The sequence below is a fragment of the Miscanthus floridulus genome, chromosome 9 (assembly GCF_019320115.1).
Source record: "Miscanthus floridulus cultivar M001 chromosome 9, ASM1932011v1, whole genome shotgun sequence".
NCBI classification, from domain to species: Eukaryota; Viridiplantae; Streptophyta; class Magnoliopsida; order Poales; family Poaceae; genus Miscanthus; species Miscanthus floridulus.
Window position 1 is genome coordinate 6042455 of NC_089588.1, and position 72089 is coordinate 6114543.

The following is a 72089-nucleotide window of genomic DNA, read 5'->3' on the forward strand; positions in this document are numbered from 1 at the left end:
GCTCTATGTTCACAACGACTTAGAGCTGGTCGTTGATCAAGTCATGAAGGAGTCCTCCTACAAAAGCCCCCTCATGGCAGCATACTGCCAAGAGGTGCGCAAGCTCGAGGACAAATTCTAGGGGATCGAGCTGCATCACATCCCCCGAAAGGACAACGATGCCGCTGATTTTCTTGCAAAATTGGCTGCCAGGTGGGATCCATCCTTAGCTGGGGTCTTCATTAATGACATCCACGAACCGTTCACCCGCATCCTAGAAGGTCTAGTCTAGACACACCCCAATGCCCAGCTGGCGCCTAGGGGCTATGACCCCGACACCAAGCCAGCGCCCGGGGGCTCCGATCCCAGTACCTCCATGACAACATCACCCGCCAACGTTGTCGTATTAGCACTCAATCAAACCGACTAGTGAGCGCCGCTACTCGCCTACCTCCTCGAGGAGGTTCTACCACCCGAAAGGACTAAAGCCCGATGGATCGCTCAACGTGCCAAGACCTTCGTCGCACTCGGTGATGAACTCTACAAACAAAGTCCATCAGGGGTGCTCATGAAGTGCATCCCCACCAACTAGGGGAAGCAGCTCCTCCTCGAGGTCCACGTCGAAATTTGCGGACACCACTCAGCCCCAAGGTCGCTGGTCGGAAAAGCCTTTTGACAAGGTTTTTACTGGCCCACCACGCTATGAGATGCAGAGGAGGTCGTCTGCAGGTGTGAAGAATGCCAATTCTACGCTCAGCAAACCCATTTGCCAGCACAGGAGCTCCAAACCAACCCCATCACCTAGCCATTTGCGGTCTAGGGCCTCAACATGGTGGGACCCCTCAAAAAGGGCCCAGGCGGTTTCACTCATCTACTCGTAGCAGTCGACAAGTTCACCAAATGGATAGAGGCTAAGCCCATCACCAACATCCACTTGGAAGAGGTGGTCAAATTCTTCCTCGACATCATCTATCGGTTCGGTGTTCCTAACTGCATCATCACTGACCACGAGACTAACTTCACCGGGAAGTTCCTGGACTTCAGTGATGGATACGGCATCAGAATCGACTGGGCCTCGGTCGGACACCCACGTACCAATGGTCAGGTCGAGCATGCCAATGGCATGGTCCTCCAAGGACTCAAGTCACACATCTTCAACTGACTCAACAAGTACGCCGAGCGATGGTTGTAGAGGTCCTAGTGATCCTCTAGAGCTTGAGAACGACCCCAAACCGATCCATAGGGTTCACACCCTTCTTCCTGGCCTACGGAGCTGAGGTAGTACTGCCCTCTGACCTCGACCATGGCGCCCTAAGAGTGAAGGCTTTCGACCAAGACTGAGCCAAGGAGGCTCAGCAAGACGCAGTCGACCTGCTCGAGGAGGCCCGCGAGACGACCGTCATCCGCTTCGCTCGCTACCAGCAAACTCTTCGTAGGTACCACGAAAGGAAGATCAGGGGGAGGATACTCAAAGTCGGCGATCTCATACTCTGGAGGACCCAATCAACGAAGGAAAAATACAAACTCTCTCCACCATAGGAAGGACCCTATACGGTGACCGAAGTGATCCGACCAGGCACCTACCGACTGGAGGATGACAACAGCAACATTCTTACCAACACTTGGAACATTGAATAGCTACGTCGTTTTTCCCCTAATTTTGGTCTTATAGCTTTTTAGTCAAACGCTTGCTCCTGTAAACCACCCTAGCCCAAACACTTTTAGCCCGGGTCGCTCGGGGGCTCCATGAGGGTACAATACTAAGAATTACCTCTCTTTTTTACTATCACGTGGTAAACAACCTTGTCCCTGAACAGAAGCACATTCCATTCCTATGATTGCCCTACGTAACTTTGTTCTTACTCCTAACCGAACGCACCTCACCACGACCTATAGTAATAAGCAGCCGAGCCTCGCAAAACATGCCCATGTTCCTAAAAGCTACAGCCTACGGAACTAACGGGCAGGTACAAAAAAGAAAGGACAAAAACAAAGGCTATGCTAGGATAAAAACAGGGAATAGATAGTAATTCTATTAGAAAAACAGAACTGATGTATTCATTGATACAAAAAACTATTCACACTGGGACTCACTCACGAACTCAACCATTACATTTTCTAACCACTTCTAATCCAAATACTACTGTGGCCGCTCGACGACATCGCCTGACACCAAAGGAGAGGCCACGGCACACACCGCTGGACATAACCACCGCCCGGTTCTGCTCCCTCGACTTCGGTGAGCGCAACGGGTAACTCACAGGACCTACCCAGTTCTGCTTCCTTGACTTCGACGAGCGCAATGGGTACCCAATTCCGCTTCCTTGACTATGGCAAGCGCAACGGGTACCTCAAGGGTGTCGCACCCATAGATGCTCAGCAGAAGAGCATAGAGCTCCTAACCTTCTCATGCAGTCGAGGCAACTCCTAGGCAAGGACGTGCCCACTGAGGTATGGCCACCATGGCTGGAAGAGATCTCATCAAACTTTATTAACTGGCCAACCTGAGCAGCTGTAGGCATAGAACCCTCCATCAGCACGACCCTGGGCAACTTCCCTTCCGATAAGGCTCCCTCGGTGAAGATCCACCGGAGAAAATCCATACATGGCTCCATCCCAAAAAAGGCCTCGTGGATGGATCTAGCGCGCCACCTCCTTCGGCGGAAGCCGCCCCTTCTCAGGCAAAGACGACCTACACCGCCCCGGATAGCCCCTAGCTCGACATCACACTCCAGATTCACGAAAGGATCTATAAGTCCTCCCCCTCGCTTACCCTCTCTCTCACTTAGGAACCACCGTGGCATACAGGCACTCTCGGTGAGGAAGAAGGAGGAGAGACAATAGTTGGAGAACAGGCAAAGGACTGCAACAAGAAGCCCTCTCCCTCCCCCTATTTAAAGAGGAAACACGATAGCTAAAGAGGGGCAAAAGATCAGAGCAAAAAAACTCTCCCCTTCCCCCATTCAATACGGATGGGAAACGATGGGATGCACCCTGACCGCTGGGACACACACTGACCGACAGAACGACGCCTGGTCAGACAGAACAATGCCTGGTAAGACGAGACGTGGCCTAGGTATGGCCCACCACTACCGCACGCCGGGCACAAAAACCAAAGCGTCACCCTACGTAGGTGGCTCTCTGCCTCCCCAGGCGGGACATGGAAAACCCCAAACAAAGGGATCTTCGCCAGGAGAGACCATCGGGCTTCCTAAGTTGATCGAACGGCTCGAAAAAACACCAAGAGATAGGTAAGGAGCAAAGGGACGCCCCATGTAGGCCATGCTGACTTTGTCACGAATGATGACCACGGGTCCTGGTCAGACATTTATGATTGGAGCTCTTCAAACCCCGTCACTCGAGTCATCAAGGTAACGCTACCGATCCTCGCTATTTTCTTTATTTAAATCATTTCATATATCCATATGCGCATTCATTCCATATGCTCGTGCCCCCTGGACGATTTGGGCCCTGAACCGCCTAGGGGCTCGGGAACTAAGTATCACACGTGCAGTGAAATGCATCACAACGCTCCATGTTGCGTCACAAAGCGGCAGTTGCCTCATTCGACATGAGCAACGATCGACCGGGGTTTGAAGGCCAACCCATGAAGGGCTCAAGGCCACCCCACGTCAAACAGAGCCAGGGGAGAAAAACACAGATGAGCCCTGTGTGGCCCTCGCCTAGTCTGGCAGACAGGGTCATCTCAACCTTCTCATTCAATCCTAAACCTCTACAAAGCCCATAGAATCTCCATCGAGGGGAGGCCATTAGGCCACCCGAGTCGGTCTCTGGAATGACCCAGGCATCTACCGGGTTGCAGGTAAAGGAGCAGTGGAATGTCACAAGAGGGCTATGTCGACCCCATCACGAACGACGGACCCGGATTCCACTCGATCATACCTGTTAGCGAACTCAACGAGTGCGTCACTCGAGCCTGAGCGATCGGGACAAGCGACAAAACTCAGCCCCTCCAGATGTGAGGAACCGAGGACGGGGTAACACACACAACTCAAACCGACCCCTACTAAGGCCCAACAGGGCTCGGGGGCTCAAGACACCAAAACGCCTAGGTCTGCAACCCCAAACTCACCCCATCAGGATCCATGACTCCGACTCGCCTGATCCCATGGCGCACACCGACGCTAGGAAGCGCAAGAACCGTCTCGTTCGATCTCAAAACTAACTAACTAACGGCCTCGGCTGCGCGGACTACACCAAGGCCAGGGTCTACGACCCCAAACTCGTCCCATCCATCAGCTACGCTTCGACTGCACACCAAACACCTGGGTCTATGACCCTGAACTCACCCCATCCGGCTACGCTTCGACTGCACACCAAACGCCTAGGTCTGCGACCCCGAACTCGCCCCATCCAGCTATGCTTCAACTGCACTCCAAAACTACCCAGGTCTGAGACTCCGACTCGCCCGATCCCACGACGCGCACCGATGCCAGGATCCATGACTTCGACTTGCCCAATCCCAAAGCGCGCACAGACGCCAGGATCCGTGAGCTCCGTTTCGCCTGATCCCGCGGCACACACCGACGCCAAGATCCACGAGCTCCATCTCATTCGGTCCCTAAACTAAAAACTACCTCGATCCCACGGCGTGCACCGACACTAGGATCCATGACTCTGACTCGCCCGATCCCATGGCGCGCACCGACGCCAGGATCCACGACTTCGACTCGCCGGATCCCACGGCGCGCACCGACGCCAGGATCCACGAGCTCCATTTCACCCGATCCCTAAAAACTAACCGCCTCGGTTGCACAATGATGCCTTGGTTGACAACTCCGTCTCAACTAAAAAACACACACGCCCACTGACAACGCCCCCTAGACAATTCTGCCCGAATCGATCGAGGGCTCAGGGGCTACACCCGTGGGTGCGCTCGCGCGCACCCGCCGACAAAACAAAAACCTCTCCCGCTGGCAACAAGAAAACCCCCCGAACGATTCTACCCGAATCGACCAGAATCTCAAGGGCTACACCCGCGGGTGCGCTCGCGCGCACCCGCCATCAAGACAAAAATCCCCCAGACGATTCTACCCAAATTGCCCAAGGGCTCGGGGGCTCCTATCGGGTTCATAAACCCGGGGTCCCTCGTGGACCGGCTTCCCAACAGAGGCTCGGCCCAAACAGACAACACACAACTCGTGGGCTGGCCTAGGTATCTAAACAATAGGCCAGAAGGGCAATCCAATCATTGACCGGAAGGACTGGCCGAGGAGGAACGGCGCCCGTCTTCCTACTTCGGCCCACCTCTTCGACCAGAGCGCTCGCTTCGGTATCCAGCCCTCCTCCGGACGGCCTCTCTGACCTGAAGGCCTGGCCCAATGCCGCTTTCGACTCTGACCTGCGTCTTCGATCGGGGATACGGCAAACCCCTGCTCACTGCTCTTCTCCGACTGGCACGATCAGAACCGACTGGGATCAACCGACCGGGGACGCCCGTTCGGTAAGGACCAGGAAACAGACGGAGAAAGTAAGGTAGGGCGCACAAGTCAAACCGCAATACCAGGGTCCATACCCTGAGCACCTGCAGAAATAGTACTCTGCAACCTCCCTGGCACAAAACAGTGTTGTAGGCGCCGACGTTTCCCCCTACAGTATTGTGGGCGCCAATAACTCCCATACGGTAAGGGCCCCCCTATGCCTCTAGGCATCAACAGTTTTGTGGGCGCCGGCATTTACCGTACCAGGAGAACATGGTAAAACTCCTCACATGCCTCTAGGCATCAACAGTATAGCAGGTACCGACATCTGCCATACCTGAACAAGACGACGTGACCTCCCACGTGCATCTGACATCCAACAGTGTTGTGGGCGCCTACCATCATCATGTACCCGCCGGCGTGGGCAACAAGGATTAGAAGCATCCGTACTCTCTCTCTCACTTGTAAGGCCATCCCCTTCATCTATAAAAGGGGATGCGCTCTCTCCTAACATTCCAGATTCAAAGTCATTCCAGATTCATTAGATCGATCAAGTTCACTAGTACAGAACCGCCAGGTTCGAACCACAAGCACACGCTCAAACACTTAGTTCATAGCGGGGCTCCCGTCACTCTCGGCCCTTCCGGCAGGAGTTCGACCGGACCTCTTGTACCCCCCATCCTTCTCCTTCTCATTTGTAACCCCACTGCAAACTTCGAGCACCTGGGCTCAGGAATAAAGTCACCGACCAACTCAAACTGGACGTAGGGCACGTTGCCTAAACCAGTATAAACCCTGTGTCATTAAGTGCTAGGTCACCTCCGATCACAACGTACGGCAAAACTACAAATATTTACTTGTTGGTCACTTTCTGCACCGACAGAGAGAGGGAGGGAATGGGGGGAGAGGGTGGCGCGTGGGCGGGTGGTCGCGGGGGTAGGCATGGCGGTGGCTGGCCGTAGACGACGGAACAGTGGCAGCGGCAGGACGCGGGCGGCAGTACGGCGGCGTCGGGCGCGTCTCCCCCTCAATCCGATTCGACTGGAGTGAGTGAGAGAGAGAGAGAGGAGAGGGAGGCATGTCCGCGGGCCTGTATTCGGCCCTGCCTCGCCATGCACGATGGCGCGGCAATGCCGCGCCTAGATCCGCGGCGCGGTAGAGGCCCGCCACTTCACCGGTCAGCGGGCCACCTATTGCCACGTCAGCAGCGTTGCCGCGCTGCCATGCATGGCACGACAGTGTTGTTTAGCCACGCCGTGGCAATAGACACGGCTAAAAGTGTTAGATTTGAAAAAGAAAAAAACAGTGTCAGATTTGGAAATAGTTTTAAAAAAGGGTTAGAAATAAAAAAAATTCTCAGTGTCGATGATGGTTGAACCGTACCAAAACTTTGGTTACATACAAAATCCTGTACGATTTCAAAGCAGCCTCCAAAGTGCAAAATATAACCCATGCCATGCCGTATCACTACACGAATTCCACGGTGTGGTGGGGAAATTAAAATAATCCATATTCACCAGTGTTCAATGCTCACTGCTTGCCTTCACTTGGAGACGTGGTCTGTTTCTTCCTATTATTCCATATTACTACACCCAACTACTACCACTACCTATAGTAGCATATCTGTTGGAATGGTTTTGCTATTATGCGTGTTGCATTTGTGTATATTCAGGCGTGTCAAAAAGAGGTCCATATTTAGCAGGTACTTTCGCTTGCCTTTATATAGTGCTTGCTGAGTAGGAGATGCGTACTGGATAGGATATTAAATCCACTACTTGCAACTTAATTAAATAGGGAGACGCTATATTTAAGGTGCCTGAAATCTACCAACTTTTCAGCGACATATCCCAGCCTTCAAATCTGCATCCAACGATCACATTCTGTTGTAGTTGTTTCTGTACGCAGCCACTCATAACGGGTCCCCGAAAATAAACCCGTTAGGCATATCAGGTGTTACCGGGCCCGCCAAACCTTAACGGGCGCACGTTCCGAGACCCGCTAACTGAATTGGTGCTCGTTTGGGCCCGAATTGAACTATTGGAACACACTTACAAGTTACAAGCTTACTGATAAAATAACAACTCTGCCGCTGTAGAAAAAAAACTCTACCACAAATCAAAATTAACAGAGTACAATTTCTATTCTACTCTACATGCATCGCTGACTAAACCTCCTTCTAAGACTGCACAGACACCATAGCAAGTCCTTCTCCTCTACTTCTGAACTCATACTACTACACTAGTTTGATCTGTGGTAGCCTTCCAACCTCCTTTGCATCTTTAGTCTACACTACAACTCTCTTTTCCGTCACACCTGCACCTATCAGAGCCAACTCTTCCTCAACCACTGCAGGAACAAAAGGGACGAATCCTCAACACTGTCAAATGGAAAATGGTAAACAAAATTGAAACTTATAGGTGACAAGAATGGATATTGCCTATGTTAAATACCATAATTGCAGTAACTCAAATGTGCAATTGTCTACTAATAAATGTGCAATCTAGAAATAAATACTAACCAGTACGACCAAAGCAGGAGCTGCAGTTTCAACCAATGGGTTTCCTTTTGAATGATAGGGAATTGTTTTTTGCTCTGAAACTTGCAAATCAGCACCGGAAACAAATTTCAATGTCTTTGGACTGAAAATAAATAGAAAAAATGGTTGTCAACTATCGCATGATCACACGAGCAAGTAAATCACTACACTGCTTGCAGCTAGAGTTCAAACCACACACGGCAGCAGCAGCAACAACAACAACGCAGCCGTTCTCAACCTCGCTCCAACCATCACCCGGTCACTAGTCGTCTACCGCGGCAGCGAAAAAGCGACCGCACACACGCCAAATGCAACTCAAAAACCATGAAATCCTAAACAACCAAATCCTAATTATAAATAATGAAGTTATTTATTAGCTTTTGAAGCATACTAGCTTCCCCACCAGCAAACAATGGGAGATACTATGTGAGCGACCAAATTTAGGACAACAGTTGAAAATAATTTGGATACTTTCTGGACAACAAATGTTAGCCTCACAATCAGAAGACGCAAAAAGACTGTAATCTACTTTAAACCCTGCTTCAAGTACTTCGGCAGGCATTACCACAATAGCTACTCTGGTAATTTGAAGCAACTGATGCCTACATTACAGGTAACTACATCACATCACACATTGGAAATATGTCGCCTTATCAGCACATGAGCACTATAGAGTATAGACAGAAGTACTTCAACGCACGACAAATCATTAGCATATTTCAGTGGCCTAATTTAAATGCAGGAAACTTGGAACAGCAGTCACCAACACAACAACACTTTGGATTTACTTTTAACAGTTGTAGTACCTTCAGAAGCAGGGTGTTGGCCTTTTAACAGTTGTAGTACCCTGGGGAGAAGCAGGGTGTTGGCCTGCGGCAAGCAGACCATGGCCATCAAATGCAGCACGGACAGCACCTCGTACCAAGCATCTGAAATGGCGTCTCCTGAGATGGAAAAAAGAGTGATGAATTTACATAGCTGGTTTGGAGTAACAAAAACAGCAGCAAGTTCACGAAATTCAGGGCTGGACATACATACCTCGGCATTATCCTCTTGGTTACTCCAGGTGAACTGCACTTTATGCCTCAAGACACTGCCTGCATGTTTAGCAGACTGAGTGATTCAGAACAATAAAATTGTGAACCAAAACAAAAACAACCAAACCACCACATTATTGCAGTTGTTCCTCACCTTCTTTTACTAGTCCTAGCAGAACTAGCAGAACTGCCTCAAGACGCTGCCTGCATGATGAATTCACTACGGCATCAGGAACAAATCACAATAAACAGAAATGAAATATGTTGGCACAAATCACAAATAACATTTTTTTCTATGGAAGGACGAGGATAAAAAATGTTGTCCGCGCTAGCACAAATCACAAATCACAATAAACAGAAATGAAATGTGTTGGCACAAATCACAAATAACAATTTTTTCTATGGAAAGATAAGGACAATGTCTATGCTGGCACAAATCACAAACCACAATAAACAGAAATGAAATGTGTTGGCACAAATCACAGATAACAATTAAAAGAGTTAGACAGATAACCTGGAGACACCATGAAAAAGTATGGGAAAACTTAGCTACCGCAACATTAAAAGAGTTAGACATAGCAATTTTCCATTTATCTTGAGTACTGACTTCCTGATTCATGCATATCAAGAATTTCTACTACAATGTGAAACCATCAACAATCAGTGGAGAAACTGACAAAACAAGAGAAAAACTGAAAGCAACTTAACTCACCTCCTACATGTCTCTGCTGTTAGTAACTGGTTTGTTTTCATTATACTCAAGAATGATGTGCTTCAACAAGCTGTTAGGAATGTCCTTCATAATGTGCCACTTGATAGGAAACCAACCAGTCCACTTGTCCTGCTGCAAGTATTCAACTGTCTTGTTAAAATCAACTCGACCCACCATCTCAGCCAGACCAATAAACTATCCGTTGGTGTTAACCTAAAAAATCAAGGAAGACAAATAGATACCTTTCGCTTACTGTCAGTTTTCTAAAGCAAATAGGGTTCACAGGAAAGATGCATTGTGGTCCTGAGAACCTAGTGAGGCAGTGAAACCAAAGCTACATTCATCATCAGCACCTATTGCTACTAGGAAATGAAGCAGACATGCACAACACTGGTAAAGCCAGCAAAGATGACTTGTTTATCAGTATTAACAAAGATAGATGACAAACTAGGACACAACCACAAAATCATGACAAATATAGAATGACAAACTAGCTCTAGCACAAATCACAACAATTTAGTAACAACGAGGCAAACGGTTCAACAACAGCATATTGCATATGCTTAGAACTAAAATTGCAGTGCCTGATACTTGCAATTTACATTATAGCAAACTGCAATTATGTAACTGAATCTTTAAATTGTTTGGTTTACTAAATCTTTAAGTTGTCTAATTAGAAATAGTTCTTTTGTATCACTAAAGTACAACTGGCATAAGCCATAAGTGCTCCTGTAGCAGTGTTATTGACAAAAAAACCACCTAATAAAACAAGTTACAGGTAGAAAATGGTGCTTCTGGGGTTTGTGTTATATTGATGTGCGAGGACAAGGACAAAAATGAGATGTGTATTGGCACAAATCAGAATTAACAAAGTTCATGAAGTGATAGCACAAATCACAAGAGACAAATTTTTTCTATGAAAGGACAAGGGCAAAAACTTGGCTTGGGCAAGCACAAACCACAATAAATAAAGGAAAAGGTGAGTTAGCACAAATCACAAGACATTTTTTCTATGAAAGGACAAGGACAAAAACTTGGTGTAGGCAAGCACAAATCACAATAAACAGATGAAAAGGCATGTTAGCACAAATCAAAAGAAACAATTTTTTTCTATGAAAGAACAAGGACAAAAAAGAGATGTGTTGCCACAAATCACAATTAACAGTATCTCTGAGGAATACTCTATATTTTTGTTACCTATCCCGTCCATGATACTTGGATAAAAGGAACCATGACAACGCCACCAAATAGAGCGTGCTAATATAGTTACACTGTTATACTGTTATAGAGATAATATTAAGAGTTTAGCTTCACATTGCACTCTTAGTTTTCACCACCATAATCAGTGCCATCTTCCTCTCAATTGAACTAGATTGGAAGTATGCTAACTGTGCCATTTTCACCACCATTTGAAATTTTACTGTTAGGGAGACTGATCAGTTCACCACAAAACTCTAGACTATGTTAGCATAAAGACAAATCCGATTCTATAGACAGCAATTAGATTTGTGCTGAGCCCTCACAAGGAGGGCTTCTAACCATCTAAGCACGGAGCCAGAGTCATTTTTTAGTACAGAAACAAAGCAATGAAAAGTGGCTTCGGCCGAGGGCTCTAGCTACAGCACTGGAGCTGTGCCAAATGCACCCATATAATGCAACAAACTGTGTAAACAAAACAAGGCGGTGTCATGCACCTATGCACAAAGACAACTCTAAACTATAATCAGGCATCACAATCCGATTCTATTTCGGCCACCGACCTAACAATCTGACCTGACCGTGCTAGCTTTCATATATATATATATATATGTATGTATATGTATATATATATGTATATATATATGTATATGTATATATATATGTATATGTATATATATATATGTATGTATATATATACATATATATATATACATACATATATATATATACATATATATATATATATATATATATATATATATATATATATGATCACAAGAATAATTCAGCTACCAGAAGTTGGTCGTAAAGCCATGTATGTTTCATAATAACAGAAAAGCTGAAATTAAAACAAGCATCCAGATCCTGGAGTACATATCTATCTAGTTTCAGCTGCAGAGATCCATCATATCATATTTTATAGCTCTTTTTTCATCCAAATTAATTAAACTGACAAAACAAATAAGCAAGGAAGGAACAGCGTGGTTATTAGTTTGGATTAGTTGCTTACCGTAGATGTCCATGATGGCCTCCATGGCCTTCTGCTTCATCCTATCGTTGGTAATGGTGGGGATCCAGAGCACCACCTTCTGCTGGCACCGATGAGATTACTCTCTTTTCAGCCATGAAAAACGAGGAGGAACTGAGGAGATGCATGCATGGAGTCACGAAACCTGATCACAAAAAATATTTTTTCCTATGAAAGGATAGGACAAAAATGTGGTGTGTGCTGACACAGATCACAACTAACATACTACAATTTCTTATATAGAAACACAAACACAAATATCTGAAATGTGTTGGCACAAATCACAATAAACAACTTTTTTCTATGAAAGAACAAGGACAAAAATATGGTGTTGATTAATGCTCATCTAACATCCCATGAGACCAACTGAGGCAATATGTCCCTATGCAGGTGCATAAGGACTTCAAGAACTGACAGATGCACAATTTTTAAGATGGACAATTAAATTATGTAAGGACCAAGCTGTAGGAAGCTTAAATTAAGTTATGTAATATTTTTTTATCACAAAAAAGGATCATTGAAAGAGGCCGTCCATGGATTCAAATTTCAATTTTACTGAAGGTGCATACAAATGTCCTTTCACCTTTGTTGATGTTTATGTATTTATCCAGTCTTAGCAGCAGCCATTTAGATCAACTAGTAGAAAAAAGACAAATCGAGGAGGAAAATGGTTCAACACAACCATATTGCATATGCTCAGAACTACAATTGCAGTGTCCGATACTTGCAATTTACATTATTGTTGATTGCAATTATGTAACTAAATGTTTAATTTGTTTGCAGAGCACTTCAACAACTATGTAGTAGAAAATTAGGATCACATACTTCAGTGGGATAGCAAGTGCTATATCAAGGAGCAGTACTGTAGTTTATAGGAGAAAATATTTAACATATTTATGCTCTGAAGTAAAAATTCCTAATGCTATTTGCATCCAATTAAAATTCCTGACACATTTTGGCTTGATGATAGGATTTACTCTTTCCTATAAAGGATAACAAGTGAGTTTTGCAAATTGATTTTGAAGCCCTAAAAGGAAAAAGGAAAAAGGCATAAGTCGAGAAGTACCTCCAGAACATAATAAAAAAATAGCATGCTGGAATTGGTTTAGCTGATCAAATAGATTATAAGCAAGATGCTGTTGTTCAGACAACACAATCAACAGATGAGACGCGGCCTTGTTAACCTGTAGGTTGCTCAAAGCATAAATACAAAATTGATATATGCTGATCTATAGCACTAGATACTAAAATTAACTAAGAACTGACCTCTTGTAAACCATGATCTTTGTTAATTTTTCACGGAACATTCTTGTGCTTTCATAGTACCACATGACCCATTAGCCTCTGCTTTGATAGTCCACATTCCTCAAGAGTTTTGAACAGATTGGATAGAGCTGTTCTCTTCTGATTCTTTTTCTCATGCTAAACTGTACTAGCAAAATTAGCTACCCCATAGATTATCTCAAGTGAGATCCAAAATTACTGCAATCTGTCATTAAGCTCAATTTCATTCTGCAGGTGCTTCACATTGTGTACAATATCTGCAAATTCTACACAAAAAATTTGTAAGTCTGTAACAAAAACACTGGAGGGAAAAGAAAAATGGAATTGGTTTCTCTTTTCTTTTTTGTGCATTGGGGGTGAGGAGATAGAAACCTTAGGCAGTAGGAACTCCAATGATACTACCATTTGATTGCTGCAATGTTTGTAATGATAAAGCAGTCTCACTTGCCCACTTGTGGTACCACAAAAACCTGCAACAAAGAGCAAAATAACACAAATTGGTGTAATAATTAAGGAATTAATAGTACATATATGATCAACTTTACAGGGCCACCTTTTGTTAAATTTTTTAGTGTCAACGGGAAGCTGTGATTCAGGCCTCTGAGGATCAAGCCAGCAGGGAACCTTCCTTGATGTGGCTTCTTCATTCAGTACAATGGTGACAGGACTTTTCAAAATTTCCTGTCCAAAATGCAATTAGTATGTCAACTGTGTTACCAAAAGAGCTAATGACTTGGACACAAACAAAGCAACTGACTCCCTTTGGTACTGAAAGACTAATAATTACTGAAAGGAGGTTGTCAATCAAGTACCATGAGTACCCCAAAATGTCCACCTTTTGTTTTCTTCATTGCTATCCAACCTGTAGTAGAACCCTAAATATGAGTTTGGTACTTTGGTCTCTCTTAACAATGAATAAAATACTTCACGCAATTCACAAAGAATATATATATCACAAACCACAGTTTCAAAGAAACCATTCTGTTTATATGTGCAAAATTATGCCAACAATTAGTTAAAATCTTTCAAAGACCAAAAGGCTACACCTCAAGACCTCAAGTCGCTTGCAAGCTGATAATAGCTGGTGTTGGTAACTATGACATTGATTGGCTAAAGTTTATAGTATGAATCAAAAAATTACAATAGGCATCAGATCCCATGATAAACAGACCACTGAGTTGTATAACAGCAACCACACAGAGAGCAATACAATTAATGACTTTGTGCATTCTCAGCTAGCACAGAGGTCAGCGATTACCTCTATTATCTAAAAATAGGTCACTCTTGGTCATGGTAGGAGCCAAATTATCTTTGGTAGGCACAACAGAAAGCACTTATGAATATATAGAACTAGGCAACTAGCCCACAAGTTAATTTAATGTCATGCAATAGATCGTCAAGGCCAAACCAATTTCATAGGCAGTGTATTTGTTTTCTTTTGGATGGCATGAAGAAATCATTGTCATTCAGTGGGGTCAACATGCACATGCACATGATCAGAAATGTCCTTGTTCGACAAAACTAAGATTTGGCAAAATTAATCTGATCAAAAATCACCTGAATGCACCAGATTTAGCATGCATGCCATGCTGAAACCCTTAATTCCAACTAACATGAAGCGGCAAGCAAAACCAGATCTACAGAGACCCTAAGAACAATCAATCAATCAAACAACTACAGTAATGGAAAACATGTCGTTTTAAGTAAGGAATCATAAAAACTGCACTATAAGCTCACCAAATAAAGCTAAAATGGAAAATTTTCTATAAAGAAACTGAGCAACTGTCAAGAACAGCTTGCATCACTTTCATGTTTTATTTTATCAGCATGAGTTTAAGATACTACTGCAGTTTTTGTACCTGCAAGGCTGTAACTCGAATGGGCACAATGCAATACATCAACCACTGAATGGATGGACCTGCTCCAACTAATGTTTCAGCTACTTGTTGTACTAGCACAAGATTAATGATATCTCTATTTTGCTATCCAGGAATAATTTCAGTAGAAAAATAAGAATAGAAAAAACTATAAAGAGATGTTAAATTGAAACAGGTGAGATCGCAAGCATAAACATGGTAATTGTCCCAAATCCATACTGCACCCACACCAAAGCGTTCTATTTCTATGAAAGGCTGACCACTCAACTCAACCCACCCTGCTGGCCCACCTCTCGAAACCAAACCAGCACAATCCATCTGTCATGTGGGGCAGCAGTATAACAGTAGGCCCAGAGCACGAGATGCAGCCAGGGCTGCCCCCGAGGTGGTTTAGGTAGCTGGTTGTCTCAGCAATTAAGAAGTAGTTGAGAGGATAGAGTTAATGCAGGAATTAGAACCAAGGAGCCAGCCGACTCCTATATGTATCCAGGATTCAGTTGAATGAAGTAAGCAATGAACAAACCTATTCCTAATCTCCTTGTTCTCTCTTAATCTCATCCCCTTCAACATAGGGCATCCAGGGGATAAACCCCACGCCATTATCAACCCAAGCTACGAGCTTTGTAGTCGAGGGCTAGCTACCTTGAGCACCAACGCCCTTGACACCATCAATAAGCAATATGATGCAATTTTGTGAAGTGAGTCTTACAGAGTCACAGTATGATAGTATTGTCTTACAGAAACACATGATGCAATATTGTGAAGTGAGCTCCTTCCATTCTAGCATCTGTTCTAATCTGATAGTACTGAAACTAGTCTGAAAGAACGAGTAGGAGGAGTTTCAGGTTTAACCACATCAAGTCCAAAGTACAGAGATTAAATTTTTTCAATTTTTCACCACTTGTTTGATCATAGTAGATATCAGACAAAGTGAAAGAGATATACAAGCAAAAGCTGAAACACTACCTAGAATCTTCCCTTCAACTATTGCAAGACTGAACACCAATCAAATTGGGAGATTCCTGATTGGAGGAAGACAGAAGCAAAACGCCAACTACGGAATTTACAAACAGACCCTACTAACAGTACATGAATGAATAGGACGATGTTTTTACAAGACCTAGACCCTACTGTGATATATCAGTAGCTACAATACTCATTAGAGGTTGACAAAACAAACCATGTAACCTTAATCACAACAATTTATGCAGAGTTCATTCATGCAAGTACAAAGTAAACAGAGTTAGCCCACAGAGGAGAGCTCAAATCAAATCCTAGAACAATCAATCAAACAACTACATAGCAAAATCAGACAGTAGAAATGTTGTCAGTTAATAGGTGAAGCAACACCTCCATCCATTTTGGGCAGTAGATCTAGGCTCTAAAACACAGAGCCACAGAGGAGAAGCAAAGCCAAACCCACAAGCCCGACCCCCTCCTCACATGTACCCTAGAGTAGCCGAGCAAACCACACACGCAAGCTACTAGCAAGCAAAAACTGGGGAAGAGGAGGCGTACGAACACAATGGCGCCGGCAACGAAGCGGGCAGACGTGGAGAGCACAGAGGACGCGGACTGTTTCACCACCGGCCCCCACGCCCCCAGATGCGGGGACCAGACCCCGCAGCCGGCCACGGCGGCGCCAGAGCCCGACGACGGAGCTCGGGGCGGCCGCGAAGGAACCTCCAAATCAGCGAGGGAGAGACTCCGACGTGCCTCCACGGGGTAGAAGGCGGAGTATGCCAGAAGAATCGCCCCCTCCCTCCGTTCAGTGAATTGTTTATGCTTTGGGCGTGAACCCGCGCGGCCATCATCGCGCGCGCTCCGCCCACGGGCAGTCGTCATCGTTCGCCGCCGGAAGCAACCGCGAATGCCGCCACCGCCGCCTCTTTCACAACCAACCGCTCCACCTTCCCACTAAACCCTTGCAGGTCAGCGGCGGCAACACGGCCACGGGAGAAGAGGGTTCAAAAGGCTCGCTCCGATAAGATCAAGTAGTGTTCGAGAGGGCTCAAACCCTAGCCTCCTCGCGTCCTTCCCCCATGGCCTTTAATCACAAGACACGGGCGTCTAAAGGCCTAGCCCAATAAATGTCTCGTCTAACTACAACATGGGCCTCCAAGTACCACTCCGGCCCATGTATCTCAAACGCTCCACGGGCCCATATGCCATTCTCAGAGCCGCGTCGGCACCACACAAAACCCTAACGCTTCGAGGCTATAAAAGCCACCCTCTCCAGCCGCACCCCGCTCTCCGCCGCCCCCTCCCCCAAGCCGCCAAAATCCTAGCGCCGCCGCCGCCGCTGCGAACACAGCAGCCACCACCGCAACCATGTCCGTGCTGAGCCGCCCTACCCCGGGCACGGTCCAGTGCTTCGGGCGGAAGAAGACCGCCGTGGCCGTGGCGTACACGAAGCCGGGGCGCGGGCTGATCAAGGTGAACGGCGTCCCGATCGAGCTGATCCGCCCGGAGATGCTCCGCCTCAAGGCCTTCGAGCCCATCCTGCTGGCGGGGCGGTCCAGGTTCAAGGATATCGACATGCGGATCCGCGTCCGCGGCGGCGGGAAGACGTCGCAGATCTACGCCATCCGCCAGGCCGTCGCCAAGGGGCTCGTCGCCTACTACCAGAAGTACGTCGACGAGGCCGCCAAGAAGGAGGTCAAGGACATCTTCGCCCGCTACGACCGCACCCTCCTCGTCGCCGACCCCAGGCGCTGCGAGCCCAAGAAGTTCGGTGGTCGTGGAGCCCGCGCCAGGTTCCAGAAGTCTTATCGTTGAGCGATTGCTTGCCGGATCGCAAATTTGCAAGATCGTTATGGTTGTTCGTGGCTTCATTTCCTGTCATGGAGCTGCTTATCTATATCTAGCTTCTGCTTTACCCTAATGTTTTAGACTGGCATTGTGGTATCAATCTGAGGAGATTTTTAAGACTATTAATTAGTCTCTTAAGTATGTTTTGCTTTTTATTATCTCTGTCGAGTAATTATGATATGATCGCCTATTAGTTAGTCTCTGAGGTATGTTTTGCTTGTTATCTTACATCTACACATGATTTGGCTTCCAATTCTTAACGTATCCATTATGTGTTTAGTTAACTTGTGCTATGTTCTGTCTGTTTATGCTTAGTTGAATGGATTGCACGATTATGAGAGTAGTGATTGTATTATTGGTGTTATATACTGGCACATGGGATTTTACCATCTTTGCAGGTTGAAGTGATGTTAATTAACTAGCAGATGCTCAAAAGCACTAGGGAATAAATTGTGCATGTGTTTTCTATATCCTACACAGTGAAGTGAACTACCAAATGCATTCTATCAATTTTGGATGATTTGTCTCCATCTATTCATTGTAATTTTAGGATATTTCAAATGTTGGCCATGTACACAAGTCAGTGTGACAATGGAGTGGCAAATCCTCATTTCTTGCCAATTTTATTGAGTAACCCATCTAGTATAGTGAATCTGCCAATATGCTCCTTCCAATCAACTTGAGTTGTTTGCTTTCATGATTAGTGTAGTTCCTTTTTATCAGACACTTTGCCTACCCCGTCCCCCCTTGGAACCTCTGCTATGGTTATTTGTGAGTAGGTGCTGCTCTTATAGTTATGACTGGCTCTGTTGTTAGTATATGGAGTATCCTGTTTCAAGGGATGTTATTCATAGCCCTAATACAGTGTTAGGAAGGAAAAGTTCTGTGTTAACTTGCCATAGTAGTATCACGGTATGTTGGACAGGTGATTATTTGATGGGAAATGGTGATTATTTGATGGAAAAAAGAGGGATTTTGTTTGCAACAGGCCCGATAAAATCCTCAATAGGGCTAGAGAGTGCTCTGTTGAAATATTCTTGTTTGTTTGCTATTTATGTCAGAAAACGATAATTCTCTGATGGTCCTCTGTGCTCATAGCCCTAGTGCAGTGTTCGAAAAGAAAAACTGAGTTTTATGCTTGCTCTTGTCTACTTGAATCTTTACTGTCCTGCCGCGGGTACCCAATGGGTATGTTGGGGCTCGCCCCTTTTGAAGTCAGGGTGGGCTTTAGGATTTTAGTGACTTTATTTTGCTGTCATCGTTGTTGCTTCGGAGAAATGATTTTCAGTGGTCTTGGTTTGATGGCGAGGCACATCCTATCTTACTTTCTTGACATTGTTTAACTTGTTCATCCTTGCCATTGGCAGTTTTAACATGCTCTCGTTCTGACGTTTGTACGGTGATTAGATGTGCCCATTCTTGAGAATGCAATCCTTTGCGTTGCTTCATTTCTGTACCAAGGCACGGTAACTAATCTGGAGACTGGAGTACAGTAAGGGCGCGTTTAGATCCAAAAAATTTTGGGTTTTGGATACTGTAGCACTTGTGTTTGTATTTGGCAATTAGTGTCTATTTATGGACTAATTAGGTTTGAAAGTTTCGTCTCGTGATTTCTCACTTAACTGTGCAATTAGTTTTTTTTTCGTCTACATTTAGTATTCTATGCATATACCGTAAAATTCGATGTGATGGTTACTGCACAAAAAATTTTGGAAACTAAACGGACCCTAAGTATTGGCGGATCGGTTAGTCAGTGAATCGGCAGTGAATCTGTTTTGTCTTTTGTGCAAGTAATTCGTATAACAAGCATAAAACTCAGTTTGCCTCGCACTGTGGGAGGCATGTTGCCAATACTGTTGTGGGAGGCATTGGTTTTAGAAACCATGACGACAGAACACAAACATATGCGGATTTTTAAAGTATTATTACAACAAAAAAAAAGGGGGTTCCACATGAGTTTTATTCCTTCTTACCACAAGCTGTGACCAAACATGGTACTAGCACAACAGGAAAACAGCAAATAACAGTGCTATTCCATGTCGATACACGGTACTCCCTCCGTTCGTACTTCGGAAAGTGATGAGCACATTTTGATATATATTGTTTATTTGCTAAAGAAACAATATTATTTGAGGCATTTTCAGTACAAATCTATTGATGTAGATTTTATGCCTTAAACTTACATATAGTTTGACTAATTATTGCCAAAGTTTGTAAATTTTTTTTTCTTTACAAAATACGATTATTATTCTAGGACTGTTGGAGTAAGTTAACTAGAAAAATCGTGATAAATGGACAGTTGCAGAAAATAGACAAATGGTCTGGGTGACAATAATATATCTGGACTAAGCACGAGCAGCTTAGGGCGAGCGTGTGACGCCGTGAGCCCGTGAGAGAGGAACCATCCAGTACGGCGTACGGGACACCAAGCGCTTGCCTTGCCTGACTGCAGCGCAGCATCCTTAGCTAGCGTGCACGAGGTGGCGCGGTAGGCGGGCAACAGCGAGCGGCTAGGCCCTGCGAGGACGCGACCGCGAGCGTGCAATGGCGACGGCCCAGGCGTTGCAGGCGATCGGGGTCTCGCGGATGGAGCAGTGCCCGCCACCCGTTCGACGAAATTCGTCATCCTGAAGAACAGCGTCTCTCTTGTCCCTTCAGCGTCGAAGGCTCAAAGCGCGTCAACATGACACTCCACGGCCGGCAAGGAATTCTCATTCTTTCGCCAGAGCGTGTACTACGGCAAGGTATTCCCATCCTTGGGTCTCCACTCTCTTGTAAAAAAAAGTGGCTGTCCGCGGGAGACGCGTTTTCCAGCTCAGCAGCCAGCATGCTCGAGCAAGAATCAGATTCTCAGAGTGGGCACAAACACTCTTTGCCTGTCTGCAGCCGCTCAACTCATCTCATCTCATCTCCATGTTTACCCTTGTCTTCACAACTAGCTAACCTCACAAGTTTCCTGGCTGCACCTGTATCTTTTAGCACCTCTACTCTGCAACACATATATCCTGTATTTTTGAAGAGGAGCAAAAGCAGCAGATTTGAGCTCCAGGTAGTATTTACTTCATTTCTAACCAAGAACACGGACGTTCCTTTTATTGTTTCTTGCTCCACTAGCTTTCATCTTTTTTTTCTGTCTCACTAATAACACCTACTCTGTGCTTTACCTTGTTTTGCAAATTCTTAGCAAATAATTGACCTTTCTTAGTATTCTTCTCAGGTATGAGGACAAGAACATTCGCCACTCATAATTAATTCATAAATCATAGTTACGGCACAAGATCTCTCTACAGCCTCTTCAGTGCTGGAAGCGGTGGTATGTTTGTATATCCATCAAGATCTAGTTCATTTTCAGGTACTGTTTCTCATTGTCTTTTATCTCAACTTCATTCCTATTTAGGAGAAAGAAGACTGGAGCTTTTTTGGGGGGAGGTGGCTGAAAGGCTGAAATCAGTTCAGTGATTTGAAGACAAATTCAGGCTAGGCTTCAGCACCTATTATTTACCCAGGTCAGATATATCAAATGAATCAACAACTGTTCCATTTCATGCACTTCTATCAGATTATTTCTATTGTTTGAATGAAAATTGCTATCAGATTGTTCCTGGCACTGGTCATAACTTAAGGCAGCAAAAGAAGAAAATAATAATAATAATCATGCATGCATGAAAGCACTGTATGAATGAAGTAGTTGCAACATGTAGAAGCCATGTTTTAGTGCAGTTTTTACTTTTTGGGTGGGGGTGGGGGTCTCTATTATTTTGGTTTTGAGCTTAGCAGCTTCATCACTGTGAGTTCATTTTGCAGGAAATTCTGGCACAAGAGACACTTTAAGAAAAGATGACTGGTGTCGAAGCTGCTGCCATATCTGCTGTAGCATCTGGAATATTAAAGATTGTGGGAAACAAGTTAGCACCACTGGTGATAAGAAAGTATACCTCTATAGTGGGTGTGCAAAAAGATCTCCAGGAGCTTCAGGTCCTAGTTGAGGATATAAACTCTTGGCTGGAAAGCGCAGGATATCAAGCTTTGGGGGATGATGCATCATTTGGTTGGTTTAAACAGTTGAAAGATGTTGCTTACGCTGTTGATGATGTTGTCGATGAGTACCAGCTGAAGGCTGAGAGAAATGATGCTTCTGGTGATGGTGGTATTGTGTCCAGATATATGCATAGAAAACCAGAATCGTTCATATTTCATTGTAAGGCAGCTAAGAAGATCAAGGCAATCAAGAAGAGATTTGCTACAATTGTGAAGCAAAGAGCCAACATCAGTATAATAGCTACTAGTTTACCTGGTGGTCGTCATTCTGTTTTCCATATAAACAAGACAGCTGTGGGGCTGTCCTCAGTGCCTGCCATGGATGCGGCATTAATACTCGGAAGAGAAATGGAGAAGCACCAGCTAATATCTAAATTAATTGAAACCAGTGACCAACAAAAAACCATGATAGTCTCCATTGTTGGACTTGGTGGATCTGGCAAAACTACCTTGGCTAAACTTGTTTTCAATGATGGTAACACTATAGCAAAGCATTTTAAAGTTAGACTATGGGTTCATGTGTCACAAGAATTTGATTTTGAAAGTATTGTTGGGAAGCTGTTTGAAGCTATTGTCCATGGCAAGTCTGAATGCCATAACTTGCAGCATATGGCCATAACTTGCAGCATACGCTCCAAAACTTTACACCTTGGATCTGAGCATGGCCTTACATGATGGTCCTGCTTGTCGTCAGTCACAATTATTCACCACCAAAAGTACAGGTAGCAGCACGATGCGTTTTTCTTCCCTGATAGTGCGTCTGTCTGACGATACATGGCCCGACTTGTCGGCAGCCTCGTGAATTCGCCGCCGACTATGGAGGCTCACCCTGAATCGCGCCGCTTCTCTTCCCGTCTCCGTGGTCCGTGCCGTATCCACCCTGCCACTCAGGCGAGGCCGTGTCCTCGCTTCACTGCAGAGGGGCAATGGTGCCGACCGGCCGGCCTAGGATGGTGGAGAAGCGGGCAAGGGAGGCGCGGGAGCCTTGTGCTGGGTACGAGTACGACGGCGACCACGCAGTGGCGATGGCCCGAGCGTCCTGCTATGCTGGGCTGCTGGCCGTCCCTGCAACGCTCAAACAGTAGGCGGTGCGCGCCATTCGTTCGACAAAATGCGGCACAGGTGGAGACTGGAGACTGCAGAGTTGGAGCGGAGGCAGGTCGTCATCCAAAGAGCAGCGGGCTCGCCGGTCACCACGCTACGTGCCACTGCTCCACGACATATCGGCATCTTCCCCGAGATATTTCCTTCGCTACTCTTTGGTACGTGTTCTCAGTTCAGCATACCTCTCCCTCCACACTTGACAAAGACTTTGAGTCAGTCATCAACCACTCTTGTCACAAAGAACAGTGCCGCGCGTGAACATTTGCAGTGAAACACGTTATGTGGAAGAATTGCAGGACCCCATAAGCCTTCTTTACAAATCCTGATGCTTAGGCCCTTAATTCAGTCAGACACTCAGACATGTAATGACAACAAGAATAAACACAGGAAACATGTGGTTCCTAAACGGAGAGCGCACACAGGAGCATGTCTATCTGGATAGAAATGGATAACAGAGTTTGCACAAGGTCCAAATCACTCTCTTTACTCCATCCTTGACAAACTGGCAAGGTTTGAAAGTGTAATATTGTGTTAGAATTTCTCCATTCAGTGGTGCTAGTGGACCACATCATCCTCATGTCCTATCACCGGCCATGGTCGGCAGTTGATTACTTCACAAGGAAGCACCACAACTCACAAGCTAGCAGAGGCGATCGTGGAAGCTCTGGTGTGCGCACATAGCAGATGCAGATTAGCATAGGGGAAAAGGAAGGCAGCAGCCGGCGAAGGAAGGAAATGAAATCAGTAACTTATTACTTATCAAGGAGCACATTCATGCTGCTCCTCTCTCTTCTTAGGTGAGAATCTGCAGGCTCTAGTATATTTTCCATCATGACTTTGACGGACCTGGAATTTAGTATGGGCACGTCTATCTCAGATACAAACCTACAGGCATTACGAGCAGCCAGGTGTCACCAAGTACAAGTAGTGTACAACTATACCAGAACAAGCCTTTCTTTCTTCATTCCTCTGGCCGGCAACGGGTAATCATCAGTCAACATATTAGCCAAACAAGCCCAGCCAAGGCGCAAGCGACCAATATGGCCATCCGACCAATAAAATCGGGCTACTACTTTCCTACAAAATGTTGCTACGGAGCAGTCCATGGAGGTGCACCACAACACACTCGATCTCTGTATGCATTTCTGTCTTCTGCAAGCAGCTCCAATGGCTCCTGCAAGCAGCTCGTTCGTGCTGGTGTTATTGCTGGCCACCTTACTGCCAGTTCTAGTTACTGGTGTTGCTTCTGCTTCTTCGTCTTCTCCGGGCCCAAGTCTGACTCCCAACAACATCAATGGCAGCGACACTGACCTCGCGGCGCTCCTGGCTTTCAAAGGCCAACTCGCCGATCCTCTCGGTGTCCTTGCCAGCAACTGGACAACCAAGGTGTCCTTCTGTCGCTGGGTCGGCGTCTCATGCAGCCGCTGCCGGCAGCACGTCACCGCGCTATCTTTGCCAGGTGTGTCACGCCAAGGAGAGCTCAGCCCACATCTCGGTAACCTCTCTTTCCTCATGCTGCTCAACCTCACAAACACCGACCTCTCCGGTACAATTCCTTCCGATCTTGGTAGGCTACATCGGCTTAGGGAACTAAGTCTCCCTGGAAATGGCCTCTCCGGTGCCATTCCTAGTACCATAGGCAATCTCTCACAGCTGTACCTTCTTGACCTTAGTTACAACAGTCTCTCCAAGCAGATCTTGCCGGAGCTGCTACAGAATCTGCCCAATCTTCAGGGCCTTTCTTTGAAAAATAACGAGTTAAGTGGTGAAATACCACCATATCTTTTCAATAACACACCTTCACTGAGGTACATCGACCTTGGAAACAACATGCTATCAGGTACGATACCTCACGGTGTGGGCTCCCTGCCCCGGCTAGAGTACTTGGACCTACAACTCAATCAGCTCTCTGGCACAGTACCCACGACCATGTTCAACATGTCACTGCTGCAAGTCATGTCACTAGGACAAAACAATCTATCTGGGTCAATTCCTAGCAATCAAAGTTTTAGCCTACCGGTGTTGCAGAGGTTTTTCTTGCCTAAGAACAACTTTGTAGGTGGGATACCACTAGCGCTTTCAGGATGCCATAAAACTGCAATTTCTCTCATTGGCCTTCAATTCTTTCTTTGATACTGTGCCAACATGGTTGGCTCAACTACCCCAACTCACAACTATTCTTTTGGGCAATAATCACCTTGTTGGATCTATCCCAGCTGTTCTTAGTAATCTCACCAGTCTTACTGTTCTAAGCCTAGCTTTCTGCAACCTGACAGGAGATATTCCAACTGAATTAGGCCTAATGCGAGGACTCTCGTATCTGCATCTTGGAACCAACCAGCTAACAGGTCCAATGCCAATCAGTCTCACAAATTTATCTAATCTGTATAACCTAAATCTTCAACAAAATCAGTTGTCTGGATCAGTACCATCCACACTTGGGAACATCCGAGCTCTGATCACGTTTGAACTGTCATATAATAATTTCAACGGAAATCTTGGCTTCCTGTCCTCTCTTTCCAATTGTAGGCAGCTCCAGGAGGTTGGCATATTTTCTAATTCTTTCACTGGGGAACTTCCTGACCATGTGGGAAACCTGTCCACAGAATTCAAAGGGTTTTATGCAGGCTACAACAAGATAACAGGTGTGCTTCCACCAACCTTGGCAAACTTAAGTAATCTTTACCAGATTGATCTTCGCAACCTACTAACGGGAGCAATACCAGAATCGATCACATTGATGCAAAATCTGGGATACCTTGATATCTCAGGCAATGATATGTCAGGCCCTATCCGAACACAAATTGGTATGTTGACAAGCTTACAAAGTTTGTATCTCTTGGGAAACAAATTGTTTGGTCCTATACCCGATAGCATAGGAAACCTCACCAAGATAGAGTCCCTCGTGTTGGCTTATAACCACTTAAATTCAACATTACTGGCTAGCTTATTCCACCTGGATAAACTTCTCGGACTCTATCTTTCTTACAATTATTTTTCTGGTGCCCTACCGGCTGATGTTAGTGGTCTAAAACAGGTGGATCAAATTTTTATATCTTCCAACTTTTTGACCGGAAAAATCCCTGATTCATTTGGACAGCTTAGGATGCTCCATGATTTAAATCTATCACACAACTCATTTGAGGACACAATCCCAGAATCTTTTCAAGAGCTGATCAACTTAGCATCACTCGATATCTCCTCCAACAATATCTCTGGTGCCATTCCCAAGTTCCTTGCCAATCTCTCCTCCTTAACAATCTTGGATCTCTCCTTTAATAAGCTAGAAGGTAAGATACCAGAGGGAGGCATTTTCTCAAACATCACCTTGTCATCATTGATTGGGAATGCTGGACTATGTGGTGCTCCCCATCTATGATTTTCACCATGTCTTATGAGGTCTAACTCAAATGACATGCATTTGCTAAAATATCTACCCCCTGCTGCCATCATAGCATTTGGTTCTATTGTTCTTTTTGTTTACCTAATGATTAGAAGGAAACTTAGAAACAAGAGAGAAGTACATGCCTCTGTTTCTGGCCAAAGTGATGACATGAGCCATAGGTTACTCTCCTACCATGAGCTTGTTCGCGCCACTGATAATTTTTCCGACAATAACCTGTTGGGGACTGGGAGCTTTGGAAAAGTTTTCAAGGGCCAACTGAACACCGGATTGGTGGTTGCAGTAAAAGTTCTAGACATGCAACTGGAACAAGCAATTAGAAGCTTCGATGCTGAGTGCCGTGTGCTTCACATGGCTCGACACCGGAATCTGATAAAGATACTAAACACCTGCTCCAACCTGGACCTCAGAATATTGGTGCTTGAGTACATGCCCAATGGAAGCCTGGATATGCTCCTACACGCTGAAGGAAGAAGACACCTTGGGTTCCTCAAGAGGCTCGACATCATGCTGGATGTGTCGATGGCAATGGAGTATCTACACCACGAGCACCACGAGGTGGTCCTGCACTGACTTAAGCCTGCCAACATGCTATTTGACGATGACATGACAGCGCATGTAGCGCACTTTGGTATGGCAAAGTTGCTATTGGGTGATGACAGTTCCATGATCACTGCAACCATGCCTGGAACACTTGGGTACATGGCACCAGGTACGAGAGCATTTTGTACTCTTGCCAAACCTAGTTTAGAATTTGTTTATTGTGTCCATCAATTATGCTGAATCTCTGTTTTGTGAACTCTCTTAAGCAGAGTACGCATCTCTTGGAAAGGCATCACGCAAGAGTGACGTGTTCAGCTATGGAATCATGCTCCTTGAAGTCTTCACTGGAAAGAGACCCACAGATCTGCTGTTCGATGGAGAACTGAGCATCAGGCAGTGGGTTCATCAAGCATTTCCATCTGAACTTGCCTCTGTTCTGGATGACCAGCTTCTGCAGGCAGCTGCTTCTATCCGTGACCTGAATGATTCTCTTGTGCCAATATTCGAGATGGGCTTGCTCTGCTCAAGTGGCTCGCCTGAAGAAAGGATGTCAATGAGGAACGTGGTGGTGAAACTGAAGAAGATAAAAGAGGAATACACAAAAATGACATCAGTAACAATGTAGAACGCTGCCCTGTAATTGGTCACCCCTATTTTTATACTATGTCCGATTGTCTGTTCTTGTCGCTTGCTTCTGCAGTATAGGAGCGTAACATCAGCTGCGGTGCAAGACAGTGAGTATGGCAAGCTGAGTATGAACATAGTGCAGCAATGTGCTATGTTAGCCAAGGACCTTATCGACAACTAGGACTAAGAAAACCGATGGGAGATTCTGGCTGGGGTGTGGGCCAAATTACTTGTACACATTGCCCCCAGTTGGAACTCAGAAGAGCACAAGTATAGGCCTGACTCTGGAGGAGAGTTCTTAACCTTTTATCTGGCATTGCTTTGGTTACAATGCGTCGAGAAGGGTAACCAGTGGTATGTGTGGATGCTGTTGTAATTGTGGTTTGTAGTCAGCTTCAAGCCTTCGACTGTTATGTGTTTAGGAGAAGCTTGTTACTGTACGCTGTTGTAATTGTGGTTGTAGCCTACAACAGAACAAAGGTATATTCGCAGTTACTACGTACTAGCAGGTTGGGAATGAGGCAAAACAAAGAAAAAACCACTGTCTAGCTTAGATTTAGCCATTAACTATGGTGAGTCGGATGCTTTTGTTGACCAAAAAAAAAACACTTCTTTCACCATGCATTCCCACCCACAGGAAATTCTTCAGTAAGTATACAGTATTTTGAGCCCAAGAAATGATCTTCCCTTCAGCGTTTAACAATATATATATTATACTAGTACAATCATATGCAATATACCAATATGTTGTTCCAGCTAGCAGTGTACTTGCGCCAAATGGAAGCAGGAGTAATGAGCGAGTGAGCATGAATATTTGAAGGAATTGAAAGGTTGGAGGCGCCAGGTGATCATCCAAAAAATAAAAATAAAAATAAAAAGATTGCCGTAATTGTGAAAAAATATTTTCAAGTGCAATTGACTCTCAGGAGTCAGGAACTCAGGATCATTTTTTTAGAAAAGGAAATATCATTGTCCTCTGCGATTGCACGCATCCAAGTTCTTACTATGTTGTCAGCTCAATCGCTAATCTCAAAAAGGAAAAGACTACACAAGCAAGAGGAAATGATCATAAGCAAATTCTATTATTATCCATCCATGGCGAAAATATTCAAAAGGCCAACTTTCAGTGCTCTACTCGCCAAGCGAATTTGTTTCATTTGTGCTCTCATGCTGCAACAATATAATGCCCAAAATTGCATCCATTATGTTTCCCTAAAGGTAGCATGCATAAAAGTGGTGAATCGCTTTTCCTCAGAAACTAGATCATTGCGTATACACCAAATTACCCAAGTAAGAGCTGCAACTCCCACAAAGACCATTTTTTTCCGTCTTCATATATATGAGTTGTGCTTGGACAACTCCCTCTTCCAATAATGAGTGTACACAAAAGTCGTATCTATAACATTGCCATGATAAGGCACATGTAAGTGGCCCAAATCTTGAACCCTCAAGCTATACAAATGCTAAGCCACGGCTCTTCCATTTAATAGATGCAAGAAGACCACCTCTTTGTAAGGATGGAATCCAAGTATGGATATAAGTCCAGTGTAGCATTTTCCATCCAAGTATCAGTGTAGCATTTTTCATCTGTACTTTCAATCTCAAGGGCATTAGCATCATCAAAGCTTCATCCAATTTCATCTTTTGCTTTTGCTCTCCTGTTGTTACTTTCATTGTAGTTATCACCACGACGCTAGAAATAGACATTAGTGACAGGCCTAGACGTACTTTAGTGACGGAAAACACATGTGTCACTAATTTTGCATCACTAATGTGGATCCATCACTGAAAACAAATAATGTCAGTCACTAATATGTGTCTAGTGACGGGTCCTAACTATCCCCCGTCACCTAAGGCATCCTATCGAACCATGTCATTGCACAAAAAATACTAGTGACACGTTATAATCACCAGTGTCACTGCATAGAAAATATTAGTGACGTGTTATAATTACCTTGGCACATATATCATTTAGCAGTGTTGGGGTTTACAGAACCCGTGTCACTGAAGTCAAATAATAGTGACGGATTAATTATGAAAACGCGTCACTATTAGTGGGCAGTAGTGATGGGTTTTACAGATCTTAACGATGGATATTACAGGATAGGGTGACTCTTTAATGATGGGTTTTACAGAACCGTAGTGACTTTTTTGAAACGCGTCACTAAATTTGAGCAACGATGTGGGTGCATTCACCGAAGACATACTCTCTCCGTCTTGTAATACAGTGTATTCTATGAATTCTAAGATAAATTAAGAGAAAACATAAAAGACGCATGTACCCTCATTTTATTTCCTAATCGGTCATCAATGTGAACATGATTAATGGTGATTGGTTGATAAATAGAAAGTACTTAATTTAAAATTAGTTTTTGTCCTCTAGAATGCACTACGTCAGAATAGTACTTCACTGCCGGATTTTGAACCGGCACAACCATACCGGCAGTGATGAGGATAAGCTATCACTGTCGGTTCCTACAAACTGGCAGTGTTCTTCAACTTCACTGCCGGTTCTTTACACAACCGGCAGAGTTCAGTTCCACCAATACTACCGGTTCATAAGACCACCCGGTAGAGTTCAGTTCCACTAACATTGTCGCTTTGTGTTTCAACCGGCAGTGCTGTGGTAAGAATCACTGCCGGTTTGTGACAAGAACCGACAGTGATGGCTAAGCCAACGCTGTCGGCCTGTGGCTCCAGCCGGCAGTGCCATCATTTCTGGTTTGTTGCTAATCGGCAGTGATGTTTACGACAACACTGCCGGTTTTCTGCTAACCGGCAGTGATGTCACGTTCACATTTTATTGTTTTATAATTTATTTTAATTTATATTTTTTCATGAAATCGGGTTTCGCTTTATATACGCTACGTAGACGACAGGTCCATCAATATTAAACATTACAAATATTACGGTTCAAATGTTCTTATCAAGATCTCGATCCCTCAAAATAAAAAAGAAATGTTCTCGGACTTCACATATTGTGCAATGCTTCTCGGACTTCTTACAATAATCTGGCGAGTCGCTTTGGGCCATACTGGTCCTTGAACTTCACGGATTGTGCAATGGAAAATACTCCATCTTTTTCCAATATCTCGGCTAAGATGAATTTTGCCAGCTCCGATTGCAGCGCGACGATCTCCATGTCTAACAACTTTCGTGGTTATATTTCTTGCGCTGTCGTTCAAAAAAGATGATATCCAAAGATAAATTAGTAAATCATTTTGTTGAATGATTAACAGACATAAATGAAATGAGGATTATACATACTAACTTATCGGTTTCTTCTGATTTTCCGTCGATGTAGCGAAGCATTGCCCACTTACATAAAACCCGTATTCATTGTTTCCCACCGGCTGTTTTAGGTACTTCCCCTCCATTTCGACAACCTTGAATGGGACCTGCGTCCCACCGATATGTCTTCTTCGAACACTGAGCAAAATTAAAAGGAGAAACGTTAGAAAGCGGTATGTGTGATTAGAAAATAATATGTTATTAGGATCGCTTACTAATTCAGCACTGCCACCAGTGCATCCAGACGATGAAATGTTTTTTTCTTCGAGTTCCACACCTCGATCAGATTTTTGGCAAGATTAACACAAATGAAGACGAAATGGTGGCTGCAATCACAGAATCCTAATTATCGAATAATCTTAACGAAAAAAGAAGCATAAAATTAAAAGCCGAGAATACATACTCACAGTTGTAGGCTAGAAGTACGTGGGTTTTGTTCTTCATCTTGAATTCATCGAAAACAGCAATCAATCTCTGTTTCAGGTCTTCCACGTCACATCCATATAGGCCTAGACATGTCTTCGACGAACTTCTATATCTTCCTTAAATCTTCATTGTGTATTTCATCGGCTCTTGTTGTAGCGTACTGATTCTATGTTTGCCTTTTGAATTTGGACTTCAACAAAAACGGAGGCAGTGAGGCATAGAGATTGAACAAACTAATACAATCTTCTTTGAGATATGTGCTGTAAATTTTCCTTCCATCAAGTTTGTAACGCTGCCACTGAACGACCTTTTTCTTTTTTGTTGGTCCACTTTAGGAGCATTAGCGACCGAATTCAAGGACCTTTTCTACGACTGCGAGGATGTCTTTGATCTTGTTTTGGGCTGAGGTGGAGGAGGAGGAAGATGACGACAAGAATTCTATTTTCCTAGGGCTGATGAAGATGGAGGAGGAGGAGTCTTCTCTTTTCTCGGGGCTAATGAAGATGGAGTCGGACGAGGAGGAATAGAAGGAGACCTCTGTCTTCTCGGGGGTGATGGCAAGGGGTGAGGAGGAGAGTGATCTCTATTGGGAGATGGTGAGTGATCATCGTGGGTGGGCGAAGACTCGTAGTCGTCCTCATCATCAGAGGACAATTAGTGGTCAAGCTTAATGAAGCGCTTGCGCTAGGCCACTTGAGAGCCCTTGTTATGACCAAGTTTCGGCCTGTCTTCCGCTACGAGGTACTCAATGTGTATCTTGTTATACTTCTTATCAAGTATTCTATCAATGGTGACACAAGCGTACCCCTGTGGAATTGGGCAGCCATTAATGGTCCCGTCTCCCGTAGGCCAGGCCTGGCCGAGCGCCACCTTGTTCTTTGTCCATTCCTGATGGATGTACAACTTGACATTGACGGGTTCAGTGTTGCCATCCACCGGATGAGGCACATTCGCATCTTCTTCGTCGAGCGAGGTCGATCCGCAGCTACTGCGACTCCTAAACTATGGGCTAAAGGCAGTAGGAGTAGGGTTTTATGGTACTCCAGACCCCTTGGACATCAAAATTTGCTGGACTCATGCTTCAACAGTCGCCTCAATCCGTGCGTCCATTCTTTCTTTCATCTCTTTTAGTCGCCTCAAATACTCTACCTTCTGATCCGCTCTACCCCTCGAGCAGCTCCGGTAAGTGTTAGATTCTTGGGGGAATGCTAGTTTCCAAGGAACAACACCGGTTCCTCTAGTGCGACCAGGGTGCTCCTTGGTTCCGAGTGCTTAGGTGAGCACATCTTTCTCCCTATTAGAAGTGCGAGTCCCTTGCCTCACCTCCTCAGTTACCTAGGAGATCCTCTGGATGAGTTTGCTCATGGGTTGATTTGTGGAGCTAAAGCTCCCGTCCTCTGCGTGGCGTACATTCCTCCCCATACAGTATATTACCGATCTTGGCTCCCAATCTGCGGTATCAACCTGAACGCCTTCCTCAGCAAGGTGATCCATCTTTTGAAGTTCTGCTTCAAATTCTAACATCTTTTTGGTGTAGCCACGAGAGCCGAGATGATGAGGATTCGTCGCTTTCTGCGAGTTCTCCTTATTCTTCCTGCTCAGTTCTAAGTACTCCTCGGATAACCTGTAATCCTTGAAATCCTGCCAGAAGTCCTTCCGCTTGCTAAACTGTCCAGCATCAAAATATATCCACCAACAAACCACACTAAAATTACATATACGATAACAAAGACCTATTTGCGTATAGGTCAATGTTACAATCAATGTGTATCAACACATTATAATGTAACCACCTCAGTAGCATTCTTCTAGCACCAAGTAGGGGCAAACAGCAGCACCGAGGTGGTCTACAAGCTATACCGGTTGGAGATGACAAGGTGGCATCGATGAATCCGCCTTGTATGTACATGGCCTTTTTCCAGATGCGCACCGCAGCGGATGGCTCTATGAACCTCTTGGCATCTCCAATCTTCGGTGTTGCTCTATCTTCAGTAGTATTCTTCTAGTACCTCTTGTTTGCACCATTTTGGTGGACTACGACGCATAACGATATATGTGGTTTGTTGTGAGAGGAAAACATTGTATCATGGCTGATAAGGCCTGACTAAAACCAACATGCATGGAGAGGCTAGCTCCTGGCCGAGGGCCATTTTATAGGGGGCTAGCCTTCGTGGTACATTTTTGTTTCTAAACTAAAGTTGTCGGGGTAGGTGGGAGCAGTTTTCCTACTATTGTGGTCAGTGGGAGCACTGTTGGCATGTGTGGAGCATCTACACATCACTGTCGGTTTTAGTTTAAAAACCAACAGTGAATGGGGCCTTTTATGTCGGTTTGAGCAACCGATTGTGATAGAACCTATCACTACCGGTTTTAAAACCAAAACTGGCAGTGAAGGGCCATGCCGCCATCGCAGCCATTTAGTAAAAAAATATTAAAAAAATGATTGTCGGTTTGGAGCCTGCCATCGCAGCGCTATCACTGCCGGTTTTAAAACCAAAACCGGCAGTGAAGGGCCCTGCCGCCATTGCAGCCCTTTAGTAAAAATATATTAAAAAATCACTGTCTCGTAGCCTTTTTATAAAAATATAAAAAATTTCCTGAGCCTAGGATTCAAACTCAGGTCTCAGGGTTCTTAGTTTGGAGCCTTAACTACTATGCTAGAATAGGGATTATGTTAGAATTAGTTGTTCTTTTTCTTTTATCCCATCGTAATGCACTACTAAATAATAAACACAAAATCAAAAAAGTTTGGCCCGCCTGGGATTCGAGCGTGGGTCTCAGAGTACAGAGTGTACAACCTTAATCGCTGAGCTAGGATAGGGAGTTCGGTTAGTTTGCTTTTCTTTATTTATTTATTAATAGAAATAATGCAGTTAGTTTATATTCTAAAATAACACAAAAATTTGTGTCTTGATTATTTAATTCTATAATAATTAATTAATTGTCTATAATTATCAAATAATAGTGTTTGTGAACATCATCTCAATATTTGATTACATAGTCAACAATTAAATTATAGAGATGCACACAAAATATAAATTAGATATTCAGTGCGAATTACTGATACAATGTCTGCATAATGATTACATAGTTAACAATAATCTAACTATCTTTAGGTGCATCAACAATGAGGGCCTCATTGTGATCAAGCCATACGTAAGCAAGTTTGTCACCCTCTTGAAGGATAGGTAGGGGTACGTTCGCCCCGAATGGAGGCATTTCCTGATAGCCCCTGTAGTCTTCTTCGTCCGTCACTTCATCGACATCGACAATCTTCTTTTTCCCTTCTAGGACTCCTTTTAGCCTTCCTTTTGTCTTGTTGTCCCTTGCATAGAAGACTTGCATAACATCTCTTGCAAGGACGAAGGGGTCGTCTCTGTATGCAGTCTTAGTGAGATCAACAGTAGTGAACCCTTCGCTGTCAGTGTTGATTTCCTCGAGCCGGACCCACTGGCAGCGAAAAAGAGCAACCTTCAATGGACTATAGGCTAGCTCCCATATCTCCTCTATGAAACCATAGTATGTCGCCTACACGTTGCCGTTTTCATTGTGAGCATCAAAACAAACACCACAATTTTGGTATGTGCTCTTTCCATCTTGCTTTCTTGTGTAAAATATAAATCCATTGATCTCATACCCTTGGTACTTAAGATATGTACTCGAAGGTCCCTCGACTAAGGCATCCAGTTGATTACCCAACTTTATTCCAAGCAAGCAACGTCGCAACCAGTTGATAAATTCCTCCTTATATTTTTTATCCAGCCAAGCCTATGACCTGCTCGGATACAGAGTTTGCAGTGATTGCCTATGCTTGTCAATGTATGGCATCACACCCTCGGCTTGCTGGAGAACAACGAACTGTGCCTGTCTGAAAGAAACAGGGTTGTCTACGGTAACAGATTTCTCCCCGATCATTCCTTTGCCACGTAGTCTTCCCTCGTGACGAGATTCTAGAACTCTGACCCTTTTGATGTCCAAATAATATGTGCAGAACTCAATGGCCTCTCCGTTGACCATCCTTCAACTATGCCTCCTTCTAGCCTAAATCTGTTCCTAACATACCTCCTGAAAACTTTCATCAATCTTTCGAAAGGGAACATCTAATACAGGTACATTAGGCCAAGGGCTCTAATTTGGTCAACAAGATGAATGAGCAGATTCAATGAGATATCAAAGTAAGTCGGCGAGAAATGCATCTCAAGCCTAACGAGAGTTTCAGCTATGTCCTGCTGCAGCTGCTCTAGCGTGAACACATCAATGACCTTTTTTGAGATCGTGTTGAAGAACGAGCAAAGCTTTATGATTGGGGCACGGACCTTTGGGGGGAGGATACCACATAGGGCAATAGGGAGCAGCTGAGTCATAATAACATGACAGTCATGGGCCTTCATAGGGCCATAGTTGAACTTGAGTTCTCTCATGTTCACTAGCCTCTTTGGGTTCGCACAATAGCCTATCGAGACTTTGAGTTCATTGAAGAAACAAATAAGCGCACGCTTTTCTTCCTTCTTCAATGTTCATGGTTCCAAGTGTTGCCATTCTCTAGCTCCACGTGTTGCAGCTCCACGTGATGCACGTGATGCAGCTCCTTCCTGATTCCAAGTGTTGCATGTCCAAGCGTGTGGCTAGTGAATCCTTCGATGTCCCCCTAGTGTCCATCAAGGTGTTAAGAGTGTTAGCACACGCGTTTTTAGTGATGTGCATGGGATTAAGACAGTGGCGTACACTCAGAAATGGCCAGTAAGGTAGTTTCCAAAAAACCAATTTTTTTTCCAAACGCTCCCATCAGGCGCTGTTACTACATTGTCCCCCTTCCCAAGGACAACCTCTAGTTTGTTGAGTTCTCGAAGTATCATAGGCCCGTCTCGATATTTTGAAGCTAAGCGTTTCTCAATAGTACCGTTGAAATTTTTTCTGTTCCTACGGTAAGGGTGATCCTTAGGTAGGAACCTACGGTGTCCCATATAAACTATATTTGAGTTATTTGGCAGATTTACCATATCAGTGTTGTCCAAGCACTTGACACATCCAGTATAGCCTTTTGTCTTATCTTCGGACAACGAACCTCGACCTAGCAGGTCGGTGATTGTAGCAATAAGTACTCCCTTGATCGTGACATGTTCCTTTTTGTACTCGTCCCAAACATTCGGCACACCCTTTTCAAACATCTCCACTAGTTCATCGATCATTGGTTCCAGAAACACATTGATGTCATTCCCAAGTTGTCTTGGCCCTTGAATCAGTAGTGGCATCTGGATGTACGACCGCTTCATATAGACCCAAGGTGGAAGGTTGTATATACAGAGCGTCACTGGCCAGGTGCTATGATTGCTTCTAACTTGGTCGAAAGGATTCATCCCATCTGTGCTCAAAGCAAACCAAAGGTGCCTTACCTCTCCACTGATGTCCTTATAGAACATAGTATTGATAGTCCTCTAGTCATGCCCATCAGCGGGGTGCCTCATCATTGTATCTTTCTTATGCTCTTCGCCATGCTAGCGCAACAACTTGGCTGACTTTGCACATGCAAATAGCCTATGCACCTGGGGAGCTATAGGGAAATACCAAACGACCTTCATGGGACCTCCTCTGGTCTTGGTACCCTCATCTGACGGTCATTCCTTGTACCGTGGAGCTTCACACTTGGGGCACTTGTCCAAGTCTTTGTATTTTTCTCCATGGTATAATATGCAATCATTGGAACACGCGTGATTTTTTTCAACCTCGAGGCCGATGGGGCAGATCATTTGCTTAGCCAAGTATGTCTTTTCTGGCAACTCCTTTTTTTCTAGGAGCATTTTCCTTATTATACCTAACAACTGATCGAAGCCTTTATCGCTCAATCCGTTTGTCGATTTGAACTCTAACAGCATGATGTCGGCTTCCAGTTTGCTCATTGGACAATTTCTATACAATGGTGTTTTGCCATCTTGTCTCATTTTCTCTTGCTTTCTCAGTTGTCTTTCACTAAGACATCCGATCTCTACATTACATAGCAGCTGAGAAATACCATCGTGATCCTCGATGTCGTCAGCTAGCGTGTTCCTAAACACATTATTAACTGTGGCCATAGGTTCTGTATTGACACCGGGTTCCTCGTCAGCATCATGGATGACTATGTCAGGCATGTCCACATCATCATCGTTTTCCTGCAGAACATTCACACCAACTTCACCATGCATAGTCCATATCGTATAGTTTGGCATGAACCCCCTGGTAATCAAGTGTGATCATATAGACTCAATTTAACGAAAATTCCTTTGATTCTTGCAATCTTTGCATGGGCAGAAGACAGGGTTCCCATCCCAGCATGGGCTTTGGCATCGGTGATAAACTGGCTGATGACATGCATGTACCGCTTGTCTGTTCGGGACAGATGCATCCACTCTTGATCCATATCTACACAAAAAATACTGAGACAGTAATTACAAAGAATTAATAAGAAATCGAGCTTCATAAACAACAATTGTAGCTCGAAAGTACCATTTTTGGAAAACATTATTGTACACTAATTATTGGAAAATTAAAATTGGTAGCCCCGGCCCTGTAAATTGAAAATCGTAGTAAAAAATAATTATTGCACAATAATGAAGAACATCTATTCTACTCTACTTCTAAGAACTAATTATAACATCACATACTAACAATGATGATCTTGACCACTATGGAATAATTAGCTAGGAATTTAAATGTGTTCATAGATACCAACCGTTTGGATGATGGATTCGCCACAATTTGAGCCTTGCACAAATGTCCAATTGGAAAAGTGCTCTCTAGAATGGAGAAAGAACTAGAATGAGAATCAAGCAATGTAGCCATCAAAACGAAGCTAATTAAGCAACAAAATCAAAGGAGTAGATGTTTGTTAGTAACCTTAAAGCAAAAAGATCAAGCTATTCTTCAAAATCCAAGCGCTAGCTTCATGGTGAAGAGCAGCCGCAATAATGGAGGGAAGGGCCCAAACGCGCGCCTCTGTTCTCGGGATGGAAGAGAGGAGGAAGAAGAGGACGGCTGCAGCCTTTTGTGCTGTAGGCTTATCATCGTCGGTTCTTGGGTAGAACCGACAGTGATAGGTCCAAATCACTGCCGGTTTGTGGCTTGAACTGGCAGTGATAAGTGGCCACCAAAACACTGTCGGTTCAAGCCACAAACCGGTAGTGATGTGGTGCTTCACTGTTGGTTTTAGCCTAGCCCCAATCATTTTCTCATTTTCAAGCTCATAACCGGCAGTGAAGGTACATCACTGCCGGTTCTCACAAATCCGGCAGTGATGATGCCGACAGTGATGTCCAAATCTGGCATAGTGATGCATTATATTTGAGGACAAATTTTGAATGCTAGAATGCACTGCAGGACGGAGGGAGTAACAAAGAGCAGACATAGGAACACACAGTTTCACAACCATTGAATACTTAGTACTAGAACAACAGCCATACATAGTGCTAGAACAACAGCCATACATAGTACTACAACATAGGAACATGTTCACAACAGCCATACACAGTGCTCCCATTGAGCTCGAACACACGGACCCTCCAACCATCGGGAGCTTTTAAGAAATCAAAAGTGGAAGCGTACGACTTATGATAAGTATTCCTACTGGCTTAATTTGCACACCCAAGCTACTCAATGGATCTAGACAATTCATCTTTAAGCCAATTCATAGCTTCATTAAAATCGGTAATAGGAGCTGTGGGTGCAGTATTAAGCATAGAGATTTGACTTGGGGACTTCGGCGGGTTAGGAAGAACCGTATTATCCCTGCCGAAGCTCGATTCACTGCTGGTCCTTGATCGGTTCATGTGTTACAACCCGAATTGGGAGCAAAGGTGACCATTGGTAAAGATGTGCTAGCTCCACCTAAATTGACCTTATCAGTTTCAAGTGTCGAAGAGGCGGCCGATTTGGCTTTGTTAGCTATTGCATAAAGACCTTGATTTTCATAAAAATTGAAAGGCATACCATATTGAGGTTGCTTAATGACCGATTCATCAGCAAATAAATCTACACAATCGGTCGTCTTGCCCTTTATCTTATCCATGCGCATGAAAACCATGTTAGCAAGATTCATGAGATTGTTTGCCTTGATTGTCCTTTCATCTTCTAACATCTTAGCATAATTAGCATGAGTACAATAAGGATCGGTTACCTCTTCATTAACCTTTACCTCGGGCACATCAGATGTAGAGACAATAGAATCCCCGAAGTTAAGTTCATGGTATTGGGTGACCTTGTCACGTCGATTTTTGGTGCAGCTCTCCAAGAAAGCCTTCAGATCGGCATCAAGCTTGCCCTAAAGCTTCTGGCAAAGCTCATCGGGAAGCTCCTCAATGGACGTAGGGTGGTTGATGTTGCTTTGGTTGAAGGGATAAGTGTGATCACCACCATCCTTAGGCTTGTTGTTGCCCAACATGTCACTAGTAGATTGGATCTTGATGTTCTTCTTCCCTAGCAGAGTCACCAAAAAGTGTGTTGACGCCGAATAGGATTCGGATCACACACCGGCAAGAGCTAGCACGCCCACGGTCGACACGCGACCTTGATCGTAGCTAGAACGCAGTAGGATCGACAAAACCGATCTAGAGATCAGTTAGGCTGATGTTGAGCCCATTCTTTGTCTGGTAGACTACGAACACCTCCCGAGAAGACCCATCGGGAAGGAGCACATGGAGGTTGTCGTAGGGTCGGCAAGGCCACTAGAATGCCACCAAATCTCATCGAGAGACGGGACGAACAGCAGGATACAGAGAGAGAGGGTAAATAGGTGTAGTAGATGTGTTTTTGATGATTCGAAGTTGGGATCCTTAATCGGCCGTGATCCTCTCATATATATAGAGGGATCTCATATATATAGTGGGGATAGTCATATCCTAGTAGAAAACAAGTCCAAAACATGTTCTTCAAGTTTCCCACGTCCAAAAGAGGTATAAAACCGACTCGAAAACAACAGAAAAGTCAGCTTAGTCGAATCCCAAGTCAGCTAAGCCGGTTTTCATGGGCATGAGCGTTGTGGCTCAGCCGGGAATAGGGGCAGTCAGCTTAGCTGACTAGGGGAGTCGGCTTAGGCCAGCCTAGCTAGCTTAGCGAGCTAGCCTGGCCGACTCTAGTGAGCCATGCGCCATTTTCTTCCTACTTTGCTTGTTTCTTTCGCCATTTGCTGTGCCAATTAATTTCCAACACTTACTTGATGCTAGGAACTTGTTGGTGTTGCCCATATTCCATGTTGAGACACTATTGAGTGCCAACGGGTTCGCTTGTTTCAGTTGTGGCTAGTCATTAAAGCTTTATCAATAGAAGAATTTATGATTTGAGTTGCACCCAAAATTGGCTTTGAGAAGGGCATACCCTGACGCTATTTACTAATAGCACTGCTGCTGATGCCTGATGGGGATGACAAAAAAAAGAATGTTAGAGTGTGCAGCGAATCTGGCCTAGCTTGCTATACGCATGAGTCGACACCCCCTTGAGCCCAAGTCCACAACATACCAAGGTCTCAGGCCTAATTCAACCCAAAATACCAAGTCTGATAGGTGAGGGCTGCCCCCGCCTTATATGTTGTGCTCTCCTACCATCAATTACCGATGTGGGACTAAACCTAACAAAGAAGGATAAAAACATCTTAATTAATTGGATCATGAAATATTGGGTACCTTAATTACCCATTATTATCTAGCCTCCTTCTGTCTCTTGCTCTAACATAATGTCCAACTAACAACATATGCATGTTTGTGTGCAGGTTATGAACCCTGCTTGATTTGAGGTAGAATAGGCCCATCCGTATCGATCCATTTTGGTGTGGAGATGCACAGCAAGATGGCTCATCTACCCATTGTGCTTTTGTGAAATAATACATGGCCTTGTAAGAATTCCTATTGCACAGTGTCTCACAATGCAAGCTACAGAGTTATCGGCAGAGGATTCTCACAATTCTGATGGATTCAGGGTAGCTCTCGTCATCAGAGGCGACAGGCGAGGTGGCGCTCTGGAGAGCATCTCCGCGATGGCGCTGGATGGCTGGAGGACTGGAACGGCCGGGTTGAGAATCCGAGGCGGCGCAACGCTCCCTCACATGGCCGGGTGGGCTCACCCGGCGGATGCGTGTGGCGGTCAGCCGGCTAGGCTCGTGTGACGGGTTGATGAGCTGGGGCACACACAGACGCAGGGCGGTCGGATGAGCTCGCGAGGCCAGGCGTGGAGAAAGGCAGCACGTGGCTTGCGCGCGCAGAGTCTAGTGGCACGGGCCTTGTTTTGTTACGAGCCTGGGCTGAGGTTGCCTGAAAAAAACTATTGCCTAGACCCTGCCTGTACCGTGTTTGCTTGGAGCCCTAAAAAGTTGCCTGCGAGGCAACAGCTGCCTATGGCCAGGATATCGAAATCGACTGCCCGGACGTTGCAGCGTGATTGCCTAGGCTAGTGACCCTACGCCATCATGATTAGGAGACAAGGAGACATATATAAATAGAAGATGAAGCAGCCTGTGTTAGCTTTTAGACATAGCGAATATTAGAATATATACACATCACAATATTATACAACTTTATCATGATTTTCTTGCATTTTTTTGACATGACTAGATTAAATACTTCGGAAAATTTTTTGAAAAAAAAATCTGATCCAAATATGTTTCTTGCTAGATTAATTGATGTATTACCATTTAATAGTACAATCAAAGTGTATAACAAAATCAATTAGATGTAAGTTAGAAAGTTTTCTACTATTAACTTTCTCGGGCACAGGCTTCCAACCAAACAGGTCATTCTCAAGTTTGCCTGGTCAGACAGATTTCATGAAATTTTCAGGCAACTCCTAGACAACACTTTTTGCTAGGCAAGTCGTCCAGGCTTCCAACCAAACAGGCCCTAGATGACTCCTTCTTCTACCATTCCGAGCTTCAACGTCGTGCTGGCCAAGGTGTCGGTGTCTTCACGAGCGTGCAATGATCACTGAGACTTGAAACAGACATCTTCTTCGGCGAGTGGAGCGACAAGGTGCTAGGGATCAAGGGCAGCCCCAATGTTATGGGGCCGGGCTGCACCATGGCCTCTCTGTGTTTGCCCTGAATTGGTGGACACGGTAAAAAAAGTGTCAAGTTCTGTCCAGATTTAAAATGTACACAAACCGTCTCAGGTTTGTCGTTGAAATCCTTGTCAAATCTGTCAAAATATAACCTAAACATTTGATTCCAATAAAATTATAAGACCTCTAATAAAATAGGGGCAAAATCGCATGACTAAACTTGTCCTTTTTTTAACAAAAAGTCAGTACCGTTAATAAGAGGACTTCACGAAATAAGAGAAAACTCTTTCTTCAATTTGAAAATGCAGGGTTAAAATCCCAAAGATTAAAAAACAAAGCAAAATTACTATTTTGCTTCTAAACAAAGGCATGAACGTTTAAGCCTCTAAAATAAAAAATATGTACTAATCTACTACTACATTAATTGGTGCACAAATCGGCAGCGAGAGACACTAAAAAAATAAAGAGTAAATCTACGCGAGATGAAGCAAAGACACCGTGTCTAAAGATATGATTCGTTGTGGCCAGCTCGCTCAGCCAGCGCGTCCACGTCGCTGTTATTTCGTGGCCGTTCGATCGGCCGCGCGGACGGTCTAGATCGGGCGAGCCGCGGTCGTTTTACGAAAAACCCTTTTCAGTTTTCGGAAATTAACCCACGCTCCAGACGTCCTCTCAGAATGTTTTACAAAAAACGCCTCATGTTATTTCCAAATCACTGCGCAGTCCAGAACAGATGCGCACTGGTTTGTTTGCAAAAAAGACCTCCACTTTATCGAAATTCAACCCGCGCTCCATAGACACTCTCATCATTTTTTGCGAAAACATCCTCTGATTTTTCTCAAATCAAAAAACAGTCCACCTTTGATTATTTCTTTTCTTTTCTCCAAAAAAAATATGTGGGGCCCGTGCACCGCGCGCATGGGCGCGCCTGAAGGACTAGTTCATTGATATACGTGCGAGACTATCGCTTCGCAGCTCGCTAGTCTCTTTCCTTTCCAATCTCTTTTTTTCTTCTTGGACAAAGTCTGACACATGCTAACGACTATGACCACCGTTGACGGTGCCCATATCAAACTAATTCTCGTCATAATTAGTACTAAGTAATAATGTAATATCATCCTAATAATTTTTAATTTATTTACTAATGATTAAGATTATATATACCTATATACTTATACTAAGTACATGCCCGTGCGTTGCACCAGGACCTTAGATTTTTGGACTAAACCTCACACGAACGGGTGAGCTCCATGGTTCTGAATGAGAGGGAATAAACCTCACGTGGATGCATGAGATCCATGGACACGTAGATCCGGCCTTTGTATCAGAATTAGAAAGAACGCGAACACGTGATCTCCGAGTGGAAAATGAGTTGTATCGGATACGTGAGCTGGGCTCCGAGATTTGGCCCTTGTTTAGATGCCATCCAAATTTCTAAGTTTTTTCACTCTCTCTTCATCACATTAATTTTTAGCTATTTGCATGGAGTATTAAATGTAGGTAAAAAAATAACTAATTACACAGTTTAGTTGGAAATCACGAGATGAATCTTTTGAGCCTAGTTGGTCCACGATTGGACAATATTTACCAAATAAGACAAAAGTGGTACTATTCATCGGGTTGAAATTTTTTCGCAATCTAAGGGGGTGTTTGGTTCCATGGACTAAATTTTAGTCCATGTCACATTGGATGTTCGGATGCTATTTAGGAGAACTAAATATGAGTTAATTATAAAACTAATTACATAGATGGAGACTAATTTACGAGACGAATTTATTAAGCCTAATTAATCTGTCATTATCACATATTTACTGTAGCACCACATTGTCAAATCATGGACTAATTAGGCTTAAAAATTCGTCTCGCAAATTAGCCACAATCTGTGCAATTAGTTATTTTTTTCGTCTATATTTAATACTTCATACATATATTCAAACATCTGATGGGACAGAGATTAAAATTTTTCTGTAGGAACCAAACACCCCCTAAACGAGGCCTTGGTATCACCGAATAGACGACGACGTTACATTCTCGGAGTCAGCGTACGCTAGCCTAGTGGTGCCTGACCTGAACCGCTCCCACACCGCCAGGTCCTGTAGATGGCGTACACGGTGTGTGTGTGTCTATATATATATATATATATATATATATATATATATATATATATTTTTTGAGCCGTAGCTTCTTACATATCATACTCTCGGAGTCGGAATTTTGACGGATATACTTAGCCTTCGTATAAGATCAGACTCGAATGGTAAAGCCTTGGTATCGGACTCAGAGCTGTATATGCTTTGTTTGATCTGATTAGATGTTTTACACGATTTTAATGTCTGTTCGGATCGCAGTGAGATTGCATTCAACGGTCCAGCGGGGCATCACGTTGCCAATGACTCCTAAGCCCTCCTCAGGTATTGACAAATGCCTTGAACAGATCCGTTTTGCCCTTTTCTTTCCAATGCCTGTATATCGAATGGGGTTCTCCTTGAATTCAGTGATCACAAATTAAGCCTGCAGCTTGTGATCAAGATATACCACGAAAAGAAGCTTGTGATCGTAACTCTTGGTTTTGTTTATTTGATGAACTAGCAGCAGCCAGTCTTGAAAACTGAAACTAATTTTTTTTCTTCCTCAGTTATTTTTCTTGTTCTCTGAATCTTGCTAGCAAAATTAGCCAACACTTCTCTTGTCCTATCATGTAAATTTAATTTTCCATGCTGGGATGCATAACCTGGCCTATGTTGTTGAAGAAACATTTGTTTCCACGTTCATGCAGCGCACATTTGGTCTGACAATGTATGGTTATTGCTGTCACTTGCCTTCAGTGTTCTGATCCTAATTTTGTCCCTAATTCAAAGATGAAAGTGTGTATTTGATGTTACTCTTCGGAATCCATACAATATTCTGATATCTATCGTCTATTTTGTAACTTTGTTTTTTATTCTGAAGGGTTAAGAACGAGGCTTGAGTCTCCATATTTGTACGAAGTCCAATACTAATCTGATCGGGGGATGGATATGTGCCTTCCAGGTGAGAATCTAGAACTTTATTCTTAAACCAAGTGGAATTCTGTTATGATGTTATCGAGTAAAAGTAACAAATTATACCATAGGGACAGCTTAAGATGGATTTTTAATCTTGTCTGTTGACAGATGATCGTACCTTCCTTTAGGAGTAGATATGCAGTAGTGAGGTAAAACCGTAAGAGAATAGAATTGTAGAAAGTATTTATCATTTTTTTTTTCTGAAAGTAAGCTTACCTAAGTACTTAAAAGAGTTAAATACACCGACAACCCTTAAACTTGTCCTGCAGTACTTAAAAGGGCTAGATGCACTTACATCATGCGGAAAGATTTTGTTCCGCCGAGGAGCTGATGAGGAGATCGATACATATATTCATGAGTTAAATGCACCATAGATCCATTAACTTGTGAGGAGGTTTCAGTTAGGCCTATCAACTTTTAAAGTGTCTTTTTAGGTCCATAAACTTAGTATGGTGTATCACTTAGGTCCATAGCTGTCCACATTGGCTTCTCGTGCTGACGTGGCCTGCTGACTTGTCCTTCTAAAGCAACTATTACGCTTCATTTTGTCAAACATCCTCTGGGCGCACCAGCAGGTGAGCGAGGGGACGTGGAAAAGACGCTGGACGAAGCCAATGCGTCGGTGGAGGTGGCCTCCGTGTGCGCGCCACGCGGTAGCAGTGGAGGTGGCGGCAGCAGGGCATCGAATCGCTGTCTCCGCGAGACAATGGCGTGCGCGCCAGGTCCATGTCGTCCTGCCTACGGGCCTCCGGCGTCCGTAACTTCTCCATGGCCGGGTCTCCAGGCTACGCCACCATCTTCAACTTCTTCATCCAGAACCTCCGCTTCGCAGCCCCGGAGTTTCGCAAGCCGAAGGCCGTCGTGCTGCCCACCTCCCGGCGCGGCCTCCAGCGCGCGGTCCTCTGCGCGCGTAGTGCGTCGCTGGCCATCCGCGTGCGCAGCGGCCGGCATAGCTACGAGGGTCAGTCCTACACCGTCTCCGGCGGCGTGCTGGACGGCAAAGCGCCCTTCGTCGTGATCGACCTCATGAACCTGAACAAGGTCCATGTCCACGCCGCGTCGGCCACGGCGTGGGCGGAGTCCGGCGTGACGCTAGGCGAGGTCTATCACGCGGTGGCACTCGCATCGTCGTCGAACTCGAACAGGTCGTTGGCGGTCACCGCCGCGTCGTGCTCCACGATCAGTTTGGGCGGACACATCTCCGGCGGCGGCTTCAGGCCGCTGTCCCAAAAGTTCATGCTCGCGGCCGACAACGTGCTGGACGCGCTCCTCGTCGACGTGGTGGGCAGGGTCCTGGACCGCAGAGCCATGGGCGAGGACGTGTTCTGGGCCATCCGCGGCGGCGGCGGCAGTTGGGGAGCTGGCGGCAAGCAGAAGGACAACGGCAACAACGCGTCCATGGACGCAGCGCCAGGAGCTGGTCGTCCACGTCCGCCAGCAGCGGGTGCGTGTGGCACGACACGCTCGCCGAGCACACGTGCCCCGCCACTACTTTGCGGCCTCACTGATCTCGCCGGCTGCGGCACGGTCATTGTCGTCGGCGCCATCGATATCGTCGTCGTCACGTACGAATACGATCGATCTGTACGTATTGAAAGCGATTGGTGTGGCGAATGGTAGGGAGGAGCAGCTGTTGGAGCTCTGTTGCGTCTCATTCTCACACTGCTGTTGCTGATCCTGCAGCTGCTGATGGTGCTGGTGCTGCTCATGTGAGGAGGCCATGCCGCCATTGACATAGCAGTGGTTCATCGACGAAGCAGTGCCATGGGAGTTTGCAAAATCCAGGTTCACTCCAGAGGAGTAGAGGCCGAACCCTAGCCCCTGCAGGTTCCCTTGCTGGTGGTGCTGCAACGCGAGCATCGACAGGTAGTCCTGCTGCTGCTGCGCATGGCTCACTGACGACGCCAACCTGACCGGGCCGAGGCTCTCATCCCGGCCCATGAGGTCGATGTCAATGTAGTTCACGTACGCGCGGCGTGGGTTGGAGGACGCGTGCGGCGTCATGTACCCATAGTACAAACAAATGACCGGAGCCATTCTATGACGCCGCCGGCCTCGTCGGCGTCCTAGTCCTAGGTGACGTCGTACTGAAGGGCGTACAGGTTGCCCGCGCGGTGCGGGAACGGCGTCGCCGTGGCGCTCAGGCGTGCCATGGCGCCGCCGTAGGGGTCCATGGTCACATACCCCCCGGCGGCCCATTGGAGAGGTACCGGAGCATCGCTGCCAGGGAGTCCCTCGATCGAGATGGGCTGCTGCACGTAGTCGGACTTGTTCTTGCCGTAGTACTTGGTCTTGGACACCCTGCTGGTGAGCTCGTCCACCGAGCTCAGCCCGGCGAGCCGTGCTGCCGACTCGACCCAGCTCATCTCCGACACCTCGGACTCGGCGAGGCCCAGCTCTGGGAACCTCTCGTTCAGCACCGACATGGCCAGCTCCTTCGGCCCAAGAACCAGCCCTATGAATGTCACGTTACGATGATCTCGATCTTCCTGTGATAATGAGCTACTACCGATGGTGAGGGAAACCGAGAGGTAGAACTCGTCGGGCAGATCAGGCCCGACGAACGCCTAAGGGCTCCGGAAGTAGGTGTGGACCAGGTTGGCGCGCCACAAGTTCCACGGCTTCCTGCAGTAGGCGTTCACTTCCCGCTGCACAGCATCCAGCGAGCTCTGCGGCTCGAGCACGACGTCCTTGGAGATGCTGTTGAACAGCTACGCCACCGCCTTGTCGCTGCCGATGGCGTTCTGGATGATGCCGCCGGTGCTGAGCAACGCCACGTCCTTGGCGGAGTCGATGATGTTGTCCATGAAGAAGACGTACGCGGTCACGTCGTTGCCGGCGCCGACGTGCAGCCGCTCGAACGCCATCAGGTTGAGGAACATGAAGGAGACAGCGATTCGATGCCCTGCTGCCGCCACCGCCACTGCTACCGGCAGCCCGCACGCGGAGGCCACCTCCACCGACGCGTCGGCTTTGTCCAGCGTCTTCTTCACGTCCCCTCGCTCACCTGCTCGCGTGCTCACAGGATGTTTGACGAAATGAAACGTCAATAGTTGCTTTAGAAGGACAAATCAGCAGGCCACGTCAGCACGAGAAGCCAATGTGGACAGCTATGGACCTAAGTGATACACCATACTAAGTCTATGGATCCAAAAAGTCACTTTAAAAGTTGATGAACCTAACTGAAACCTTATCACAAGTTAATAGATCTCTGGTGTATTTAACTCTATATTCATTGTTTTGAGCCTTGATGGGTCCATCTGTCAGACCGGGGGGACTTCGGTCGCAGGAGCGCACACGAAGCCTGTATGTATGTGCACGAGACCCTATCTCTCTTTTTAGGTGTAGAAAGATTTCGAGGCCCACAGGTTTTCAATTGAATGTATAAATAAATAAATAAAATAAAATAAAAACAGAGCAACGCTTCCTCCTCGTCCACGTAGGCGGAGAGGCAGCTGCATGCTCGGTTGACCGCTCGCCGCCGGCCGTGTCCCTATTTGGGGTGGGAGGGAGGTGCTCTGTTCTGCTTCCCACGACTCATCCATTCAGACAAGACAGAGACAGGTCTGCCTGCCTGCCTCTGCCTCTCCTCTCCTCTCCTCTCCCCGCGCCCAACAACACGCCGCCCGATCCACGCCGGCCCCAATCCGAGCTGCCGAAGGTGTCCTCGTCTCCCCTCCCCTCCGCTCCTGGACGCCGCCCTCCCGCCCCGCCGGCGGTTGATTCCTTCTCTCCTTCCTCAGGTACGTGCGTGCGGAACCCACCCCCTCCCCTGCCCTGCGTTGCTCCGACCTCCGATCCACCGGTGGTGGCCTGGTTGGTGTTCTCCACTTCTCCTCCGCGGACTCCTCCCCTTGACAGACAGACAAGCAGACGCGTTCCTTTCCTTCCCCCCTCGTCCGCGGCTAGCCGCTTGGCCGCCGCGGCTCTCTCCATGCGCGGCCCAGGCGTGCTCTGTCAGCGCGGTGCCTCCGATCCAACCAGGGAGGCAATGCAATGCTCTGTAGAACAACGCGCAAGCCAATGAGGGTTAATAATGGATAACTAACATTCCACAAGAATGAATGCTCTGCAGTTCGTTCCGGATTAGCCCCCGGCCGGCCTCTTTGACTTTCTTGATTGGATGGACACAGCCAGACACGATCCGAACACCAAAGCTTCCTTTTTCGGGATGGGAATAGGATCCACTCCACTTGCCAGTTTGTTACAATGTTGTCCATTTCTTTGTCGCGAGCCCTCAAATCCCCCCACCAAGAATCGAAAAAATGCTTCATCTGAAAAATCAATTGTACAGATCGAGCCGCAGCTGTGTGTATCTCTGCATTCTCTTCACCTCCCAGCCTCACATGTTCATCTGAAAAATTCAGAACGATAATCCTTCCATATGCAGGTTCCTGACCACAAGGCGGCCAAGGCGCGATGGACCTCCCGGTGGCGGACCCCGGAACGGAGCGAGGCGAAGGCCCGCTGATCCAGTGCCCATACTGCGACTCAGAGGCGATGCACAAGCTAGCCCAGATCCTCCTCCCGGGTCTCGCCGCCGTCTGCGTGGACGGCACGACGGGGGACCTGTTCCGCAACCCGTCCGTGGTGGCCGTCGACCTCCGGAAGGAGATGGTGGACTACATCACGCAGCGGAGCGACACGTTCATCGCGGACGCGCTGATCGAGTCGGAGGCGAACCAGGACGGGCCGGAGGCCGAGATGCCCGACGACCCGTTCGAGATCGTCTCCGTGTTCATGGACGACTTCAGCAGCACCAAGCGCAACATCATCGGCCACGTCTCCGGGTGGCTGCTGAGCGACAGCCGCGACGACAAGATCGACGACTTCGTGCAGGAGATGGAGATGACGAGGTTCTGGCCGCTGGAGCGCCGGGAGGCCATCGCCGAAGTCCTCCTCAAGAACGTCGACCTCAAGACCAAGTTCCACTGCCCCGAGAAGTACGAGAACGAGGAGCGGTTGGCGGAGCACAAGCTGCAGTGCAGCTTCAGGCCCGTGGTTTGCCCCAACGACGGGTGCCGGGCAAAGGTCTCGGTTCGGTGCATGAAGGACCATGACGCCGCGTGCTTCTATAAGGTGCTGCAGTGCGAGCAGGGATGCGACAAGCGGCTGCTGAGGAGGGATATGGATCGCCACTGTGTCACTGTCTGCCCCATGAGGCCCATGAAATGCCCCTTTGGCTGTGATTCCTCGTTCCCTGACCGTGATCTTGAGAAGCACTGTGTGGAGTTTCTTCAGGCGCATTTGGTCAAGGTCCTTAAGGCGATTCATAAGAAATGGCGTTCGGAAGAAGAGCTCAAGGAGCTTGCTCTGAAGCTGGAAAAGGTTTGCCTTTTCACCACTGACTGACCTTTGTGAATTCAATATATATACAGTATGCTTTTGAATTGGATTCAGTGCCCTCCTATTTGCTTCCGAAATACAGCATTTGTGATGAAATTGAGTCAACAGGAGGCCAATCTGGTCTGGTAACTTTGCCAGTGTTTTCAACTGATTATGAAACAAACCTGTTTCTTTTGTCAAAAATTTATTTGGTGACAAAATATGTTTACTGCAATTAAACGCACAGGTTGATCTCCTATCCCCTGACTGTGCATTCGACTTTGTGCAGTATGATGGAGATGGTAAACTGGCTAAGGCTCTGGATGCAAGACCTCTTACTAATGTTGTGAAGGACCTCGAGGCGAAGATGAAAGGTGAACACTCGAGTTAAAGGGGTCTTTTATACAGACAAACTTCACAGGATGGATAATGACATTGTTTAGTTGAAGGGATGGTCCTACGTGCAGCATATATACAGAGAAGAATATAAGTTCTGATTTATTCTTATCTCCTTTTGCGATTTTTTGCTTCACTTTCTCCCCCTCACAATCAAATCAATTGTCAGTATATATATTGCTCTGTACCTTCAATTTTGTATGATTATATTATTTGTTTTGGTATATAAATCAAAGATCGGGTCATGTTTCGGGCAGGCTTGTTTTGGCTTGTAAATTGAGTTGCTTTATCTGCCCAGCAGCATCAGAATGCAGAAGCGCGCAACCTTGTGGCAAGCGCTGCTAACCACTGTTGTAAATTGAAGGAAATAAATTGCCACTTTGTTGAGAAGGAAAGGTAACATAAATTTGAAATTGACGCTACCTGTGAGCCCAATGCTGCAGTCCATTTTTATTTACAAGGCGTATTTCTTTTCGTTAGAAAGACTTTTGACCAACAATTACTCTATTTATTTTATGTGGTCCAAAATTATAATATTGAGCAAGTATTTTTTTTAACAGAAACAAATGGCATCAATTTTGTGCCACAAAAAATATGTATTACTAGAGTAATTGTTTGCCAAAGGCTTGTCCTAGGGAAACAAAATAAGCCCTGTAATTTCAAACGAGGGGTGTTTAGAAAAAGAACATTATGAAGTCAAATCTGCGAGCACCAGAAATAGTTAAAATTGGTTAGCTTTATAGTGACTGCACTGCTGCTACTGGTGCAGAAGGAGAGACTTATATATTTTTTTTAACGTAAGGAGAGACTTATAGAAACTCTTGTACCGCTGCATTTCTTGAATAACTTGAATGAGGGTATAGTTTGACATTTAAGTACTTCCATTTTATTTCTTATTGCAGGTCCAGTGCCCTTGGAAGTCCTTGAGTAGCCTGTCAGACAAGATGAAGTATATGGATTGGTGAAAGATGTGGATGGAGATCTTGCTGCTATATGGTGTAAATAAATTCTTTTCAATCTTTCGGCTCTGCAAATCCACACCTCTGACAATTTCAGAAGTTGATTTATCAAGGGAGCAACCCAGAAAGCTATTGGCCATGCTCATGCTCTGCTTTGACATGAAGAGATGTTACTTACAGGTTACTACTTACATCTTGCTTGTGCTCAAATGCAATCGGTAGTTGTCTGGTATCGATATTAGGGATACCTAAAGCCAGGAAGTTAGCGTCCACGCTGACTTCCCCGGATGGCTCGAGACGTATTAAAAGGTCTCGCCCGACTATAAGGACGCGGGCTCCGTCTCGCCCGACTTCAAGGCCGCGGGCTCCGTCTCACCCGACCCCTTGGGTACGGGCTCCATCTCGCCTGACCCTGAGGACGCGGTTTCCGTATCGCTCGACCTCAAGGCCGCGGGCTCCATCTCGCCCGACCTCTTGGATACGGGCTCTATCTCGCCCGAACCTAAGGACGCGGTTTCCGTCTCGCTCGACCTCGAGGCCGCGGGCTCCGTCTCGCCCAACCCCTTGGGTGCGGGCTCCGTCTCGCCCGACCTCGAGGACACGGGCTCCGTCTCGCCCGACCCCTTGGGTGCGGGCTCCGTCTCTCCCGACCCCTTGGGTGCGGGCTCCGTCTCGCCCAAGGTCACGGGCTCCGTCTCGCCCGACCTTGAGGACGCAGGTTTCGTCTTATTCGACGAGGACCCATACCGCCACCAACCACTCCAGGTCCAAGCGTATGGGCCAGGGTCAAAACTCTGACGCCAGGGAAGAGGCTGGCACGTCTCGATGTAACCCGTGGCCATGACGGGCCATACCTGGGGATTCACATCAAGAACAGTGCTGGACGTGCCGGTGCTGTTCTTTCTAATCCTCGTACGGATGCTGACAGGTGCATCAGTTCACCACGACGTCTGTCGGGATGGAGTGGAATGCCATGACCGGCAGATGACGCCTGCGCATGGTGCCAGTGACGAACAGGGCCACGACATGGAGCCGTCCCTATTGACATCTACAGGACCAACGGGACCTGTATGAAGAAGAAGGACCCGGCAACCCTAGAAGCCTTCTTCTCTCTCTCGTTCTTCTCCTTTTTGTCTTCTGTAACCCGTGTTTTCCCTTCGCCTATAAAAGGGGAAGCAGGGCGCCCCACATTGGGGGCGGCGAAAAAAATACCAGAGCACGACACGAGCACACGGCTGAGCGGCAAGCGAGCTCTCAGCACCCGTTCGCTCCTTCCATCAGAGACTTGAGATCCTCTCCCTCTCTCGCCTGTATGTAACCCCTACTACAAACCAAGTGCCGGTAACATGAGCAGCAGCGAACTAGACGTAGGGACGTTTCGCTCGAACCAGTATAAACCCTCGTGTCTTCCGAGCACACCATCCGAGCCAGACGCGCAAATACAAATTTACTCGTCGGTGGTCCGAAAACACGTAGGGGCTTTTTGCGCGTCTTGACGTCCACATCAGGCCTCGGATGGCTAGTCACGGCGTCAGCTGGGTCCCGGATGCGCACGTGCGCTTCGGGAACCTGGGCTTCATCATTACGACGAAGGGAGAGTTGGCGCAGGTTCCCGTCGCCGTCCAGGCTCTCCACTCCGCCAGCCTCAACGCGATCGCCAAGGCGCTTGAGGAGCTATAGCTGCATGCACCGGAGGCCCACGCCCCCGGAAGGACCAGCTCCTCAGCTTCGATTAAGGGAGGCTAGAGCACCAGCTCGGCGCCTTCCTAGGACCCCAACCGTCCCAGGAGGACCTACGCCGCCTCACCTTCTCGTTCGCTAACGTCATGACATAGCTTGCTGGAGGAGAACCGCTCTCCCTGGAATATGTCATCCGGAGTGCCCCGCCAGTGCTCCCGTTTGGTCTGCGCAACACCGCAGAGACCATTTGCCACCTTGTGCGCAACACACGCCCCCATCCCCTACGAATGACGAGGTCGTGGGGATGACCGAATACGTCGCGAAATCTTTCCACGACCTTCTCACGGGAGAATCGGAGTCGCCCTCCGACTCTGACTCCAGCAAGGGGAGCCATCGCCCCTCGCGAGAATGTTTTATGGCAGGAACCCCCGAGGGATACATTGAAAGCATCCATGAGGGAGGGGCTACACCAATAGACGACCTCGACGACAAGGTCGAGGGAGATGCAGGGGCCCCACCTCGCCTACGGGCAGAGCAGCTGAGGGCGCGTCTCCAAGAGCTCGAAGAAGCACGACTCTAGCTCGAGCAGGAACACGCGGAGCTCGAGCGAGAGATCGAGCGCCACAGAGACGGTGGGCGTGCGTGCGTCGTGGCCCGCGATGTGAACCGAAGGATCGTTGAGGATGACGAAGCCCTCCCACACTTCACCCGGGCAAGCCAGAATGTCATTGTCATGGCGGCCTTGATCCGGGGGCTTCCAGAGCCCGTGACACCCAAGGATCGTCGGGCCCATCGCGAGATTCGCACACTACTCGAGCGTGCAACGGCGCAGCAGGCTAAGAGCTCGCTGTCCCGACGATGCGAGCTCGACGCCAACCAGCACACGCCCTCAGAATGACCCGATAGGGACATGTCAGTCCACTAGGCGCAGCGAGGCGGTAGACCGCGTGTTGAGGCCCCGATGCATGAGCTTCTTGGCCTCCACCATGACACGTGCAATACCCAGGATGCCCGCAGGCGTGCTCGCGGCGATGAGGAGAAGGCTAGCCATGGCTACCACCCTCATCGTGGCGGATGCTATGACAGCGGCGAGGACCAAAGCTCGAGCCCTAACTTGCCGAGACCTCAGGCCTTTGTTCGACACATCCTCAATGCCATCTTCCTACTGCGGTACCGACCGCCGACCAACATCCTGAAATACTTCGGGGAAACAAACCTCGGACTATGGCTCGAGGATTATCGGCTTGCTTGCCAAGCCGGTGGAGCGGATAGTGACAATTTCATTATCCGCAACCTTCCATTGTTCCTGGCCGATTCGGCGCGAACATGGTTGGAACACCTTCCGCCCAGCCGAATCCAAAGTTGGGCGGACCTAAAAGAGATCTTCGTGGGAAACTTCCAGGGCACATTTGCGCGTCCTGGGAAGCCATGGGATCTCAAAAACTACCGATAAAAGTTCAGGGAAACTCTTTGTGGGTACATTCGGCACTTCTCCCGACAGTGCAATGAGCTGCTCGATGTTGCCGACGTCAATGTCATAGGAGCTTTCCTGTCCAGGACCATCTGCGAGTCCTTGGTTCATAAGCTGGGACATAAGGTCCCGCGAACCACCAAGGAGCTCCTCGACAACGCCACCAGCCATGCCTCGGGCGTGGAGGCGGTCGGGGCGATTTTTGACCGCCCCAAGGGCAAGGCAAAGCGGGATGAGGACGCCGGCGAAGGCGCCTCCAACCGCCTCAACAAGAAGAAGAACAAGTAGCGGCGCGAGAGCTCGCTCATGGCCACTGCCGACCACAAGGGGGTTCTGAAGCCCGCCGAGGGTACCCCAGACCACTTCGAGAAGCTGCTCGAAGGGCCATGCTCGAACCATGCTTTCCCCATCAAGCACCTATACAAGGACTACGTCCTTATGAAGCGGTTCTTGTCCGGAGGGTTCAACAAGGGGGAGCATAGGAAGGAGCCCAAGCCATCCACAGACAATGCCGAGGGGAAGGACAGTGGATTTCTGACGCTGGATGGCTGCCTCATAATCTTTAGAGGGTTGGTAGCCTACAACTCCAAGCGCCGCCAGAAGCTTACGTGCTGTGAGGTCTATATGGTCGAGCCGGCCGCACCTTTGTTCCTTCGATGGTCGGAGTCCACCATAACCTTTGATCAGACTGACCACTCGGAAAACGTCCCATAGTCAGGAAGATACCCGCTCATGGTTGACCCGATCATTAGCACAAAGCGGCTCACCAAGGTGCTGATGGATGGAGGCAGCGAGCTCAACATCATGTACGCTGAAATGCTCAACGCTATGGGCATCGACCGATCGTGCATCCGGTCAATCGGGGCACCTTTCCACGGCTTCGTGCCTGGAAAGCAGGCTATGCCACTTGGGCAGATCGATCTGCCCGTCACCTTTAGGAATCTGACCAATTATAGGATGGAGACCTTACCTTTGAAGTAGTCAGGTTCCATGGGACATAACACGCTATCCTGGGATGTCCATGCTACGCAAAGTTCATGTCCGTCCCCAACTACACCTATCTAAAGTTGAAGAAGTCAGGTCCATGCGGGGTCATCACCATCGGCACCTCCTTCCAGCACGCCTGCGAGTGCGAGGTTGAGTGCTGCGAACATGCTGCGGCAATTATCGCCTCCAAATAGCTTGCAGCCATCAGGGAGGAGGTCGTCGAAGAAGCGCCCGACCCCAAGCGGTCGGCCAGGTCTTTTGAGCCTGTAGAGGGTGCCAAGGAGGTCCTCATAGACCCCAGCAGCTCTGAGGGCAAAGTGGTGTACATCGGCACCACACTTTCCTCCAAATAGGAAAGCGTACTCGCCGACTTCCTTCGTGCCAATAGAGACATCTTTGCGTGGATACCCTCAGATATGCCAGGCATTCCGAGAGGAGTTGCTGAGCATGCCTTGAAGATCAGGCTAGGCTCCAAGCCGGTGAAGCAGCGCCTATGTCGCTTGGATGAGGAGAAACGCAGGGCCATCGACGAGGAGATTGCAAAGCTTTTGGTGGCCGGGTTCATCAAGGAAGTATACCACCCTGAGTGGTTAGCCAATCCCATTCTTGTATGAAAAAGTGGGAAATGGAGAATGTGTGTTGACTACACATGTCTCAATAAAAGCGTGTCCAAAGGATTCGTTTCCTTTGCCACGCATAGACCAAGTAGTCGACTCGAATGGGGTGATAAAACATTATGACGTGCGAAATCCTTTGCTTCCTTGATGCGTACTCTGGGTACCATAAAATCATGATGAAAGAGTCCGACCAACTCGCGACATCTTTCATCACCCCATTGGGTCGTTCTACTACGTCACAATGTCATTCGGCCTGAAGAATGCGGGGCTACATTCCAACGCGGCATGCTCAAGTATTTTGGAGATCTCATCGGGCAGACCATCGAGGCCTACGTCGATGACATCATGGTCAAATCCAAACAGACTGACTAGGTTGTAGCCGACCAATAGCAGACCTTCATGAAACTCTGAGCAAACGACATCAAACTCAACCCCAAGAAATGTATTTTCGGGGTCTCGAGGGGTATGTTGCTGGGTTTTATCGTCTCCTAGCACGACATCGAGGCCAACCCAGAGAAGATCTCGGCCATCATGAGGATGGGCCCGATTCAGAACATAAAGGGAGTACAGCGAGTTACAGGGTGCCTCGACATGCTCAGCCGCTTTATCTCATGCCTCGACGAACAAGGTCTCCCCCTCTATCGGCTTCTGAAGAAGTCCGATAGCTTCAAATGGACGGCCGAGGCCCAGGTGGCACTTGACAAGGTCAAGCAGCTCCTGACAAAGGCCCCGATCCTGGTCCCCCCAACCGATGGAGAACCACTTCTACTCTACATTGTGGCCACCACGCAAGTGGTCAGCGCCGCCCTAGTGGTAGAGCGAGAAGAAGAGGGACACACCCACAAAGTGCAGCGTCCCATGTACTTCACTAGCGAGGTCTTGTCTGATTCCAAGACCTGCTACCCCCAAATCTAGAAACTCATCCTTATCGCCAAGAGGAAGTTGCGTCACTACTTCGAGTCGCATCCGATGATGGTCTTGACGTCATTCCCTCCCAGTGAGGTCGTCTAAAGCCAGGATGCCACAGGAAGAATCGCGAAGTGGGCGCTCGAGCTGATGGGTCAAGGCATTTCATATGCCCCTTGGACAGCCATCAAGTCCCAAGTGCTGGCTAATTTCATTGCAGAGTGGACTAACATCCAAATACCGCCAGCAGTCGTCGACCAAGAGTACTAGATGATGTACTTCGATGGGTCGCTGATGAAGAAAGGCGTTGGCGCGGGGCTAGTCTTTGTTTTGCACCTCGGGGTACGCATGAGGTACATGGTTCGCATCCATTTCCCCTCCTCCAACAATGTGGCCGAATATGAGGCACTCATCAACGACCTGTGCATCGCCATCGAGTTGGGTATCCGATGGCTTGATGTCCTAGGCAACTCCCAGCTGGTCATTGGCCAAGTCATGAAGGAATCAAGCTGCCACAATGCCAAGATGGCTGTGTATTGCTGAGAAGTCCGCTAGCTAGAGGATAAGTTCGATGGTCTCGAGCTCAATCACATCCCGAGGTATCTCAACGAGGTGGCCGACATGCTGGCAAAAATGGCGTCCGGCAGAGAGCCAGTGCCGACGAGCGTCTTCGCCAGTGATCAGTACAAGCCCTTGGTCCGCTACGAGGAGACATAATAGACCAGTGATGGGCCACCTACCCTGGGCTCGGGGGCTAACCAGCCAGCGGCTCCATCCGACCCTAAAGTCATGGAGCTTGACGAGGATCCAGCGACAGAGCCTAACCCTCTGCCAACTGGAGGATGCCTTACCTCGACTACCTCCTCCATGAGGCACTCCCGAAGAACAAAATAGAGGCTTGATGACTCACGCGTCACGCCAAGTCCTTTGTCATTATTGAGGGCGAGTTCTACAGGTGAAACCACACAGGGATCCTGTAGCGCTGCATCCCCATCGAACAATGGAAGCAGCTGCTGAGTGATATCCACGGTGGGGTCTACGAGCACCATGTCATACCTTGGACCTTGGTCGGAAACGCATTCCGACAAGGCTTCTACTAGCCGACCGTTGTAGCCAACGCTGAACAGATTGTGTGCACCTGTGAAGGGTGTCAATACTACGCTTCGGTAGACCCACCTACCGGCCCAAGCGCTCCAAACGATCCCCATCACGTGGTCATTCATGGTCTGGGGGCTCGATCTGGTCGGACCTCTCAAGAGGGTGCCCAGGGGCTGTACGCACTTGCTTGTCGTTGTAGACAAGTTTACAAAGTGGATAGAGGCTCGACCGATCTCCACGATCAACTCCAAGCAAGTTGTGTTGTTCTTCCTTGACATCGTCCATCACTTTGGAATCCTGAACTCCATTATCATGAACAACGACACAAAGTTCACTGGGAAAAAGTTCCTTTGATTCTACGAAGAATACCACATCCGCGTCAATTGGGCCACCGTGGTGCACCCCCGCACGAACGAGTAGGTCAAGCGTGCGAATGACATGGTCCTACAAGGCCTCAAGCTAGGATCTTCAACCGGTTAAACAAGTTTGGCAGACGATGGGTCGCGGAGCTTCCCGCGGTGCTCTGGAGCCTGAGGACGACCCCTAGCCAGGCCACCGGCTACACGCCATTCTTCATGGTCTACGGTTCTGAGGATATCCTCCCGACCGACCTCGATTATGGAGCGCCAAGGGTTAGGGTGTACGACGAAGAGGGAGCCAAGACATCCCTCGAGGATGCCTTGGACCAGCTAGATGAAGCGCGCCATGTTGCCCTCCTTCGCTTGACCAAGTACCAGCAAGCATTGCACTGGTACCACAGCCGTCGAGTGTGGGGTCGGGCCTTCAACGTCGGGGACCTAGTGCTCTGCCTCGTCTAGAGCAACAAGAACCGCCACAAGCTCTCTCCACCGTGGGAGGGACCGTACGTCATTGCGGAGGTGCTCCGACCAGGCACCTACAAGCTCAAGACCATCGACGATGAAGTCTTCGTCAACGCCTAGAACATTGAATAGCTACGTCGCTTTTACCCTTAATCTACGCACGCTTTCTCTTATCGGTTTCGCTATCGACTCCTCGATCTTTAGTGACACTCGACTCCAGCAATGGCAAGGGGTCGGGCCTCACTCGGGGGCTGATAAGAGCATATCTATCCGGTAGACATTCTCTACGCCCGACCCTTTCTCACGTTAAGATCTAAAAGCAAGGGTTGCAGAAACAAACTTGAGTAAAACTAGTCGGACCGCAAGAAACCTACGTTCTAGCAGCTACGACATTTTTGCCCACCAACGTGATCAGAGTTTTTTGCCCGCACCCCAAGCTTTTTAGACTTAACTATGAAAAGAGTCAGAACACATTTAAGAGTATATCCACATGGCAAACATTCTCTGTGCCCGACCCTTTCTCACGTTAAGATCTTGAAGCAAGGGTTGCGGAAATGAACGTTGAGTAAAACTAGTCGGACTACAAGAAACCTATGCCCCAGCGGCTACGACGTTTTTGCTCACCAGCGTGATCAGAGTTTTTTCATTCGCACCCCGAGCTTTACAACCTTAATGACGGAAAGGGTCAAAACACATTAAACCATTTTATACAAAAAGGGGAGGAGCTAAAAATCTATTTGGCCATAACAAAATTTAAGAGCTTGTCCACTTATTACAAGTTCGCCGCGTGGCTTATCTACCTAATTAATTTCTTGGGGGGATGATCTCATCCTCTATCTCTACTGGTAAGTCCTGTGCTAGAGGGGCCACCTCCTTCTCAATGTCATCCAGCTCGGTGTCGGTGTAGACAGGCGCGAGAACCATCACAGGTAAGGAGGGATACGGAGCTAAAAACGCTCCTACGACCCATTCAGACCTAGGAGTTCGAAGGCTGGCCCTCCAACGGGTTCACATCCGCTTTGGGGCGCCCTTAGAGTGAGGGGTAGAAAGGGACAGGCCCACTAGCGGCCAGTACCCGGGTGCACGAGCACCACGGGCATCCCGGCCCACGTTCGAGTTTTGGTCGGTTCCCAGTCCATGGTTTTTCCTCGAAGAAAGGCAATGAGCCCTCAGGACAAGTCAAACGGACCCGAGAACTATATGGATTGGCCACTAAGAATCTGGAGTTGGTCACCAGCTGACCCATGCCGGACCCCCATGAATGGGAAGCCGAGGCCCCACTCAGACTAGCTCGTTAACAACTCACTGAGCACCATGTTTCGTCCATCGAGGAAAAATATGGCACGGCTCAGTCCCTCCGTTTTATCAAAAAAACGCTTGAGGGATGACGATCACAAAGACGAGCTGACCCCTGCAACGCGTGGGGGCTCGAGGGAAGTTGGACTCGCAAGGAGACCGAATGCGCGGTCGTAGGATGATGGCTCAGATCCTAGGGAGGGGTACGTACAAAAACTAATAATAACATTTCTAGAAAAAAACGCTTTCTCTCACCAGTTTCGCTATCGTCTCCTCGATCTTTAGTGAAACCTAACCCCGGCAACGGCAAGGGGTCGGGCCTCACTTGAGGGCTGATAACGATATATATATATATATCCATTCTAAAACAGTCACCGTGCCCGACCCTTTCTCACTTTAAAGACCTAGAGGCAAGGTTTGCGGAAACGAACACTAAGTAAAACTGGTTGGACTGCAAGAAACCTACCCCCCAACGGCTACGACACTCTTGCTTACCAGCATGATCCGAGTTTTTTCCAACACCTTGACCTCTATAGTCTTAACAATGGGAAGTGTCATAATGCATTAACCCTTTTTACACATAAAAGAGAGAAAGAACAAGCTTATTTAAACGAAACAAAAGGGTTGGAACTTGTCCGCTTATTACAAATGCGCCGCCTGACCTATCTGACTAAACTAACCCCTTAGGGGGATGATTTCATCTTCTATCTTGGTAGAAAGGTCATAAATCAGGGGCCACCTCCTTATCGATGTCGTCCCGCTCGGCGTCGGTATAGACGGGAGCAAAGCCTTGGCTCATCGTCGCCAGATCGATGTTCTCTTAATGAGAACGGGCGACTGTGAACGATCGGTGAATGCCCAAGCAAAGCGCGCCCCTTGCCATATCACATGTCCGGTCCATGATTTGGGTGGCGCGAACCATGAGCGAGCTTGTCTCCTGCTCCAGGGCCAGCTTGAGGTCATCGCAGACAGCTAGACGGCGACACGCATGTTGTCATGTTCGTCGCTCTCCTTCTAGAGGGTGTCCTTCACCTCGCTGAGCTCCTTCTCTAGACCATGGCTCTTCACCACCTCTGCCCCGAGCTTGTCGTCGAGACCCGCCTAAGTCACGTACCGACCATGTCAAAAGGCTTACCACGGATTCCAGGGAGAAAGCCAACGAGGGAAACCGGAGACCTACCGTTCACATCCGCCTGAAGCCTGCGCACCTCCTCGCACTACCAGGTCACCTCAGCCTCTAGGCACTGGACCTCTTCTTGGCGCTGACCGACCCCCGCGGCGAGCCCGGAGGACACGCCCTCGGCTGCAACCTTTAGGTCCCTCTCCCCCTAAAGCTCATCCTCGAGGTGGTCGATCTGCTGCTGAGCGTCAGCGCGCTCTTGGCGAGCCAGGTCAATCCCCATGTAGAGCTCCTCTATGGCCTGGAGCAAATCATCCTGCTCCTTCCGTAGATGCTCGGCCTCCACAACGTTCGTGTGCACCCTCTCGATCAGGGCCACGAGCTTCTCCTCAGCCTCACAGGTGTCGTCGCGAGTGTCCTTCTCCCTAACTCGGAGGTCGGCCACCTGCCGAGTGGCAGGGGCAAGCTCAGCCACCTCCTAACAGGTTTTAGCGAGCTGTGTGGCTAGCCCCTCACTCCACCACGTCTCCTCGGCCATTAGGATCTGCGAAGAAGACAAGACTTAGAGGCGCAGAAAGAGAACATGAGGGTCAGAAGGATGGTCATATCATACCTGGCCAACCGGGGTGACAATGTCGTGCATCGAGCTCAACATGGTGGTCAGGGCGCGAACCACGTCCCCAACCTCCGTGTGGATGCTCCCCTATTCTCTCTCCTCTGCTGCTTCATTGAGGGTAGCCACCCGGACCAGAGATCGGGATGTCCCCATGCCGACCTCTCTTGCGGCGACAGCTCCTCTAGAGCGGCTCTTCCAGCAATAGAGGGGGCGGGTGACGCGGCCACGGAGGCCTGCCCTATCGCCACATCCACGAAGGATGCCTTGGGTGTGCCCCCTTCCACCTGTCCCGCCGTGGACATGTCCACCTGCACAAATGATGGCTCCGGCCGTGCCACCTCCGCCTGTGATGTTGAGGACACGACCGGCCACGCCGCGCCTGCCACGGGCACCCTGAATGCGCCCTCCTTCGCCTGCTCTCTCGTGAACACAGCCATCGGTTGCGCCTCCTCGGTTGACGCCGTGGCTACCCCAACGCCACTCACGCTCACCACTGGTGCGGCGCTAGCTGGCTCCTAGCGCATTTGCTAAAGGAGGATCTTTTTCGGAGCGAGATGCAGGAGAGTCCCATGTCCTCCGACGCAGCAAGGGACATGACGGTCAGTTTGCGGCAAAAATTCTTTAAGACAAAAGGATGAAAAAAAATCTTGACTCACCCTAACGCCATCATGCGAGGATGTTTTGGGGCCAGCTTTCTCGACCCCGGCTGCTCCTCATCGGCACGTTGCCGCTTCAAGCCCTCCCTCGGCTCGGAGAGCTTTGACAAATCAGAACGGCCGCCCCCCGCTGACTCCGGAGGCGCCGCTGAGGGCTTGGACGAAGCTAGGAAACCTATTTCTGCCTGCTTTCGGGCCACCATAGGCGGCCCGGATGGAGCAGGACAATCTAATTCAGCCTGCTCTAGGGCCATCGTTGAAGGCCTAGACAAAGCAAGGTGGCCTGATTCCACTGGTTCTGAGGCCGTCGTCAAAGGTCTGGACGGTGCAGGGCGTTTTGATTCCGCCGCCTCCGGGGGCGCGTCCTTCCCTTCCTGCCCCGTGGCATGCCGTGGGAAGGGCCCCACCTGTGGTGAAGGCAGGTCCTCATCCCCGGCAGCCAGATCATCCCACGGGAAGGGTGACAAGGAGTCGTCATCCTCCTCCTCCTCCTCCTCTTCTTCTTCCTCCTTGTCTTCCAACGAACCTTGACGCCACTTCCCTTGCTGCAGCTTCGCTCGCTGCTTCGACCGCCATTTCTTCTCCTCGTCGTCCTTCTTCTTCTTCCTTCGTTCATTCGTGGCACGGATCGCTGCCCTCATGGACGTGTGCTCTAGCAGCGGCGCGGCAGAGTCCCAGAAGACTAAACTCGTCGGTAGCTCGATGAAGCCCGCGTCCGGCCATATCATGGGATGCCCCGGGATCGAGAACACAACATCGGCCTCCCCCGTGGCCTCCTTGATGCGCTGCACGACCTCGCTGTCGTGGAGCAGCCCCTAGGCGAGTGTCGTCCCAACAAACTATGCGTCGGGCATCATCCCGTACAGCGGGAGGACGCGCGCCATCAGGGACGCCATCCTCCTCGCGTGATACCCCCCGATGACACCGGCCCCACGGAGGTCATGGGTCTTTAGGAACGCAATGTCCTCGATGAGGTCATGCATTTTCTTCTTCTCCTTGACGGGTGGTCCCCACGGCCATGACTGCGGTACCTCTTCGACCAGGCGCCCGAAGAAGATCGGCAAGGGAGCGGCATGGTCATTCTTCAAGTAGAACCAATACGAGTGCCACCCCTTGTTGGATTTAGAGAGCTAGCAGGGCATATACTCGGCCGCCCGCTACCTCCGAAGGTGGATGCCCGCGCATTCCATTGGCACCGGGGTCTCCCGGCCTCTCTCCTTCTTCTTGATCAAGGAGATAGAGAAGAAATATCCCCACAGCTCGAAGTGGGGCTCCATCCCCAGGTACCCTTTGCACATCGTGATGAAGGCCGCGATGTGCTGGATCCTGTTGGGGTTCAAGTGCTGCAGCTCGATCTGATAGTGGTGCAGCAGACCCCGAAAGAATATATGGGGAGGAACCATGACTCCACGCTTGTGGAAGAGCACGAAGGAGACGACGTAGCCGTCGGGTGGCGCCGACGCATCCTCACGGCCGGGCACAAGCCACTCCGCCGCATCGGTCCTCCCGTGGAGAAGACCACGCTTGACAAGGCCCTCCATACGCGCATGGGTAACATCGGAGCAGTACCATGAATCCATGGAGGATGGAGGCGGTTGCGGGGAAGCAAAGGCGGCAGTGGAGAAGCGAAAGCTAGGGCTCCTGCGGCGGATTAGCAAGCACGATAGATCCAAACGGCGGCGGCGGAGAAACGGAGAAGGTAAGGCTGTGGTTTTGGTGTGCAGAAACGTGAAGGGGGAGGCCACTATTTATAGGACGGAGCGGGGCGAGAAGGCGAACCATCCGCCAAGGTTCATGCGCCCACTACGCCGCGTCACGTCACCTCCCTCTGAAGATCGTGCGCACGCTATCTCTGGCCGCACCCTCAAAGGACATGCCGAATGACGGTTCGCCCGGTCGATGGGCCAAGAATCGTCGCGGGTAAGAAGAGATACAGAGCTGAAAACACTCCTATGGCCCATTCAGGACCAGGAGTTTTCGAGGCACCCTTAGAGCGAGGGGTTGAAAGGGATGGGCCCACTAGTGGCTAGTACCTAGGCGCACGAGCGCCGCGGGCATCCCGGTCCACGTTCGAGTCTTGGTCGGTTCCTAGTTTATGGTTTTTCCTCGAATAAAGGCAATGGGCCCTTGGGACCGGTCGAACGGACCTGAGAACTATATAGATTGGCCACCAAGAGTCTGGAGTCGGTCACTAGCTGACCCACGTCGGACCTTCGTGAATGGGAAGCCAGGGCCCCACTCGGACTAGCCCGTTAATAGCTCACCGAGCACCATGTTTCGTCCATCAAGGAAAAACGTGGCATGGTTCAGCCCCTCCGTTTTATAAAAAAACGCTTGAGGGATGACGATCACAAAGACGAGCCGACCCTCGACCGGACCCCTGCTATGCGCGGGGGCTCGGGGGAAGTTGGACTCGTAAGTAGACTGAACGCGCGGTCGCAGTACGACGACGGACCGATCGGATCCTGGATGACCGGAATCAAGAACAACCTTTCCGACCTCCCGAATCCTACGGTTACATGCCCCTAGAAGACCGATCGCGACAAAAGGGAATCGCCGTCCTACCAGGACACGCCATGGGCTACAAAAAGAAGACCAAGGCCCTTAGAGACCTGCCATTCGGAAAAGGCTCCAAAGGAGTATTCTACTCCTTCGGAGGCTCGGGGGCTACTGTCGGGTATCGATATTAGGGATACCCAAAGCAACGAAGTTAGCGCCCACGCTAACTTCGCCGGATGGCTTGAGACGTATTAAAAGGTCTCGCCCGACCCCAAGGACGCGGGCTCCGTCTCGCGCGAGCTCAAGGCCACGGGCTCCGTCTCACCCGACCTCAAGGCCGCTAGCTCCGTCTCGCCCGACCCCTTGGGTACAGGCTCCGTCTCCCCCGACCCCGAGAACGCGGTTTCCGTCTCACCTGACCTCAAGGCCGCGAGCTCCGTCGCACCCGACCTCAAGGCTGTGGGCTCCGTCTCGCCCGACCCCTTGGGTACGGGTTCCGTCTCGCCCGACCCCAAGGACGCGGTTTTTGTCTCGCCCCACCTCGAGGCCATGGGCTCTGTCTCGCCCGACCTCGAGGACGCAGGGTCCGTGTCGCCCGACCCATGGGTGCGGGCTCCGTCTCACCCGACCTCGAGGTCGCGGGTTTCGTCTCGTCCGACGGGGACCCATACCGTCACCAACCACTCCAGGTCCAAGCGTATGGGCCTGGGTCAAAACTTTGACGCCAGGGAAGAGGCTGGCACGCCTCGATGTAACTTGTGGCCATGACGGGCCATACCTGGGGATTCACATCAAGAACAGTGCTGGACGTGCCGGTGCTGTTCTGCCTAATCTTTGTACGGATGTTGACGGGCGCGTCAGTTCACCACGACGTCCGTCGGGACAGAGCGGAACGCCATGACCGGCAGTTGACGCCTGCGCATGGCGCCAGTGACGAACAGGGCCGCGACATGGAGCCGTCCTTGTTGACATCTATAGAATCAACGAGACCCGCATGAAGGAGAAGAAGGACCCGGCAACCCTGGAAGCTTTCTTCTCTCTCGTTCTTCTCCTTTTCCTCCTCTGTAACATGCGCTTTCCCTTCGCCTATAAAAGGGGAAGCAGGGCGCCCCACGCTGGGGGGCGGCGAAAAAAATATAAGAGCACGACACGAGCACACGGCTGAGCGGCAAGCGAGCTCTCAGCACCCATTCACTCCTTCCACCAGAGACTTAGGATCCTCTCCTTCTCTCGCCTGTTTGTAACCCCTACTGCAAACCAAGTGCCGGTAACACGAGCAGCAGCGAACTGGACGTAGAGACGTTCCGTCCGAACTAGTATAAACCCTTGTGTCTTCCGAGCACACCATCCGAGCCAGACGTGCAAATATAAATTTACTCGTCGGTAGTTTGAAAACACCGACAGCAGTGTTTGATGGTCCAGATGCAACCAAATAATGCGAGCACTCAGGGATCCTTGCAACTTGCAAAGCTGCATGCTGATGCTCTGTTCTGCAGTGCCATGCCATTCTGATTTGTAATCCAGAGTGCGCTACTGCCGCCACTCGACAGTGGAGAGGTTCTATCAAAGTTTGAGCCTTCTCTTGGAAGCTTCTCGCCAGTTTTGCTGGCATGACGAAGGTTTTTTTTAACGAATGGGCACGAGAAAGCGCCTATTTTATTGATAATAAAGAAGATTGACATGATGAAAGCTTGAAATGGGAATGAAACGAAAGAAAGCAGCCTAGGGGACATTCTCTTAGAACGAGGGATCACAAGTTTTTGTCTCCTGCCATTGCCCAAGCATTGGTCTCTTCTTTTATCTTTTTTCAACGTACAGGCCGATGAATGAGGTTTTTGCTTTATGTTGGAAGACCCAGAGGTTTCTTTCATTTCGAATTTCCCAAGAGATGAGTATGATGAGTGATTTTAGGACTCCCCGTAGCACTGCTCTAGTAGTGACATTGGTCTACCATAACATCACATCATCACTTGGTTCAATGGCTCCCTGACCACTGGTAGAAGATGTGGTTGCTGCAGCCAGCTCAAAAACAAGTTTTGTGCTAAAAGTAAATTTATCATAACCAGATTGAGATTACAGAGCATTCATATGGGTATTGCGCTAGAAGATGAACACGCACACAGAGGAAGAGAGAGTAAAGATTAACGAGTGTGATTAGGTGTACAGGTTGGTGGGCTACGTAGAATGGAATTTCAATCTAATTTGAATGTGCTAGCAATTTCGATTCCTACTAGCTACTATCAGGTTCTTCGGCTGGCGCTCTTCGTTGGACAGCCTGCGCTCTGCGAGCTGTGATGATTGCCCGTGTGCTGCAATCTCTATCTATCTGTCTGTCCGTCTCCTCTTCGTAGTGCGAAGGAACCTGTCCGCTTTTTGGTTGGCTTCGTAGTTTGAGCCAGGGTGGTCAGGGTACCAAGGCCGTATGTACTTACACCTAGGCACCGTCGGCACCAAAACCACCTGTGGCGCAGATCTTTTGGACACATCTGTATGACGACGGTATTCTGTGGCAGCAGCGACGGCCGGCAAGTTGGCGTGTTTGGCCATAAGCCACGCGATGGTGACGAGTTCGCCACCACATCTGAGTTGCCTGGCATGGGACTCCCTGCTGCAATGGTTAGCAACAAAGCAGAGCATCTCCACCCACACGCCAAAGATCACCTTCAGCCTTTCAGGACGGTTGCGGAGCTCTTGGGCAATGACAAATCCTCCTACCGCAGGATTATCACCTGCTGGGGGAAACTTAGTAGGCAGGAAAGAATCCATGAAACGGACCTGTTGGCGGCTCAGAGGTAGTTTCTTAAAGCTCTTCCTGAAGGTGCGCAGAACCCAGTCAAGCCGGTGTTTCTCCGTGATGGCCTTGGCCCCCTGTTCCTCCTCCTCCTCCTCCTTGGTAGTAATGTCCCAGGCCTTGGTGTATGCCTTCTCTATGGCTTTGTTCAAGAGACCACATGCCCTGCCGTATTGGCTCCGCTGTACAGGCCCAGGCAGCATGTAGGGGCGTACCACAAAGAGGAACATCATGTATCTGGAGAGCTCCTGGCTCGCCTGCAGCATGTCTTCCACTTTGTTGTCAGCGGCACGGTAATACAGATCTGTGGCGACATGCTAGGCGATGCTGCTGCCCTCAATATCGGACTCCTCGACGCTCCAGCCAAACTCTGTATGAAGGTGGTGTTGCTGCAGCGCGAGGAAACCTGGCCGAGAGCTCACGTTGCGGCGATCAGGGCCCATCTCGAATATCTCTCTCAGTATCAGCTCCTTGGTAGTGCCTGAGATCTGGTCGGACCGCGAGTGGCACAACTGGTACCACCAGCGCTCCAACCCCATCAGCCCTGCCATTCGGCTGCCGGTTGGCTCCGCCATGTCGTGGCCCCAGGACTGCAGCAGACTGTACTGCCCTACAGTGCCGGACCACCTTCTGTAGCTTGCAGCCCTTAGGAAGACGCGGAAATCCTGAAACTCGTAAAAATGGCCCCATTTCTTGGCATGCAGGAATGCAGCTGTCCAGGTCGACCCTGCCGCCCTGACCAGCGAGGCTGTCTCCAGGAGCAAGGCCCCAGCCAGCAAGACATAGGTGATGACGACATCCTTCTCCTTGTGACCACCTTTGCTGGTGATCCGGAACAGCAGGAACGCAATGGCCGTGGCGACCGGCGAGATCACGCGGATGCAGCAACCCCACCAGCTGTGGATCACGGCTGCCTTGGTGTACATGATATCGTACATCAGTGACAGCTTCATCTCCATCAGCATGTCCAGGCGATGTGGCACCAACTACTAATAGATAGGCACAAGACTTATAGCTGTCAATCTCTCCCTAAGTCTTATGTGGCGTCTTCTAGGGAATTTGAGCCATTCAAATCCTGGTGCGAAGCTCCTGGAACTTGACCCGCCCAACGGACTTGGTGAGAAAGTCGGCGAGCTGATCCTGGGTGGTGATGTAGCCGGCCTCGATGCTCCCCTCATCCAAACAGCTCCTGATGAAGTGGTACTTGATACGGATATGTTTGCTGCGCTCATGGAAGACGGGGTTCTTCGGCAAGGCCAAGGCGGACTTGCTGTCCACCCTGAGTTCCACTGCTTCTGCGTCTCTGCCCAGAGTCCTTTTCAGCTCCATCTCCCTAAGTCTTATGTGGCGCCTTCTGGGGAATTTTTTTGGTATATAAATCAGTGCCGAAGGTTGGTTGGGTGGCCATTCTTGGCGAAGGGTTGGGTTGGCTTTGATTTGCTGAGTGGGACTGGCTATGTGTGTTGGAAGAAGGCTGGGTGGGTTGCATGCTTTGTATTTCAGCTTACAGGACAGCCAGCTGTTGCCTGATCTCCGCTGCCTGCAGTGATGCTTGGATTGCCCTCTGGTTTGCGGCGAAGGTTGCCACCAATCTATCTCTCTCCTTGTCGGGGACCTAATACCAGGGTACCCCAGAAGGTGGAACCGATAACCACCGAACGCGAAAAACTTCTGGACGCATAAGGGCTCCATGTCATCCTTGTACGAGTGACAGGAGTTCGGTTCCGCCTCGCCCGACACCTTTGGGACAGGCTCGGTCTCGCCCGAGGGCCGAGGGATAAACTCCGTCTCGCCCGACGCCTTGAGGGCAGGCTCGGTCTCGCCCGAGGGCTGAGGGATGAATTCCGTCTCGCCCGACCCCGGAGGGGCGGGGTCAGCCTCACCCGACGCCTTTGTGGGATAACCCTGCCTCACCCCAAAAGCTCAAGGCTAATCTCCGTCTCGCCCGACGCCTATAGGGCGGACTCGGTCTCGCCCGAAGGCAAAGGGATGGATTCCGCCTCGCCCGATCCCAGAGGGATAGGGTTAGTCTCGCCCAAGAGATAGGGATTGATCTCCGCCTCACCCGACGGCCCAGAACGAGCCTCGCCCTGATCGATATCTATCCCACGTAATGATGGGTACAGGACGAGACAAGAAGTTCGGGTCAACCATGGCTCCAACGACCATACCCTGCGCCCTGGCAGGAAAAGGACTGCCAGGGAACAACAGGACTGATGCTTTAGACCCTTCCGGGCGCCGCTGAGCCCAAAAGGTTTTACAGGTGCGTGCATCTCACTCTGTAGAGTTGTAGGCGCCGCCTTCAGCTCTGGGACACGGAACCCAACGAAGATATACGACAACCGCTACGCTCCAAGAACGGATTTGCTATCTCCACGAACGACGGATACTCCGTCACCACGCTGTAGACCCAAGGGAGCGGGGCCCTCTTCCAGACCCCTCAGGTCCTCCCAGTCAGAGGGCCTTGGCCACGGCGCAACACCGGACCCCGACCCCGAATTCTCCCAACCAGAATCATGGGAACCAAAAGGCGTATGGAGCAAGGCTGGGGGGAGGCTCCTAAGTCAAAACCACTGTACTACAGCCCATACCCTGGGGGCAGCATGCTGTGACTAATCTGACATCCTACGGAGATATCGACAACATCGTAAGCACTTATCTTCCTGCGCACTCATCAGAATGGGGGACCTGACCAGGTAGACATGAGCCACAAGACTAAGTAGAGTACGCATCCTGGAGCCTTCACCCTTGTAAAGCCAGCCCCTTCATCTATAAAAGGGGATGCGCTTCCTCCATCAAAGGGACAGAAAAAATAGGACCGAACAATAGAACGCACTCACACACATTCAAGCAGCTACGAAGCTCTTGACCACCTTTCAATCCTTCGATCAGAGACTTGGGACCAGTCCCTCTCTCGGCAGTTTGTATCCCTTACTACAGATCGTTTACGGTGCTAATAACACAAGCAGCAACAAACTGGACGTAGGGACGTTCCGCCCGAACCAGTATAAATCCTGTGTCCTTTAGCGCACCATCCGAGCCTAACGCGCGTTACTATAAATTTACTTGCCGGTGCTTGTACGAAACACCGACAGTTGGCGCGCCAGGTAGGGGCTTTGCGCGTTCCAAATCAGGTCTCGGATGGCCACCCACGCAATCACCTGGGCCCCGGGCGCACACGTGCGTTTCGGCGACCTGGATTTCATCATCACACTAGGAGGAGAGCTGGCGCTGACTCACTCAGCCGCCCCATCTCCCCCTTCAATCAACTTCAGCCGTCTCAGGCTTAAGGGCCCGCCGGGCAGCTCCCGGGGAGTCCCGTCACCCAAGGAGACCTCTCACAACACCACCATGTGTCCGGAAGGGTCCGTATGGAGCACCCCGACAGCGTTTCCGTTCGGTCTCCGCAACGTTGCGGCAACCGCTGGCCGCCTTCTGGCGCTACGTGTGGTTCA

General features: G+C 48.3%; 2 protein-coding genes, 2 long non-coding RNA genes and 1 pseudogene across 6 annotated transcripts; 3 read left to right on the plus strand and 2 right to left on the minus strand.

Annotated features, from left to right (window-relative positions):
• Nucleotides 1-8768: 8768 nt before the first annotated feature.
• On the minus strand, nt 8769-10166 carry LOC136481240 (uncharacterized). Its single transcript, XR_010764655.1, has 4 exons — nt 9706-10166; nt 9148-9197; nt 8995-9053; nt 8769-8900 (listed from the first exon to the last, which is right to left on the minus strand). It is a non-coding gene; the product is annotated as an uncharacterized lncRNA (long non-coding RNA).
• Nucleotides 10167-11914: 1748 nt separating this feature from the next.
• On the minus strand, nt 11915-17083 carry LOC136481241 (uncharacterized). Of its 3 annotated transcripts, none has more exons than XR_010764658.1 (6): nt 16616-17083; nt 14029-14078; nt 13589-13897; nt 13199-13482; nt 12999-13116; nt 11915-12046 (listed from the first exon to the last, which is right to left on the minus strand). It is a non-coding gene; the product is annotated as an uncharacterized lncRNA (long non-coding RNA). The 3 variants fall into 3 exon arrangements; XR_010764656.1 differs by having other exon boundaries at nt 16612-17083; XR_010764657.1 differs by having other exon boundaries at nt 11923-12077; nt 16612-17083.
• A 252-nt stretch (nt 17084-17335) lies between these two features.
• Nucleotides 17336-18026, plus strand: LOC136483346 (small ribosomal subunit protein uS9). Its single transcript, XM_066480370.1, has one exon. It carries the CDS (start codon nt 17425-17427, stop codon nt 17869-17871), a length of 447 nt encoding a protein of 148 aa, XP_066336467.1. The 5' UTR covers nt 17336-17424; the 3' UTR covers nt 17872-18026.
• Nucleotides 18027-24150: 6124 nt separating this feature from the next.
• On the plus strand, nt 24151-28134 carry LOC136483345 (probable LRR receptor-like serine/threonine-protein kinase At3g47570; annotated as a pseudogene).
• Nucleotides 28135-48915: 20781 nt separating this feature from the next.
• On the plus strand, nt 48916-51373 carry LOC136481242 (uncharacterized). Its single transcript, XM_066478598.1, has 4 exons — nt 48916-49139; nt 49787-50724; nt 51011-51105; nt 51143-51373. The coding sequence occupies exons 2-4, from the start codon at nt 49816-49818 to the stop codon at nt 51162-51164; spliced, it is 1026 nt and encodes a 341-aa protein (XP_066334695.1). The 5' UTR covers nt 48916-49139; nt 49787-49815; the 3' UTR covers nt 51165-51373.
• Nucleotides 51374-72089: the final 20716 nt, after the last annotated feature.

What these genes read in the sequence shown, in the direction of transcription:
- LOC136481242 (XM_066478598.1), top strand. Translation starts at nt 49,816, where the DNA reads ATGGACCTCCCGGTGGCGGACCCCGGAACGGAGCGAGGCGAAGGCCCG. An exon ending in TTGCTCTGAAGCTGGAAAAG is followed by an intron (nt 50,725 to 51,010) that starts GTTTGCCTTTTC and finishes GACTTTGTGCAG; the next exon opens with TATGATGGAGATGGTAAACT. An exon ending in AAGATGAAAGGTGAACACTC is followed by an intron (nt 51,106 to 51,142) that starts GAGTTAAAGGGG and finishes CAAACTTCACAG; the next exon opens with GATGGATAATGACATTGTTT.
- LOC136483346 (XM_066480370.1), top strand. Translation starts at nt 17,425, where the DNA reads ATGTCCGTGCTGAGCCGCCCTACCCCGGGCACGGTCCAGTGCTTCGGG.